The 71,472-nt window shown below is 39.3% G+C and overlaps 1 protein-coding gene across 1 annotated transcript; it reads left to right on the forward strand.

Annotated features, from left to right (window-relative positions):
• Positions 1 to 1,675: 1,675 nt before the first annotated feature.
• mdy (midway) lies at positions 1,676 to 31,013 on the forward strand (the record flags this gene model as incomplete). Its single annotated transcript, XM_011312682.1, is given in 12 exon segments — positions 1,676 to 2,793; positions 6,431 to 6,559; positions 8,088 to 8,182; positions 10,892 to 10,944; positions 13,526 to 13,634; positions 18,429 to 18,581; positions 20,554 to 20,731; positions 21,437 to 21,545; positions 25,664 to 25,708; positions 27,372 to 27,550; positions 29,897 to 30,047; positions 30,162 to 31,013. Coding segments are annotated over 12 exon segments (1,494 nt in total). The 3' UTR covers positions 30,339 to 31,013.
• Between the last annotated feature and the right edge of the window lie 40,459 nt (positions 31,014 to 71,472).

Genomic DNA, 71,472 nt, shown 5'->3' on the forward strand with positions numbered 1-71,472 from the left:
TGAATAGCTCCTCGATTGTCATGCTCTCCTGATACTTTTTCATAAATTTTGAATTTTTAAATTTCAATGAATAGCTCCTCGATTGTCATGCTCTCCTGATACTTTTTCATAAATTTTGAATTTTTAAATATCAAAGAATAGCTCCTCGATTGTCATGCTCTCCTGATACTTTTTCATAAATTTCGAATTTTTAAATTTCAGAGAATACCTCCTCGAATGTCATACTCCCCTGATACTTTTTTAAAAATTTTGAATTTTTCAATTTCAGCGAATATCTCCTCAATTGTCATGCTCTCCTGATACTTTTTCAAAAATTTCAAATTTTCGAATTTGCGTGAATACCTCCTCGAATGTCATACTCCCCTGATACTTTTTTGAAAATTTGGAATTTTTCAATTTCAGTGAATACCTCCTCGAATGTCATACTCCCCTGATACTTTTTTGAAAATTTTGAATTTTTAAATTGCAGAGAATACCTCCTCGAATGTCATACTCCCCTGATACTTTTTTGAAAATTTTGAATTTTATAATTTCAGCGAATATCTCCTCAATTGTCATGCTCTCCTGATACTTTTTCAAAAATTTTAAATTTTCGAATTTACGTGAATACCTCCTCGAATGTCATACTCCCCTGATACTTTTTTAAAAATTTAAAATTTTTCAATTTCAGAGAATACCTCCTCGAATGTCATACTCCCCTGATACTTTTTTTGAAAATTTTGAATTTTATAATTTCAGCGAATATCTCCTCAATTGTCATGCTCTCCTGATACTTTTTTGAAAATTTTATATTTTTCAATTTCAGTGAATACCTCCTCGAATGTCATACGCCCCTGATACTTTTTTGAAAATTGTGAATTTTTCAATTGCAGAGAATACCTCCTCGAATGTCATACTCCCCTGATACTTTTTTAAAAATTTTGAATTTTATAATTTCAGCGAATATCTCCTCAATTGTCATACGCCCCTGATACTTTTTTGAAAATTGTGAATTTTATAATTTCAGCGAATATCTCCTCAATTGTCATGCTCTTCTGATACTTTTTTGAAAATTTTATATTTTTCAATTGCAGAGAATACCTCCTGGAATGTCATACTCCCCTGATACTTTTTTAAAAATTTTGAATTTTATAATTTCAGCGAATATCTCCTCAATTGTCATGCTCTCCTGATACTTTACCAAAAATTTTGAATTTTCGAATTTCCGGGAATACCTCTTCGAATGGCATACTCCCCTGATACTTTTTTGAAAATTTGGAATTTTCTAATTTCCGTGAATATCTCCTCGATTCTCATGCCCCCCTAATACTTTTCCGAAAATTCCCAATTTTCAAATTCGAGTGGAAAAATGAAATGACAGAGGGGTCGGATTTAAAATTCCGTGAAGGCGGTTGTTATTCATAATGTGTTCTTTTACGTTCTCTCAGTTCATCGAACTCCTCATCGAGGATCGATAACAAAAGCGCAAATAGCCAAGAAATCATTTAATCATTCAATTCGATTCAGCGAGTAAAAGAGGAAAGAGGAAGGAATTGAGAAATCAGATTGTTTTTTAAAGGGCTTTTATCCAAAGTGGAACTCCTCGAGCAAGCGTCCGGTAAATCCCGATGAAAGTGCCTATCACAGCGAGGATAGTGGTTAAACGTCCCAAACTCTCCAAGTAAAATTCACTTACGCGTAGAAGATGAGAATCCAGAGCCCCCCATTCCACTTGGGATGTTTACAGTGAGTTAAGGAGTCCGTAAGGTCGACTAGTTTACTTGTAGAAAAGTAGCCAACCTCCAAGTGAATCTTTTGCTGTAACCCCTTCACCCCCTACGCCACCCATCGTTTCTCAAGCCCGTTTAAATGCTCTAGTTTCAAGTGAATCAAAGTTTCCCAACTTACCGCGTCGAATCTTGGTTCAAACTTTTCCACGGAGGTAATCTATTTTTTATACCTTTACTCTTTTTTTATCAACGCCACGAGATAAGAAACATAATCAATTTCAATTGACTTTAACGATCTCTTCATTCGGTAGAGGGTAATGGGAGTGAAACAGGAAAAAGTCCATTTATATCGGTGGTAGCTGGATTATATTTAATAAAAAAAAAGAGTTTTGATGGGGCACTGGAAGAAATTATCGCCCCAAGTTTATTATTTTAGATAATGCGGATTTGATTTTCTTTTTTAATTGAATACTCCAGATATTTTTTCCTCTCATCCAAATGCCCCCGAGAAGGCAAAGTTCGCAATCGACTCTCAAATCCATTGCGAAAAATGTCGAGTCTCGAGGGAGGGGATTATCTGAGGACAACTGCTTTATAAATTTGCATCATTGTTAAGAGGTCATTCAAATCGAGGTGCTATCTCGGCTCATATAAAAAAATAATAATTGTACGCTACTAATAAAATGAATAATAAAATAAATAATAACAAATGATAATAATAACGTGAAAAATAAATGACTAAAAGTGGATAGAAGAGCGACATCAACAGTGTATCACCCGCCACTTTCATTTTCAGTTTCGCGATGACATAACGCGTGACGAATTCAATCGGTATTCAGTTGTAATCGGAGTTCAATACGAGTCAAGAAGTTTACTATAATCGTGATAGGCTACGTGTATTTTCGCGAGTGAATGAGTGAATCTGAATGAATTGTGGATTAATTACGGTTGCATCAGAGTGATTGACAATGCCGGAGTACGAGCAGGAGTCGAGAGTGAGGTTAAGGCGTACAAAAAGTGTCACAAGAGCTGAGGAAATACAAAGGGCTGACTACATGGTGAGGAGATCACAACCAGATAAACCGTGAGTAAAAAAAAAATTCACTATCAAAATTAAAACAAACTCGGAGGTAAAGAATACCTGACACTGGGGAATAAATCCTCGTTTCTCGCCTTCTCCTGGTTTTTGACGACTTTTTTAAATTTAATGCCTTTGGTGGATTGTCTTTTTTTATGAATTTCGTGTCTTTGATTCAGTATTTTTTTTTATTCTCACTTTTATGTGTTACACGTCACATCGAATTTTTAACTAGGTGTGGGCATGATTTCATGTCACACATGGAAGATATCAGCCGGTCCAAAGTGCGCATGCGTCCCTGAGGTGCTCTCTGTCCTCTCTTTTTCCTCTCACTCTGGCGATCAGCTGTTTGCTATCGATTTTTTTTTTCCACCTCTCTCTCACACTTTACCCGCTGCAAAATACGGGAAAATTGGGCAAATTGTTGGGCTCTTTTGCTCTCCCGGTTTCGGGAGAGATAGGGGTAATAAAGTTTATTTTTCTTTCAACTTGGCGATGTGAATATTCATCGATTGTTTGGCAATCAGTGATGAAATACGATTTACGATGCGTTTGGCTTGGAGGGCAGCCAAAACCGCACACAGCTAAACCGCACACGTGGAATTCTCTCCTCTATTTAGGGGTGAGGGGTAGTTTCCATTCCGACGTTCTTAATTAACCATCCAAATACTCGGGGATCGGTGGAGAAATGGTCTCTCTAACTGGTAACATGGGGCTGATGCAAGCCCCATACGCGCCCTTATGCAAATCAAGTTGAATGCAATTGTCGAGGGTTTCAAATCATACTTGACGGTGCTAGTAACTTCGCTAAAATTCTCAATGGGAATATTCCGTAATGGGGTAATCCTTTTATGGGCTTTCCGCGTGCTTGGTACAAGCTGAGAGTGGAAAAAATGTGGGTTTGCGAATGGAGAATGCTCAGGACTATTTTTTCTGGGAAAATATCAAAGTTCCACTGTCTACACATTAGGACATTTTTCTAAGAACTGATGGAAATTATTATTGACGTAATTTGTCTGAAACGAGAATTTTTTTTCATTTATATTGAGGTCGAGGTTAATTTTTTTTTTATCAGGTGTAGTTCTCACAAGATTCATTGGCTAGGAAAATTCAGTATAAAATTCCTCCAAGCGTGTCATTCCATCATCAACTGCTGTAGCATATAGTTATCCTCGCAATTAAGACTTCACGTTGTGAACATTATCATTCACAATTAATGCAAATTCTCTCGCTATCGAAATTCCGAAAGTAGCGTCATGAAGTGGTGTATACATGCCTCATAGGCCAGAAGTTTCTCCAACCTGGTGGAGTCAACAATCGTAATTACGTAGGCTACTCTGAAGTTCTCCAGAAGCCAGTGGAAACTCAGAGTGTGTCTACCCTCGTCGTCTTCGTCGACGTGCTCGCAAAACTTTACTTCTATATCTTCATGGCATTATAAATTGCCGCGAAGAATCCAAAAAGCCGGTTATCACCTTTAAATTGTTTTCCAATCTTCTTTTTTTTTTATTCCCCACTGAGTTTTCTATTCGTTCTATCTTGAGGAGAAAAAAACTGCACCGGAGGAAAATCTCGGGAGCTTTTCCTTCAATCCCTGATCGGCCTTGTTGACTTTTTATGGCAAGCCCTTACCACACACAGACATAAACCAAGTTCGACCGATGATAAAAGTTTCAGTTGTTTCGGTATTCTTCATTGCCTTCTCAACTCTCAAGTTTCATTCGACTTCTATCGTCGTGATAAACTTCTTTCGCTGTCATCTCAAAGAAATTTCGCTCGGTGTAATGATCTCTCGAAAAAGGTGTGATTTTTTTTTATGGGAATTGCGAATTGCGTGAAAGTATAAACTTTTCGAAATTTCCCCTTAAAATTTTTAACAGCGACATCGCGACACTCAAAATTCCAAATAATTATGAGTTAGTAATAACAAATTTTATAGCAGACTGATAATCTCGAATTGAGGGCAAAAAAGGTCTTTAGGAAACGGGCGAGAAGACTCTCGATTCAAGTCATTAGCTTTCTCATTATACATGATTTTTAATTAATATTCAAAGCGGAGAGACGGCTCTTTCCATAAGCCTGGCATATCGCAAGAGACACGAAAGGTCTTGGGGAGAAGAAAATGGAAGACATTATTAGAGAAACGAAAGAAGAAATGGAAGCCTTCAGAACCCTCGGGAAATGATAATGACTTGCAAACATACACGAGAACTATTCCTCTGTACTTACTCGGAGGAGTACATCTGAGTACATCCGAATGCTCTCCGCTCCTCCTCTTCAATTTTTCTTTTTTTTTTTCAACTCTTTTGTCCTCCCTCAACGAGGCCCCTCATTTTTTCCCTTCTAAATGAATCTGGATATTTTATTTACTCTATCTCTAATGTTTGTCAAACACTCGCTGTTTTCCGACAGCTGGAGATAATTCTGGCTCTAGGGAGGCTTTGCCCCTGTGGATGCACGAATACCTCATTGGAGCTTTTCAAGATCTGTCATTTTCGAAATTGATCTATTACGCAAATTCATTACCCGAGGCAATCACGATGATGAGATGTGAATTAAACAGACGCCAGTGATTACAATTTGTATTAATTCTGTTAAAAATTATTCCCTCTCTGAATCCTCAATTTATCAGGAAATATGGATTCTTTATTTTATTTTCATTCGTTCATCAACTGCGGCTGTATGTGAATAATTGATTGTTGGAATATTATTTGTCTTCACAGATGCAAATTAATCCGTAATGCCAGTTGAGCGTTGAAACTGAATATTCCACGGAAATTTATTCAAAAGTTTCACATCGCGGATATGATTTCAAACTCATCAGACTTCATTGCACATAACAAATAGCTGTTGCTCTTTTTTTTTTTGTTATCGCACTGTTCCACGGCAATATCGGGGGCTATGAAAGAACCTAGAGTAATCTGAGTCCAGATCGATATTCCCATCAGCACCTAATAATTCCCTGTCGAGTTTTTCTTGTCCATTTTTTTTTTCTATTTTTTTTCTCCACGGATAAATGACTTTTCTGTAGCACATGGTATTCTGTTTCACGCCTATGCGAAAATTGAAATTCAAGTGATTATCTCTCCATTTCCGTGACACAATTAAATTTATATGAAATTAATTGAGAGAATTGGATTTTCCAGAATAAAAAATTTCGTCAAAGACTGGAGATAAATCCAATAACATTTTTTTTTTGGATTTTGAATGTGAAAGCGAAGGATGCGAAGAATGCGAATGAGAAGAAATTCCACGACGATTGTAATATTCAATTAAAGTCGAATTTTCATTGGTGAAAATTCACGAGCTTTTACGGGAATTCTAGGAAAATTCCAAGAGCGCAGAAGAGAAATTTAATGAGAATGTAACAGATAGAATTGGAGAAGACAGTCTCTCACTTTCTTGTCTCTTTTTTTTTAACGTAACTTGTCGGGACACAATGATGGCTCTTTCATACCCGGTGTAAGGCGATTACTCGCGAGTTGTCGAGGGTTTCTGTAACACGAGGAGAACATAAAAAATTTATCGAGGGCGTCCTAATGGAAAGATGACAAACTTGGGTGGGGTGTCATTGTAAAAAATGTGAGAAATTCTCATGGTTATTATTCATGGGTTTTAAACAACTCGTCTCTCTTTATCGCAGATGTCACAGGCCCAGGGACAGTCTATTCTCCTGGAGCTCGGGATTTGACAATTTCACTGGATTCGTTAATTGGGGATTTTTACTGCTGGGACTCGGAGGCGTTCGATTACTCCTGGAGAATTTCATAAAGTAAGTATCCATCATGGAGTAATCCGATCATTATTATTCCATAAACCTCCTCGTTGAGAGATTGACGAGTCTTTGGACGGGGAAAAATAGTTGAAGCTTTCATTGACGATATCTGGAGATTTTTTTTTTCAACCGAGGATTTATCCTCGGCAAAGGGAAAAATTGACATCTAACTCAAACATTTTTTTTTTAATCTCAAGCGCCATAGAGCTGGCTCGTTTTATTCTCCTATCTCGTTTTCCTCATTCTTTCATTTCTCGCGTTTATGATTTGATACTGTTTGATCTCCATCGATATGAAGGGTTCTTGATTACATCAATTTCCACTGGGAATGGACGTGGAGAATGAGGAAAGCCTCGATCTATATCAACTTCCCGCTGGGCACTGGCCTAATTGCTTCTGGCAGAGGAAATAAAATAGTGGAAGCTTTTTTTTTTCCCACTCCACTTTAATTTTTACTCTTATTTGCTCAGGTGATGTCACTGAAATTACTGGCATTACAGTTCACTGGGTCGTTTGGTATTTTCCGATTAAAATAAAGCCTGATTGAGTAAAGAAAAATATGAGAAATGGGAAGCGCAAGCTTATGGAATTTTCCCAGACAATCCAGTTTTATGCTACGTTGGGATATTAAAAAATTTTCATCATTGAATTCCGATTGCTCGTATTGAATAAATAATTCCCCGTTCTGGTGGAATATTTTAATCACCAGTGTTTGAATTTCAATAATGATTCACCTTCCAATTAGATAAATTTTAAATCACCGGAGAGACTGCTCGTTACATTCGGTACGGTACGATAAATTGATTTTTTTTTTCTTGTTTTTCACGCCAAATGAAAATGAAACGTGTGAATATGTTTTTTGGAGGTAATTATGACGTTATTAATTGCTTCCAGGCGGCATAAAAAGCACTTTATTAGTCATGGTTGGGATATTCAGGCGTTAAGAAGTTTATTATACCCTAATTGAAAATAAAAAACTTATCGCTTGACATGAATAGATCGTTGCTTTGCCATCGATGAATAACTTGTTTAAAATAAATGATGAAGTGAAATAATTAATTTTTTTATCGTGTCCGTCTAATCGCTTTCAAGTAAAAAGCTACGATATTTTTAACGTTCTCGTTGACGAATGGAATTTTTAGTTTTGAACTCGGAATGCCCCTCTTCGCCGAGGATACTTTCATCTTTAATAGGCATGTCAAATCGTTTTAAATGCAAATGGTTGGATATCCTGTTTAGTAGATACATACATAATAAGGAATAGTTAAAGTTTCCCCATAGCAGTTACTGGTGCCTTGAAAGTTTGCAGAATCGTACGCCCGAGGCTCATATACTTTCAATTTAATTGAATAAATATTAGTTTTGCGGAGGAACAGATTTAAATTGCCCCCCACGTGAAAATAACGTTTCAGTGATATTCACCTGATTTAATATGAATTAAATTTCTCTCTGAGTTATTCACGTGGTGAGTTTTCAATTCGCGTACGGCATTAATGAACTTGAATTTTCTGGTAATTATTTACAGATATGGAGTGCGGGTGGATCCAAGGGAGTGGTTTCTGTTTTTAAGTGGTAAAAGCGACGGCGGAGAGCAGTATCCATCTCTCATCCTTATAGTGTGTGAGTTGATTCATTTAATTATCATTTTTAATCGCATGAATTAGTCATCTTAGGGAGGAACAAAGCTATTAAATTTTCCACTGAATTCAATAGCAAGATTTATGCACAGCATTGCATCAATTCCTTTTTGATGAACTCCTGTGTGGGAACAGAATTAATTTTTCAAAAAGAAAATCTCCCGGAGTGAATGAAAATTTAAATCCATTAAATAATTACCAAAGCCGAAAAGTTTAATCTATTGAAAGCCTCGAGAGAATAAATTGGAGCTTCAAACTAAAAAACCAAAATACAGAAAACTCTGGAAAATCTCTAATTGAATTTTAGAAGAATTTGTATAGTTAATTCGTGTGGAAAAATATTTTTCCCTTCTACAACTTGAAAATAATAGATTTTCTGGCACTTGAGTAACTTTATGAGATGAGCGTATTGGAGTGAATTGAGAAAGAATGGGAAGAACGGTGAAAAATCTAAATTCGAATGTTGTTCTCCTGGTGCACACGGGGCGCGGAGTAATTCTTCACCATAAACAACCGAAACCGTGAAAATTTCAATTTTTTCCTCGAGATACGAGTCGAAAGGGATCGAGCAATGTACGTGTTTCTTGCGGGCTTTCCCGTAAAAAAATTCCAATAACACTTGTCGCACGTCGGTTCGGAAGAAACGTTTCAGAGTAGAAAAGAATGTGTATACATCCCTCTATATAGCTTTCCATTTACGTTTTATTCGCCTCGCTCGTATTTTCTTTGAATTTTCCCTGCGAATGTGAACGTGTCCTCGGTATACGAAAATTGTGCCTTGTGAATTTTCGAGGGGGATTGGAATGACGAGCAATAGAAGCGGTAGATAAGTCGGTGGAAATACCAAAATTTCATCAAATTGCGTTTTACGCTTTCCGTCAATGACGGCTAAATACATTTGATGGAGGATTGTTTTTATCGTTCGCGGTGTTTATTGCAGTGTGTGTGATTTCGTCATCATCATCTTTTCACTCCATTCAACCACGTTTCGTTAAGCCACGAAACGTCAAACGATTTGGTCATTTCCCGCCGAAAATTCAACACCGAACGAGATATAAATTGCACGATTTTAGTCTTTTCAATGTGATACGGTGTGATGTTCGTGTGTACTTCGGTAACACGAGTGATCGTTATTGCCCGAGAATTCGTTGGTTCTCGTAAAATTTGCAAATACCCAGAGGGGAAAATAAACGTTGGTAACGTCAATGGGTGATGTTCGCGCATGGATGGTTGCACTGCCACTTTTATCCATCGTGTTCCTCAAGAAAATTTATTTCTTCCTCTTGGCTACCATCAGCGTTAGCTTTATGGCTGTCAGCACGATTTTGTAACGAGTCGACCATTCACGGAAGGGAGGAAAAATGTTATTAGGGCTTTTAAAATTGGCGGCTACATCGCACAGTGAGAATTTCATTACCTCACAACATTGTTTACCCTTGGAAAAAAAATATACGTCATTTAAATGCATACATTGCACCGACAATGAGTATATCAATTTTTTTTTTTTTTATGAACGAAATGAAATGAATGAAAACTCTTTCAAGTATATATTTCTGCGGCTATAAGTTTATCTACTGTCAAATGCTCGGTATTAAATGAGAGAGAGAATTTCTGTTCGATACACCTAATAAATGCTTGGCAATGGGATTTGCCGGCCAAGTGCCGGCTGTTGGTCGTTTCACGGAAAGTACTTGGACCTCATCCTCCTCTTCCTCGTCCTCTCGCTTCGTCTCTCTTCACGCAAACGTGCGAGGCTTTTCCAACGGTGCAATCACGCTCTTAATTCGATTACTACCCCTCTAGTACATACCCCCACTGGCCCCACCTCGGATTAAGTAATTTATACACGACAACACCCGCTATGTTCTTCCGTTTTCGTACGTAACTAACAGCATGTTTCCACCTAACTCGTGTTGTGAGAGATTTCCAATAAACAACCCCGGGAATTGGATGTTTAAGTAATAAGTAGAACAAGAATAATTTCAATGTGCACTGCAGAAATATCCTTGATATTTATTCTCCATGTCACGAACAGAATAATTCTTGAAAAATCATTCGATGAATTTCACTCCACAAAAAATGAGTCTTTATTAAAATTCAATTCAATCTTTTTCTGAGTGAAATTTTGAGACATTTTTAAAAAGTGAAATTGAAGGATAAAATTTTCAACTTTTTTGTTTGTCTGATTGAAAATACTTGACTCTTTGATGTAAGTCACTTTACAAGAAGTGTTCATCGCCGTGTTCCTGAGGAGTTTGTTAATTGCCCGGGTAGCCACATCGCGGTTTAGGTACAAGAGGGTGGAAGACCAGGAGAGGATCTTGGTACCAGTTAATTACGCATCCTCGGTTACGAGTACGTTTTACTTTTCGCATAATTTTTTTTCTTTTCGTATTTTATCCTCGTCGTTCGTTTCCCTGTGAGACTTGAGAATTTCTGTAGGGCTTTTCACTCACAAGGGTTAGAGGACTTCGCCAATTACGAACGGCATCTGGTTCAGTCGACTGCACCAACCAATCTTCTTTGATACTTTGGAATACCATAATCTACTTTAGCAAACGTTTGTGGTGAGGTAATGGCTCATTACAAATCCACAAAGCAATTCATATTTAATCATTGATTTTTTTTTGTACGGGAATTTAATGAGTCGCGTATTTTTATTACTTATGGCTTTTATTTTTTATGGTTTCAGATTCCATCGTGCCGGTGGTGCTCTGCCTTCTCATCGAGAAAGGACTCTCATTGGTAAATATTTCAAGTTAAATGGCTCTCTAGATTGAATATCCCGTCCCATCACCGGTATAAAAATTCCTCTTAGAATTTCGAGTTGAAACACTTGACGTTCTTACTAGCAACTCGGGGTAATTACAGTTTTATGCGCGTCGTTATTGAAGAATGAGTCTTTCTCTTGAAACTTCAATTTACTTATTATTTTCAAGTGCAACGCCATTTTAATCTCATGAAAATTCAATTGTACTAATTAAAATTTGTGGTGCCTTGAATTTAGTTGATAAATAAGAAATTGCAAGAAGAATCGACTATTCTTATATAAATGGGGTATTTAAAGTAGACAGCGAACGATACGAAAAATTTAATTTTGAAAAATACGCGAGAGTATTGAAGAATTTTATTCGTCCCAAGTGACTGGATGTATTTTTTCAACTCAACAATAATAGCAGAAAAATCGAGAAACCATTGAAGTCAAACAATCGCTGTAGAGATTCCAGTATCACCAATACGAACCTTTTCCGATATCGTTTGATATAAATTCTCACAGAGAAATATCCAGGGGTAGGGAAAATGTTTTCGACAAAAACTTTAGTCTCAGATGGTCAATGTTGCACGACATCGTGATTTTATCCTTATATTTTATATATCCCGTGACTGAACGTGCAATCGGACGCTCAGTGCAGCTGAGCGTAATCTTGGCAAATAGTTTCTAGAAATGTAGCTGAAGTGATGCAATGGAAACATGAGTGTCTACTCGTTCGTACGACTCGTATAAAATCATGAACTCGAGCTTTCAACTCTCTGGATATACATGAGTAATCCGGCTTTATACATTATTCCTGACTATTGATAATTCACGTTGACGATGCTTTTGGGGTGCGTCAGTCTTCACATCGTGGTGAGAGAACTGTTGCTGTTTCAACTTCACTGTTTTATTGAGTTGACGCATTTTTCATTTGTATAAATTTCCACCATCTTGTCATTCCTCGGGAATTTTCGAACATCCTGTTATGGAAAATTCAGAATATCCTGGAGAAATCAAACTCAACTGTCAATTTAAATTCAGTCGCGTCACACTGAACTCCATTTCTTTCCCTGGATTTTCTCATGAGAATTTTAGAGACAAGTCCGTGAAATCGGGTACATAGATTTTTTTCAGCGAGAATTTTTTACGAATTGATTAAATTTTGAGAGGAAAATGGCTGTTTAGGTGCAGCAACTATCTGCATTTTGCAGGCTTTCGTTATTCTCACGGAATTATTGAACTGAATATTCAATCTGAAGGGTGGGATACTGAATTCGATGTGATTTTATTGATTTTCTGATGAAAATCCCACATTTCAACGGCGAGTACATGAAATGAGATAAAAATTCCACACCAGTGGCGGGAAAATGAAGGGAAAAAAAAAAGAGAAAAAATTCACAATACATATATGATTTTTCCGAGGGTATATTGCGTAGGATATGACCGCGTTGAAAAAGTCACATCAAGCTGTAATTAACACGATTAATTCTGATTCAAAAGGGTTCTCCTCGAGTTTCCGCTGAAGCCGTGTGAATTCGAGTGAGCACTTCATTTAAGTACGATTGACTCCCAGAACTCGAGTGTGTCACTTGCTTACTCTCGTGAAATTGGTGTGCAACTTGTAAAGAGCATAGAAGGTACATCGTACAACTCCATGTTTCCATGGAATTATGTGTCGAAATTAGAACGACATAAAAGAGAATCGAGAGTAAAATCACTAAGATGATTATATCCTTAATCGTATTACTTTAATCAATTAGTGAGAGTACAATGGGAATAATTCAACAACTCTGATGTACTTAGAAACGGGGAAATGGCGTTAATCCGAGAAAAATAAAAAATTTAAAAAATGGAGAAAGGATTTTTTAAAAATAATTGTCTAAGCGGTGAATTTTGTACGCGCGGGAGATTGGAATTAACTAACTGGATTATGTCACGTTGATTCATTTTGATAGTAGTATTCACCGAGGATTCTCAGCTGAGATTACCTCCGAGCTATTTTTATGTGGAAAAGTGAATTATTCATCATATTTTCCGGGGTATTTGACTGTGCTTATTCATTACGGGTATCTAATTGCGTAAAGTTGAATGTGGCGAGCGTAACTAGAGGAAATTGCCGTTTGTTCTCGGCTGTTCCCCTCTCGCGCACTAAATCTTCAAATCCTTCAAGATTCTTGATCAATATCTCCAATTTACCGGTGCTACTACTATTAGCTGTGTGCAAATGGGATGCACATGAATATTTCAGCTATGCAATTAGCAGGAGACTGCCAACAATTCGTGTTATCTCGCGTTGCGCTCAATGGAGAAGGAGAAGCTCGTTGTAAATGTTTGATAATGTAATTTGGATGTGCGCCGTACATTTCTCCAGCATGAAGATTCAATGGAATTTTAGAAGCTCGATGATTGATGATGATGAGGGAATTCGTTTTATTGTGATTTACGGTTCAGTGCACTCGGCGAGAGTCTCTTTCTCTAATTCACGTGGCTAAAAAATTTTTTTTTTATTTTTTTTTCATTTCAAGGATAAGACATGTGATAAAAATAATTTGAAATATTGTCATGTGGCAGGATATCATGGCTCATGGTCCAGGAATGGTGTTCCACGTTGTCAATCTTATCGTTATGGTGCTGATGCCGATGGTTGTCATTCACGTGAAGGAATCCGGCTTCAGTCTGAGTGAGTAATAAAACAAGCGTCAAAATGTCTACACTATCTCTCTGTTGGTTCCATTTAGTTGTAATATTTCAATGGATATTTAAATGAACTGCCAACAGTCCACTGCGGTTATCTTGGTGAACATTTCGCTGATAGAGTTGTCAGCTGGTCATCCAACCTGGCATTCTCCATATAACTTGGGTAGCATCCCGACGTGAAACGTTATACCCACAATCCCGTTTTCATGTCGACCCCCTTCTCCACACCCCCTTCATTCGCTATTCGCATTCGTTGAGAATATGTCATCCCTGAGTTTACATGCAAATCCAATTACTTGGGGTGTGCCTTGTGGCAGATCCATTGGATATGTTCAGTTTCTGCTTTTGTCACGCATACAGACAAATCATCCGGCTAAATTAACACGGGTAAATGTTGAATTTAATTAGGGATATCGTAATGGGAATGGCAATGTTAGATATTTTTCACGTCGGGGTAATGTCACAGGGATTCTCGTCAGGCTCAACGTTTGTCGTCATTCAGAGGAAATTCTGCTGAGTTAATTTTTTTTTACCGTAACCGAGTGAATTACTGCACTTGATATTTCACAAACTGTTCGAATGTGTATGTTATATTTTTTAATGTACATTTTTGAAATACCCATTTTTCCGAGTGAAAAAAAATTGGAGGAAAAAATTCGAACGTCATGGATGCGGATAAAATGGGACGATCAAAATTCGAATAGCACTAGACAATGAAAATTCCATGTTCTCGATTGAAAAAAATTATTTGGCAATTTTTGGAGAGTCACCCCTTCCTATTAGCATTCCTTGCATTTCAGTCGGAATGTATTAGCTGCAGGGGTTGAAGGGAGGGTGAAAGAAGAAGAAAGGAAAGTAGAAAAAGACCATTTGGTGGAGGTGAAAAGTTTCGTTTTGGCACGAAACAAGCGCCTAAAAGTTGGAAAGTCTTTGAGTATCTTTTTCGAGTGCATACACCCGGTCTTCTTCACCCTGCTCTTTACTCTTTCTATGTCGACCCTCTTCTGACATGCGAAACGACTCACGTCTGCACTCGAGGGCACACCTACTTACTTAGACCGTAGTTTTGATACCTCGTACTTTCTCGGGTGCCCATGGCTTTCAGGTTTGAGGATTCTTTTTCGGCATGACCCACAAGTAAATTGCAAGATGAAAACCCACTACTCGGGGGGATAACTTTTCACGGGATAGTCGGGTGGAAAATTAATTACGTTCGCTCGACACGCTGGCATTTTTTTTATCAAATATATAATTGAACAGCTAAAAATTTATTCGGTTTTTATAAATTTCATGCCTCTTAGTCGATTTTAAGTGCTCCAAGTATTTTCACGTGAAGTTTAAAGTGTAATTTTCCGAGTGCAAAAAAACTACGCGAAAAGGTTAAGGGTAACGAAATTTTCCGCGAATTCAACATCAAAGCCCATTAGACCGTGACGACAGCTCTCCACAATCAGAGGTATCCACCACCCCCTAATTCCAAAAAACAAAAGAGAGAAAAAAAAAATCAACAAGAGGTCTCGGCGAGGCGGTACCCCTGAGAAAAAACGAAAAATGTAAGGGTGAAAAAAAAGCCCTTAGGACCAAAGCGAACGTTAAACGAGAAGGGGCTCGACGTACCGTGAAATTCCACGAAGGCGAGTCACGAGTGGGTGGTGGAAGTGGTTGGTAGTTCTAAGTAGATGTTGGATAATACGTAGGCAACCTTAGGTGGGTTATAGGTTGGAAGCTAAAATCCAGGTGGCACACTATGAAGCCAACTACCCCTTCTGTATGAATCTAGACAAGTAAACGTAGCCAGCACAGACACAGTTGTACACCCTTAGTCAGACCTTTGGCCTCTTGGATAAGAATGTATTTACATATGCAACGAGCCTGGATTCTAGCCAGCAACTCCCTGTTAGGTTAACTAGCTCGTTGCACTATTGGTCTGAATGCACGCCTCTGGCCCGTTTACACCGGATAATCCCTCGGAAATTAGGATGAGAAAATTGGTTCTCAAGAATGTCAATGTTCCAAAGCTAAAGATGCCGCCGACAAATTTTTGAGAAATTTATCATCAAATTGTCGCGATAATTAGGACATTGATTATATTGCTCGGAGGCAACCTTTGGCTTTCAACCCGACAACACGTACGAACAATGAGGGAGGTAAAAGTGCAGTTGTACCGAATTACAAATGTTAATTTCAGTTACCGTGAATTTACCCACCGGTGCACAGCTAATTCATGCAAAAATAATTAACTCAGCATTTTCGTCATAACATTCCGAAGTTCCTCGGGACAAATTAAATTCTGCCGCTTACTCAATTGTCTAATTGATGGTTTTATATTCAGTCTTGGATGGGGAGGAAAGTGGAGGGTATAAGTGCTCGGTTGATCTCATTTTTCATCCACTTGAGGTGAATTGTTTTGGAAGTTGTCATTTCACACTATTCGCCTGACGTACTTGAATCAATTTGGATAGCCGAGTCTAGTGTCTGGGGTTGAGATTATTAGGATTTCATGAGTATTTTGGTTAACCAACAACTTCGGGCTAAGGGAATCTTGGTGGATTGTTGGTGCATTCAAGGGGCAGAATTGTAGTCGGTTTCTACCAGAATTTCAGCTATGCTGAGGTACGGTGGCCTCGGCTTTTTTCCAGCAGCTGGAATTCTCATGATTTATCTCCAGGATATTATAAAATTGATGAGGATTATTATTACTCCCTGAGAGAGAGCTGCCACTGTATATTGTACTCTCGGTACAGGCACTATTGAATTAACTGCAGTGAATTAGAATTGCGTGACTTTTCCGAGAAATGATAAATCATTTTGACAAATTTTTTCACGTCATCTCTCAAATTACAATGAGATGGTCTAATTTAGCCGTTGACAGGGCCCGTGATGGGGTTTTGCCTTTAATTCGAAAACGAAATGCACTGCGTGTGCCAAAATAGAACTTTACGCAGGATAACTCGCCTCGGTGATTACACTTCCTTGCCAGCTGGATACAGTGCCAGAGATCCAGACAGTTTCTTGTTGCCATTCAACTGCATAGTTTTACTATACCGCGATTTTGTAGGACGTAAGTAGCGAATTACTGCAACGGTATGCATCGTGACAGGGAATAAATCCTTGGAAATTCTAACATTATAAATACCAAGTTTTTAGCTCTTGGAAGAATAAATTGTCAGAGCCATCGCCATCCATTTCACGTTTTTTTTTCCTCTTCTAGGAGTACATTCGAATTTGCAATTAAATTGACGATTACGTATTCAGATATTGAAATTAATACGAGACTTCTATAACTGGGGAGTTCTTATACAGCGGCAGACAGCTCAAATTATTGGTGTGGTGTCACGTCAGCCACACGTGCGCATGACATACCAGATTATATCACGAATTTTTTTTTCACATACCGTGTGCCTTATTATATGGAACTTTTGCCTTATATGGTGGGGTTTGTGTTTCCCATCGGATCATTTTTTATCCGCCTAGTCGATATTCGTCCCGGGAACAAATTATTTTGCACGGGGCGCAATATCGAAATTTTTTTCCTATCTCGTATCAAGTGATATGGAGGACTCGAGTTTCCATCGGAAAAATCCACTTTGAAAAAGTTATTAAAATTATAAAAAAATTTTGGGACGCAGGAGAATTTGTTGGGGAGAAAAACGCTTTCCGGCTTTCATCTTGCTTTGGGACCCATAGTGCCGAGATAATCACCATTTTTATAAAATTTCAAAAATGCGATTTTCGGACTGAGGTTTGGTGCATTAAAAAATACGTAGATAGATAAATAGATGTTTATCCATTGATGCGTATTCTTAATTGAAAAACTACGGGTCCCCGCATATAGAATGTCTCATTCGGTAATTTCAATCCTCTCAGACATTTATTAATTCCTCATCGTCGAAAAAGTCAGCAGTCAGTTGTATGTGATCGATTAAATGTTTCCTCCGTCGCAGGTTGGAAGCGCATTCGATCGATCCCAAAATAAACTGAACCTGACAATGACGACTGATTTTAAAAGAACTGAAAATATTATTTCCACTCTCGAGTACGAATCATGCGAAAAACAATCCAATGAATATGATTTTGCCAATTTTTCCCTGTTATGCCAACGGTTTATTGCACATTATAAATAAACCCAGTTGTCAAGGTGCATAAAACAATTCCTTCGACTGTAAATTTGGTGATGAACAACGCTCATCACCATGAAAAAGTGGTAGATGGTGTCATTAATGAATTATCATCAACGACTAAAACAATTACGCGCTGTTGGGGTCCGGTAAAATAAAGCGGATGGCCTGTGATAAAGGTTTAAGAGTACTGGAAAAGCTGGGCACGATAAAATGTATTCTCGGGAATTTCCCATGGGATAATCAAGTACCTGGGACAAAGGGACTCCCTGAGTGAGAATACGTGGATAGGAATATACTGTTGAGAGAGTGAAATGGAATTATTTCACTGTCGGGGGTGCAAGTTTGCAGCGGTGCGAATGCTTTTCAGACGAAGGGTAAAAGGAAAAGGGAGATGATGATGATAAGACATCAGTATTTCTTTCTACTGTTCAACTTGAAACGTCCTGTCCTAGCGGAATGTCACAATGGATGGATCTCAATGCTATGATTCAATCTCTTCAACGAACGCGCCCTTTTTATTCTATTTATATTTCTCGTGAAATAAAATGCACAGAAAATTTGACTCACCATCTCACGCCTCCATTAGTCCTCCGTTTATGATGAAATTGTTCTCTCATCTCAGAATATCAACATGCCAATTTACTTTTGATTTGCAGTTGGATCGATGTACGTTTGCATGCTCTATGCTATCTTATTCCTGAAGCTGTGGTCCTACGTCCAGGTGAACATGTGGTGTCGTGTGAGCGCGAAAAAATCAACGAGTCAAACTCGAATGCGGAGACAATCACTGTCTTACAACAATCTACAGGGTAAGTGAATCCATTGCGGTAATAACATTTCCATGTCTCAGCAAAAATGATAACTGAAAAAAAAAAAAATTTCCATCATGTAAATAAAGCCGAAAAACCAAAAATCACAGTAGAAAATTTCCAGAGAATGTTCCTCGTATAAATTTTCCTAATTGATGTTTACAAAATTTCAATTTTGCGTGGGTGTAATAAATTTAATTGGCGGAAGTAATTTTTTGTTTCGGTTAGTTGTGTACGTGACGGATTCAGTGGGCGAGTAATTTGAGAAGCTGAGGAGTGAGAAAAATAGCTCGAGTCATTAGATGCCAGCTAAGATTGGAAATTAGTCGGGTACATACGGATTTCAATGGGCGTGCCTCTGGCATTTCCGCAATTTAAGGGCCCACCCCCATCCGAGGAACAATTGTTCAACGTAAAATTGCCAACTCTGGTTCGACGAAAGAAACTAACGACGTTGCCACACTCTACTACCTAGGTAGTAGAGTTAATTTTCGAGATTCCTCTTACGTTACCCGGGTCTTTTAACGGCCATACATTGTGGCTACGTGCTTTTCTCCACTTTCACCACACCCCCATTTCTCAGTAGGCGACCTTCGAGATATATGAACCAGGATGGTGGTTCTTGGGCACCCGAGGAATCCTCGAGGTGCAGCCCTGGAATTACCGGCCATCCCGTACTTTCCCTCCTCCTTTTTCTCTCGGAGGCGTGATTGAAAAAGGAGGAATAAAAAATTTAATTTATATCCGCAAAGTAAAGAGCCTAATAAGAGCAATGAGGAAAGTTAAAGAAAATAAGAAGGAGGTATTTACTATTTCTCTGAGTCACCGGAAACGCTCAACTTTCAAAGGGATAACCAATGAAAATGAAAATGATGAAATGATTTCCCATTGAATTTTTTTTATTCGTCTTGAAATTTAAATTTTTCATGGAAAACGAGTGAAATTGGACTTTGGAAAAATAGGGGGTATCGTCTGACGGACTTTTAACAACACGCAACTACCCCAACATCATAACGATCGACATTTACGTGGAATTGAGCTGGTGGGTTATATTTTCTGGAAGCCGTAGAATTGAAATGAGTCGACGACACGCAATCACCATGTCTAACCGGGTGGCATTTGCTCGATTGCTCGTCTGACTCGGGCTTATTTTTTTCTCCCTATTTAATTCGTTTCACATAGAATAAGGGGGTGGAAATAAGGGTGGAATTTTTATGTTGAATTACCGGGGCGAGGGTAACGGGCCGTCCACGATGAAATTCACCATTTCAATAGTCAACGGTAATAATTCGAAATACCATATTGATTCAATACCTTAGCATTGAATGTGCTGATTAAGCAGATGTCATTGCCGGTAAGACGGGTAAGGAGGATTCGATAAGACGAAGGTCTAAAAAAAATGCCGAAGATTTCTCGTGCAGATCGTCATGCTCACAGAGATCCCAAAGAAAAACGGTGTGGAATTTCATTTGAGCCGGATGCCTGGTGCTCGTTACGTCGTTGGCACGTAAAAGGAGGAAGGAACTGGGGAATGAGGAATCTGGAGGCGTCAAAGTGGCAGGGGTGGAGGGATGGGGGGGAAAAGCATTGCGAGACATCGACAAGGCATCCGTGGCGCGTAGTTGTTGGTAATCCCTCAGTATCTGAAGGTTTGGTCCGTGCCATATTCAAGGAAAGTGAAGGTGTTCGGTGGAAGATTGTTAGGGGATGAGAAAGAAGATGGAACGGATAAATTTTCCAATTTGACCTGTTAGGACTGTGCCACCCGCTTTCTATAGTCAATGCACTTTTTAAAGCTCCCTTTGCCGATCTCTCCTTGCTTGATTTGAATTACAAAGTGGATTATCCATTGGATTTGGTTAATTGAAGGGATTCTGTCAGTAGGGATTTTTGGTTTTGACTCGCGGTGTTTTAAAATTTATCAAAAGGAATTATCAATTTTTTTTTAATATTGATAATTTGTGCTCAACAGCTTCGTCGGTTCATCAGAGTAGCAGTGAATTGGATGAAGTGTGGCATGATGCTAATGGATCAAGTCTTTTGGTCCAGTATCCAGATAATCTTCACATTGGCGATCTTTTCTACTACATACTCGCGCCAACACTGTGTTACGAGCTAAACTTTCCACGTACTCAGAGAATTCGAAAAAGGTAACAACTGTTTTCAACATTTTAAGCAACTTGGAATGTATTCGTAAAAAGTTTTCGTACGATCGATCACTCGAATTGGTAAAAGGTCAGTTCGATTGAATTTATCTGTGTTCATTGAACAGGGCATACACGTTTATTCTGTCTGGAAACTAGTGAGAAAATAGGAGAAAAAGGTAATTGGGGGAGGAGAGAGAAAACTTTACCGTAAAGTTTTAGTTCCGTAAATGAGCGGCAGTCCTTGCTCCGTGCCATTTCTTGCTCATCTACAAGTCTCTCTTGCTCGTTCCTTTCTTGTCTGCATTACACAGAAGTCTTTTCACTTTCTTCATTTTCATTTCTTTTCCTCCTCATCGTGCTTGGTGTTTCTTCCTTTTTTTTTCCCTCTCTTCATTTTTGTTCGCTACAATTTTTTTCTTTCCCTCTCTGAATGAGAGTCAGAAGAGTAGACACGACGCATTGTAGGGGACCCAATGTGAAAAGGCACTCGTTGAATTAGATTCGAGTGGATGCCATTGTTGTAAGACCAAGTGGGAGGCAACAAACTCTAGACAGTTATACCTAGCAGTGATGCATTACTCGTTGCACGTTCGACCTGTTTTAACTGGTCTGTGTGGTACTCGAGGGGACCAGAAAATCCGAGGAAATTTTCTTTTTTCCTCCACCAGTTGAGGCAACCAACAATTTGTATATCCCCTCTGATTTCAGGTTCCTGATAAAACGAATATTCGAAGTATTCGTTGGCTGTCAAGTGGTAATGTCCCTCTGCCAGCAGTGGATGATACCATCAGTGAAGAATTCTCTCATTCCCTTTACGGTGAGTTTCCCAATTATAATTAACATGGACATTAGACCAAGGAGGGAGTCGATGAAACCCTCCAGGTAGTATTAAATACAACGGCAATATCAAAAAGCAATGGAAAGTCCCTGTATTGTTAACCCAAACTGTCTGCATCTACGGCTAGCCTGTGCATAAATTCCATGGACAAGTACATCTACAAGACCCTCACGTATTAGGTACCTGATAGACCGCCTAGTACACGTACTCCAAACTGTGTTCACCACCCTTTCGCACGTCTGCTTCAACCCTGTATATGTATTCAAAATAGGTTATACGAAGTCGACTATGGCTGAGGGGGGGCTTAGCCTGACAACTTCCCAACCACAATTCATCCGAAAACCCTAAGCTAAAGTTTTGCGGGTTGTAACAGGCTTTACTTGTGGGTGAACGCGAGAACGTGCTAATCGAGCGATCGGTGGAGGTACTTTTAACCTCAGAGCTCGAGAGATTTATCGTATCAGTCTTGTGTCATCAAATCTCATCTCTCATTTTTTTTTTCATACTCGTCAGAGGTGATCGTCTAAAGTGTCCACTCTGATGACTGGATAACATTCATTATTCTATCGCTTTCCATCGCCAGGTAAATTATTTCACTGACAGAAGAGTGAAGTATGTGAATTTTTTTTTTTATACTCATTTCAATTGGAAGGTTGTTTATTCCATTGGTGAATTTTTTATTATTGTAATGGTATAATGCACGGACGCCTTGAGAACGAGTCATCGAGTCGAAATACTCGTGAATATTAGCAATTCACCTTCTCGACATGACAATAACCTGAAGACTCCTGGTTTAAACGTAAAGCGTGATAGAGGGGCCGTCCCTCGAGGCGGCATTATTGCAAAATGGATGAAATATCGCATCGATTTCCCACCTTGCAAGCGATGCCTCGATAATCCTCTCGTCTTTGTCCCAGGATGAGGGAGAAAACAACCAGAAAAAAAAAACAGAAGAAAAAGCAAGTTGCAGTCATCTTTGGAGGGCTGCAGAAGCTTTATGAAGACTTTTCCTGTTTATTTTTCAACCTTCACTTTTTTAGTTTTCTCGCTCTCTGAGTTTTCAACTCATTTCTCAATAGTTACGAGATTGCTTATCGTGACTCGAAGTACTCGCGACATATTGCATTAAAAAAATTGTTTGGTGGTATAAATTCAGGTGCGTTGAATTTTCATTGGAAAGGATGGAGGCTACATGAATTAATGAGTGAGATAAATTCCATGTGAATCTTCTACTCTCATTATTTGAAGCCTGCGAGGATGGTCTTAGGAGATTACCGTAAAAACCTCTTTTCAGCTGAGAGGTAGAATTAATAGAAGAGCCCTCTTACGAAAATTACACTCACCACTAATTTTAATAACAATTCCTACAGCCTTTTCATTTCTCATTCCATCCTGATAATGAACAAAGCTCACTTTATCCGGTCCAAAAAGGCTTTTGAGTATTTTCACGTCGAGGCATTTTCCGTAGCCTTTTAATTTTATTTATACTGGATTCGTCGACTCCACAGGGCAACCCTCGAACTCAGAGGCGCAAGGTCTTCTCCGTTCTCTGGGTAATCTCGTCAGTCCAAAAGTCTCGTTTTCCATTTCCTGTTGTAAGGCCATAGGAATAATAGAGATCAAGGCGAAAGAACGGAGGGAAAATGAGATGCTTCCTCCGTGTGCCCCACGGTAAAGTCATGAATATTTCCTCGGGCTCAATAGAAACATGGAAACTCGAGGTTAAATTTTGTCTGGGGCTATATAGGGGGTAAATTCAAACATCAGAAAGTTTGGTGGAACATCTTGAAAATAGCTGCTGAAAATTTCTTATGCATTGTCTTGTGCTCCCGTGAATTTTTTTCCTTGCGTGTTTAAGGTATGGAAAATAGTGAGAGCGTGCGGTAAAAAAAGGGAGCTAAAAGTGATGAAAGGGATCGAGAGACGATTTTCAGGAGACATCGTAGATACGTCTGAAGAATCTCAGCAACGATGAACGAGGTCTCTCCAACCTTTCAACATCGTCCGGCTTATTATAACCCTTTGTGGCTGTTTTCGAGACGTTATACATAGCCGACTTGTGCATCAGCTTTGGCTCACGATACGAACACCAACTTCGATCCAACTATAAGACCCCAGAACGCTCAACTCCATCCGTCTATACGTACTTTAGCCGTTGCCTTCGCATATCACAAACTTCTTCTCCTTCTTCTCCTTTTTTTTTCATCTTTTTTTTTTATCCCGTCCTCTTTCGTTGCTCGAGGGCGCTTCAAGTTTGTCGGCTGAATGACAAAACCCCTTATGATTGAGTCCCCTTCAGGCAATAATAATAGCCGATTGATTTTTTTCCTTCGTCATGATTGCCGGAGAAACCGGAAAGGAAATACAATATGACGATAAATTCTCAGAATGTAAGGAGATCAAATCCCCTTGTATTCGAAATATTCGATTCGCATGGTCTTCAACGACTGAGGTTGTTAAAAATGATCGTGTACTCTGTATTTTCTGTTGTATTTTTACGAGTAATGGTTTTTGTAGATCTCAAATGTATGTTATGGATATAAATTTTTAATTTGAACAATTCGGTCTTGCCTTTACTACGAATTATGGAATTATGGAATTTGGGATAAATTGCGGTGAAATTTGAGCGGTTACAGGGTATGAGTAAAAAAATAATGTATATATGCACCAAAGAAATATTTGTTTGCTCAGTTACGTGAGGGGGCACTTTGAAACGAATTTTTGTCGGTTTTCCAGAAAGCCAGAGATATTCCATGCGCGGCCGCATTACGGCTCAACGGATGGAATCCACAAGGATATTTCGTGTTACCGTTGGTTGTACACCTGTGTATCCGTAGAAACACGCGCGCCACGGAGTTTTGGGTCAGGGGAAATGGGGAGGAAAAGGGGTGGTAAAAGGGGTAAAAGGACGATACTGAGAGCAAAAGCCAGCTCTTGCATATATATACACACCATCTCAAGGACCACAAGTATTTCCACTATATTGTGTGTGAGTCTGTATTTTCTCTCCCTCGTGCTTGTAGTTTTGCCACGACCACGGGTACACAAAACAATTTTATCCAGTCAAGAATATTAATATCCCACGGGACTCACAGATCCCACAAGATACTGTGTTTTACACTGTTGCGCTCCAAACTTATGGTGAGGTTGTTTTTTTCTTTTTATTTCATTTTATCGGGGTTTGCCCTTTTTTCCGGGTGATTTTTCTTTTTCAAAAATCTGTATTATCTTGACGATCGTATATTCCGCATTATCCGATAAGTCGAAATTTCTGCGACATGATTTTTATTGTCGGTATTGTTATTGACTTTTTCCACTTGTCGTAGGAGAATTTTTTCGAATTTTTGTGTGCGCATGGAGTTCGTCGATCGGTGATGTTTTTATTGAAGATACTCATGTTCTCGGTTGAATTCACCCTCTCGAACTTTCATGTCCTCATAATAATGATAATGCAGGTCTCGCATTAAAAAAAAATGAACGGAAAAAAACGGCATCAAAGGCCATGAAGTATCATGTTGAGAACTTTGAAAAATGAGAGAACTCAGACAAAAAAAAGGGAGAGGGGATGTATGCGGGGTACATTCAAGGTATGACCTTAATTCCACCCGGAAAATGGCGCTGACAAGCGTCAGATTACAATGCACTCCATGACCCTTGGTTCATCCTTGTGCAGCAAACTCGACGAGACGAAAATTACGGATTGCTGGATCTTTTTTATAACGACAGGATACAGCTTAATTCTAGGAATAATTGATGAATTCCCCGTATTTATAGATACTCGTATTAAAAGAAGCGAATGAACAATTGGCATGACACTGGTTGTACGTCGGGTCGAGGAGTACCCCGTTTCCAATTACCAAGTTCCATCTTGGCAAGTTAATGCCATAGGTTTTTGCCCACCCCCTTTGTTTTGCAATATCCCATTCTTGCCTTCACTCCCAGCATCACATCCCCCTAAATTCATTTCCCCCTCCAAATATCTCAGCAAAATATTCCCGACTAGTCACTTATTATCATTATTTTCCTTGAAAACTTCCACTCGAATTAACTTGAGAATATTGTAAACATTTTATCCTTATTATGTCGTTCTGTTACAGAACATGGATGTCGCTAAAGCTGCCGAGAGACTTCTAAAACTCGCCGTAAGTACAGGACAAATTCATTTATCTTGCCTTCTCAGTATCAAACTTTAGAATGTGGTTAAATTTTCTTTTTTTTTCTTAAACTTTCGGAAACAAGAGTAAGAACCGCCCCAAGTGTGGCATTAAATTTTAATATTTAATACGGTGATGGGGTGGTGAGGGGGTAAAAAACGTGGAGATGGAATAAAACTTTATGAATTCCACGTACGTTGAAACCCATTAATACGCATCCATGGTATCCGGGTAGATTGCATCGGTAATGTCGGTGGGGTATATCGGATTTGTGAATATTGCATGATCACGATGTATGAGTTTGCAACAGCGTAAAGCGTCACGCTGAGCATGTGTCGTTAAATCCTGCGCGAAATTGCTGGGGAAAGATAGCATCATCTCTCTACATGTTGATGCATGCCTGCGTACTATTTTCCATTACTCTGTTTGCCCCTCGGAATTGTCTTGGCGATGTTTATAGGGCGAACAATGAAGTCCAATTTTTTTTTCTCTCTGTCGTTTTCTCTTTCTCTCGGTTTTTTTTCTCGTTGAGTCGGGTGAAGTGAAAACAGACGTAAACTGCTGGTCGAATCATCAGGGGGATTTGGAGAAAAAAAGTGGACAACTGCTGGGGCAGTTTGTGAAACTCTGGCAAGACGGGGAAAGAGCATCGTTGGCGTGACTTGGACCGTCGATTCTTTTCCGGCAGTTTGCGACACGTTATGAACAACTCGGTGGTACAATCCAATGTGTCTTCTGCACGGAAATAAAAATACTAGAAAATATTACGTGACAGTATAATCCCATGCTGCAAAACTCGATGCTCCTCTAATTATCAGGACTTATCGGTTTATGTTTCAAGTTTTTTCACTTGAAATGTCAAGTGCAATTTTGTCTCGGCGAAATTTCTTTACGAGTCGATAGAATTGTTGCTCATCGAGAATCGGAGAAAAAGTCATTGAGAAGTCGTCGGTACCGTCAAGGTACAGAAGTGAAGAAGCAATGGCTGGGAAGAGGAAATTAAAACGTCTGTGAAACTTTTCCAATGCTTGTCGAACCCGCGCACATGGCCAAAAGAAACCACCGTGGATGAGAAATAAAAGGTCTGTACGGTTGAGAAGTGGTGAGCGTGGTGGTGAATACTACTGAAAATGCCCAACGGCGGACCTGAAGACTTGACCGTACCTTTGTGTCCAGCAGCATTATTGAGGGTCGTGCAAGAAGAGATGAGGGTAGCTATGGAATGTTGAAAAAGCCAGGGCATCTTTGACGGGTTGGCTGCGGTGATCCAACAGAGAAAAGTAGTAAAAGGCACCTCCACTCATATATAAACCAAATATCTTGAAAATTCTGAGACGTGAAAAAGACGAGCTGAAGAATTGTTGAAACTTGCTACGTTCTTCCTCACTATTTTTTTATTCTTGTTTACTCTCCTTCGATCCCTCGACTCTATTTTTTTCCCCCTTTTTTCGTTTTTTTTTTCTCCCTCTTTTATTACTCACAAGGGGATCAAAGGATTCAACTTGGAATTGCAGACCACACCCAGGAATATTGCCGAGGTCAAATGGCTCACTCGAGACTGCACTGGGAATTTATAAAAAACTGCCCTCATCACAAACTTCTTGCTTACTTCATTAAGACCATTATTTACTGGATTCTCTTGGATTTTCAGATACCGAATCACTTGATGTGGCTGTGCTTCTTCTATCTGTCCTTCCACTCAGCTCTCAATCTCATGGGTGAGCTGCTACACTTTGCCGACAGAAATTTCTACTGCGACTGGTGGAATGCTAATAACATTGACACCTTCTGGAGAACTTGGAATATGCCAGTGCACAGATGGGCTGTGAGGTAAATTTCATGTTCTATACGTTTCCATGGGGTTGAGGGGTTCCACCTTCAATACCTTTCAGCTTCGTTTAATATTCCCATTGTCAGTGAAGTTGCTGTCCACTTGCATGCACTTTATCATTTATTCCAGGACTTCCAGTAATCCATTAATTTTCGTTTGTGAATTGTTGTCTCCAGGTTGAAAATAAATATATTTAAAAAAATCCGCCAGAAAATAATTTAATGATTGCGCAACTTTTAGAATTGCATATTTCCCCAGAAAGTGGAATTGATTAATTAATACGTCGAGAGAGTTTCAAGACGATCCATGTAATTTATCAATTCAGGATATTTTATGCATATCATGAAGTATTCTTGCGAAATTCAATTGCATTATTCGTGACTTGCGAGTGAAAATCGAAGAAGTTCATTGGTTCACCTGCGTTATTACTAATCATCACTCTTGAACATTTCTACGTCATGCAGTCCGGCAGACGGTTTATGAAAGATTGAGAATCTAATAACGTTAGTCCATAACTGGGCCAGAAACTCATGAATTTCAATCGCTTCATCTGACTTAACATCACTCCAAATTACAGCGCATTCATTAAATATTCTGAGACCCTATAGTCGCGTTTCAGATTATCTGGAGGTAATGGAAAATCCAATACCACTCATTCGAAATAATGCTCTGAAATTTTTGTGGGGCCTCGCCATAATTCCATCAGCTATTTAAGATGCATTCAATCTTTTGTTTTTTTAATTGCTGACGTGACTTTTCTCTTTCTGGAATAAGTCTCCAACCCTCGGAATTTCTCCGTCGCTCTCATTAAGAAGAATTAATCCAGGTCACATTATTGGACATTATTAGACCAGATGAATATAACATAGAGGTGAATCTTTTTCGGGAAATTGTTCACATCATAATACTGACACAATTTATAATGGTTTAATTCCAGCGGTTTGCGGCTTAAAAAAACTCTATGAAGAATTCGAAAAATCGCGTCAAATAGTTTGGATATGTCGATGACCCGGAATCGAGAAAACCTCAAATATTATTTATAACTCTGAATATAGAGTGAACTTTTTCATATATATCATCGTTCTCTGAAATATAACCCGCGGAATATTACGATTGAAGCCTTTTAATTTCGATTTATATTGCGTCAAGATTCATGCAGTAGAGAAATATTACGTGTTGTTTAACCCACATATTTTACCGGCATAATTAATACGGAGCATAATAATAAGCGAAAGTTTGCATATTACACTTCTTTCCATAACCGGCAGTCTAGGTTTAAGATCCTAATTACCGACTCCATAATTCGAGCTCAATCTCTACCATCTGGACTATCCGCCTAAAGCCCTCCATCCAAATCGGCTGGATCCTCCCACATCTCCCACATCTCCCAAATTACCATACACTCATTAAATAATCTGTCCCCAAGAGTGCATCATAAAGTTGAGGACCAGAGTCAATAAAAAATCTCGTAACAATTTGGCCTCACTACCCCTCACCCTCCCACTTGACACCTCCAACTCAATCATAAACATTTCCAGGAATAATCCTCTCTCCATGTCTGAGTGAAATGTTAAAAATTAAAAGCCCCCGCGCCTTGCAATTGAGGATTAGGCAGTTTATTTTTTCATCCTCTCAACAACGAATTTTCATAAAGGAAAATTCAACGAGCGTCTTTCACACTCAGTTCCCTGTTCTCCACCCCCCGTCCTTTATCACTCGGCCTGGAGAATCTCAGCCTGCAACTGGCACGGGTCCATGCACAACCGAGAGGCGACTAGAGAAAGGTGGAGTGAGTGGAAAAGAAAGATGGAGGGCTGAGCAAACTCCAAAGGCGATTCTGTTGAAGGGGGAGTGAGGGGGTAGGAATGAAGAGGGGGTTTGAAAAAGTAGATGGGGGCTCACGTTTTCCGCGAACGAGAGGTGGGGTTGTAATGGGAAAAGACGATACGCATCGCATTGCCACACTTAAAGCTGTTTATACCTCCGAGAATCTACAATACTACTATGACGCCTGAGATTTTGCCAACTCCCCAGTAGACAAGAAACAAAAAAAAAAAGAAAAAACCACCCAGGAATTTTCCAATGGTGAAGTTGTGAAGAAGCGGCTGCGAGTAAAATGAAAAGAAGTGCATGACATACGTAAATATTCTTTGCTCTTTTCAATTTGCCTCGGGTCTTGGTGGTTTCTCTCATTTGTGGGTGGATCTTTTTTTCACACTCCTCGAGGTGGCTTTGCTAATAAGATTGCTAACGGCCCTAGGTGCTCTTCACTCTTTGATGTTGATGTTTTTTTTTCACAGAATTTTTTCTTCTTTCAGTGATGAGAGAATAAATTTCTTTTGCAGGCACTTGTACATTCCGATCGTTGAGATGGGATATGGCAAGACCACAGCAAGTGTCACTGTTTTTTTTATCAGTGCGTTCTTCCATGAGTATCTTGTCAGTGTGCCGTTGAAGACATTCAAGATCTGGGCGTTCTTGGGGATGATGGGACAGGTAAATTTCATGATTTGATTTCAGTTGTTTGTCTTGGTATGGGGTGGCCTCCAACTGTGAGGAGTTAATGAATAGGAGAATTGAAAATTGATAATGCCTTTTGGTTATCGACAGATACCACTATCAGCTATTAGCAAATACGTCGAGCGTCACTTCGGGGCACGTTGGGGCAATATCGTTGTCTGGTCGAGCTTGATAATTGGTCAACCACTGTGCATCATGGTGTACTATCACGATTACGTTGTGACCCATTTCGGTGAAACGCTCCTCGAAGATCACTCAATAGTGTAGTCCGAGTGATTCCAGTGGATAAGTCAATTCATTCATGGCAAGGGAGTCGATTAAGGAATAGCTCCACAAACTGGAATGCGTCAATCGAGCTGTACCAGAGATTATCGTCCACGGACTCTCATTATTTCTATTTATTTTTGTACTTGGGTGTGCCTGGGAGAATTTATCACGGTTTGCAATCGTTCCAGACAATCGTGCCAAAGGGAGTGTGCAACATACTGGAGAGCATCTCCAGAAATTGAGAGATTGTTTTGTATGTAAATATTACCAACACTGTTCATAATTACTCAGTGGTAACGAATTAACTCATGGTTTTTTTTATAACGTACTAGCATGGGGTGTTATCATTTTAGATCTAAAATCTGTATATTGAAAGAATCTTGAATATCTAAAAAAATTACCAATAATTTATGTTTTTTCTTCAATCAAATTCAATTGATAAATAGAAAATGGTATATCATATTATATTATATGATATACGCGCCGAAAAAAAGCTGATAAAAAACGGTACATCGTTCTTTTGTTTGTAAACTGTTATCGCTACGATTCTGTCAATATTTTTATATCAAAACTGAATTCCCGATAAATTTCCGCAACAGCCAAATGAGGATTTGAGCAGAGATAGTCATATCACCAAATCAAAAATAAAGTTATATAAATGAACACTCAACCAATCGATATAGATTGCAATGTCTGTTAGTAAATTAATCCCGAGCATCTGCAAAGTGTCCATTATACTATATAATAATAACCCAATGGATGGACCAGGGTATTCATTACCGAAATACTCGTTTAATTTTTATACCGATTAATTCTTTCCCAATATTAATATTTCACCAATCAATTTGAGCGATGTTATCAATTATGTGGCAATAAGGACTGCATTGGGCTCGTTAAAATATTAATTAACTTTCGTTAATCCCGGGAAACTCTCCGACTGACTTGACAATCGTGGAGCAATGTTATAATAGCCCAAGAATTGATGAAAATTGTTGGTGGAGTTGACAGACAGTTGGGCATGTGCTTTCACGGAACAAATATGAGGGAGCTGATACTGCTCTGACGTGACAGCAGTTGTGAGTCTCTTAGGGGAAAACACCGACGTATTTATCATGCTGACGTGCAGGGAATCGTCAGGGGTATTATAGTTGTACTGACAATTATTGGAATTTAAGATCGCTTTGCGAGTGCCATCAATCAGGTTTCATTAGACTGTCATATGCTGAATACAATAGTACTATTGAAAAAATCATTAATTTTTGGAGAATATAATTGAATTTTGGTAACACCGGAGAAAACACAATTGTTTGAATACGAGAAACCATTAGCCACGTGAACACGCATTTCCTACGGATGACTGAGTGAAATCGATATGGTGACGTTGAGATGATTGTGAGTGCGATATTTTCAACAGTCGAACACTTTTTTTTGTATGATATATTTTGGCTTTTCGTTCGATTTTCGAGAGGATTCGCAGTTTTGATATAAATACGTCTGTGGTTTCAACGTTCGCATAAAATTGCGGAATGGTCAAACAAGCTGGGATTTTAATAAAGAACATAAAAATATGACAGACCCGTCGACGTAAACCACTGGTTTATCAAAGATGCAGTCACCTGTTCCTAATTGTTATTAATTGCAATAAAACGTGAATAGTAATGAGTAGTTGTAGATAGAAGAGAGGGTGTTGTAGCCGCAGTAATGTGTAAAAGTAATGAGAAATCCGTTTGAATGAGCCACAGGCGCTTATTTCCATTCCCACCGAACTTGACTGAAAGTTGAATTTGGTAACGGGAAGTTGGTAAAGCGTCAGATCGTACTATCCTGGTGATGTAGAACGTTTCCTCCCCTGTCGTTTTAGCCGTGGCCCAGTGCGATGCTCACTGTGTGTTGAATTCAACGGATATCCAACCATGGAGTTGGCATCTCTGTCTCACGAGTATCTCCGAGACTTTTCGTACCACCACTGATACCCTGGGTGATTGGTGTTGGTGTGGATCCACAGGAGGTACGCCTGCGTGAATTCAACCTGGGGTGGAACAGTGGGGCAAACCAGCATCATACAGTATGGGCTGGGGGGTAGAACGGGCGAAACACGATGGTATAAGGGAGCGGACGCGTCGCGACGCCTCTGCAGTGAGCGCCGCGACGCCGATCTGTACGCTGTTGTCTTGATAACGTATAGCTCCTGCGGCTGTTTGTCGTGAACACGAGGGTGACGTTCATTTACTTTATTCTCAGATTATCCCGGAATAGTGACCGGCGATTTTTCCTGGATTCGTCATCGCTCACTGGAGAGGTTACGTCGGAGATTCGCCGTCTGGAGAACCCTCAACAAGGTACATTTTTGCTATAACTTCTCTTTCAATATTTGTCCTCGGTAAAGCCCTGTCATTCTATTCTTCCTCGACCTCATGCCACAGTGTCAGTCTTCTCTGACAGTTAAATTGAAACAGTTTGATGAGCTCTCGGGTTCGGAACGAGTCAAGTAGTGCTTGATTCAACGATCTGTCAGAACACGCCTCGGGTGGATAAAATGTTTGCACGTATCTGTCACGGGAAAACTCGACGGCTTCAATGAATCATTGACAATTGTTTGTTTTACTTTTCATTCTATTTTTTGTTTTGATTCTTTGGGGAATTTATTCGCATGTTTTTAGTTTTGCTGTGACGTGGAATCGATGTGTCGATTGAGTGACGGGCGAATGGAATCTGGGATTCAGCGAATTGCTGGATACTTGGGACAAAATTTTGCGGGGTTGTGACCCTATTCGAAAATATTGTCATGGATCAAATGTCGGGATAACGAGGAAGATTTTTTTTTTCGGGGTTTGGAATGTGATTGTCATGGATGACTATCCCTCCCGGTAACAATGCGCCGGTTTTAACGTCATCAATAATTTTCGAGTGGTGTTTTTCAGAAGGGAGAAATATTCTCTCGTAATTCTATAATGATGGATTTTCACGTCATAATTCACGCCGCGTTGGAAAAATAATGTCGATCGCATAAAAAAATTATTCAGCAGCTCGCTGTTTAATCAAGAACACTTCTGTCCATTTGAAGAATTATCATTTGCCATTTGTCCCTTCGCGGAGAAGACAAACTCCCTGTTGAATTCGGAAGCACGTTCAACGAAAGCAGAGAATCCCTCTCAGCTATCATTTATCTCTGCTTCATTTTCTCGAGCATCAATGCGAATGCCCTCTCAATGAAAATAATTCTTCAAGTAATGGTGAATTCTTCATTCTTAGGTTCTGAATACACCGAGATGATTTTTGCTCGAGGAGTATTTTTAGTATTACAAAAAATGTAATGCATTCTTTTTAAATTGGTCCTTCAAGAAAAATGAGAGCGGATGTCTGACGAGATGTCCTAAAAATGCATTTTTTTTTGTTACAGTGCTCGATTAAGATTTCAGTTCATTGAAGAATTAGAATTGAACATTTTATCTAGGAAGAAAAGGAGAAACTCTCCGTCGAATTCTAGAGCACGTTCCTACCAGTTAGTCCCCCACCATCATCCATCTCCTCTTCGTCTTCCTCAGCATCAATGCAATGCCCTCTTCACAGGAATAATTCATCAGAAGTAATTGTGAATTCTCATCTTCCCCGGGCAAATACTCCAAGACGAATTTTCATAATTTTTTTTCATACTCGCCATGAGGAAAATTTATTACCTCATTTTTTATCAGCCCAACCAACTTTTGATCATGTTGGACAACTTGGTGTACAAGTTACGTTTCTTGCAGAGTCATGGACTTATTACTGATGGAATATCTGTAGACCAAAAGTTTTCCAATGGTTTGGGATGAAAGTTACGAGAGCCCTTCACACTGTATCTTTGATACTGTACATGATCCGGATTACGAGATGCATTACGTCCCTAAGCCAGCGATAACTAAGAGTAAGCATATCTAGATGTGCTCTCTATTTTTCAAGCTATCGATGCGATAAGCCTGATAATGCTATCGTATATCCACTCTCACCTTTTGAATTACAACGACCATAATTCTTGTTTACCTCCAATACAACCAATTATTCACGTTTCGCACTGTTCTAATTAAAACCATAAACGGAAATTCATACGGGATAAACACGACAAAATATGATATTTTTTTTCCTCTTTCAAACTGCGAAGCTGTGTTGAGCGATGGAAATAGTGAATTCCAGGTATGAATTGATGTCCTTCCGGCGGACATTAATTTCAATGTTGCATCAGCAAGCAGACAAATTATTCCCAATATATTGAATATAAAAAGTGCAATGAATAATATTGATGAAACCTCAATGAATAAATCATCATCTATGTTCGTAATGCGGATTGAAATTAAACATACCAATGTAATTCCTGTATGCCAGGAATGAAGTGATAAATTCGATAAAATTTCGAGAGGAGTTAATTCGAGCTATTGACAATTTATAGAAATGATTATATTGAGGAGTAGATGGAAAATATGTGGATTAAAGTGGCATTTGTGAAGATGAGATTAACTACGAGATTGCATAAGGGTTTCCAAACTTGGACACTTCCACTACCTGGGGATAGCACGCGACCCGGAATTCACCAGAACTCTGACCGGAAATAGTGAATGCCATGGAGTCCCTTTGATACCCCCCATTCACACGAAAGTTGGTAGCAAATTCACTTGAACGTAACACACACGAGCACAGAGTAGCTGTAGTGAGTTATTTAGTGTGGTCAGGGGACGATTTATCACGCTAAGAATACGTCTTCAATCTTTTCAATGCATCCCATCAATTTCCAACATATTGAAGAGCAATCGTTTTGCCTCGGATGCATTCATAGTATTCTTGAGAATAAATTTTCCTATTCAGTGAGAATAAAGAGGACTGGAGAATAAATAAATAAAAATAAAACGTCGTAAATAGTGAAAATGTTCCAAAAGATGGGGTTTCAAAGGAGATTCGATGAGGCCGCCCTTTCAGACGTTACATACCAAAGCCACAGACCCGCGGGATTGCTTTCAATGATGTCTAGTGTATACGGTAGTGGAAAATGGCGGGTGAATGCATTTTATCAATCACTTCTTTTTCAAATGAACGAAAAAAAAACTATTCATATGAAATTTTATAGAAAACGCCAGTCAAGAATTTATAGGATGATTTTAATGAAGTCCTGTCTGACTATTGGAATCTGTACGTACTACTTGACCTTTATTCAACCCCATTAGGATTCCATGACCTTTACGCGACCTTTCTATCACTCATCAGACCCCCGAGAGCCCCGTCATCCTTATGATCTGGATATGTAAAATCCGACTGTCCTAGATGTTGGATAAATAAGATTCTGAGCTTCATAAGCCCCGGGTCTGGATCCTCATCACAATTCAGACTTGACATTCCACATGCCCATAAGTCAATCTTCACTAATAAAAATTTCTTGAAATACCTGTCATAATGTCATTTGAATTTTCAATTGATCGTCAGTTTAAATTCAAAGGCCCGTGTAATTTTCCGAGTAAATTTCGATAACTCCCAGTCCCCAATCATTGAAATTTCGTTATAATTTTTCCCATTTGCATCTCTCAGTCTCATCACCCAAGCCGTAAAAAAGTACAACTGATTACATTTTTTTTACGCGCACATCCTCTCCTCATTTTTTACCTCCACCAGAGCATTTACATGGTATAAAGTAAATTCAGTGACTCGACCGCGCTAGGACGAGCAAGAATTTATATTCACGAGTTAAACAGTGACGTTATTCATGCACCAACAAAAATATATTTTCTTCTCATTTTGTTTCCGTGTTTGTCAGCACTAAATTTTAAATCCCCCTCCTCCCGGACCGCCCATGCATATTCCCATTTTCGCAATATTTTTTTCATAATTAGAAAAATGTATCGGCTTAGGCACTCGGTAGTCTCCCCAGGCTACACGTAATCAAAGTTTCTCATCGTGATTCTCATATATATTCACGTTTGGTCCCCATATTTACATGAAAAACAAGTCCTCAGGCTTAACCCAAGTCATGTAAAATCCATGCAAATGTGGTACGCGCAAATTCCGTGGGGTCAGAAAAAAAGTCCGGGGATTATATTCCATTTTTTAACGATGGACGAAAAAAAAATATGGATTGATACCGTGAAGATTAAATAAAAAGTATCCGATAACTGACCAACACGATATCGTCAGAGGCCTATCTCTATTCCCATATACTATTTCAACTATCGCCGTGGCATTAATTTTTATTCAATAATTGCTAGGCTCTGGCGCCAGCCACCGATCGAGAATAAACAATGGCGGCTCTTGGTATCGGTTGGGCGGTCGATGAGAGTGATAATAAAAAAAAAAATTGCGGAAAAATAGTAGCCAGATGGGGCTCTCCGCACTGTTTGAAATTTCTTCTATTTTATGGAACACTTCCATTTTAATCTTCTGTGTTATGCGTTTTTAGTCAATTTCACATCAGATCGGTCAGAACAATTTCCACGCTGCCTCGAAATTCCGTTACTGTCAATAATTTTAATCGTCTGTTTGCCGGATAATTAGAGCCGCCATTTTCCCGGATAATTAGAGATTCATTGAATATTCTAGGTATTATGTGGTTTTTTGAATAACAAAAGGATGTTCAATTTCATGCTAATTTGTTGCGTTTGAATTTTCAATGCTGGGGATTTTAATTGAATTTGAATTTAAATCGTATGGAAAATTTTAATTCATATTAAAAAATCTTTCGGATGGAAGAGTGGAAATCGGTCAAATGCATTCACATGAGCATTAGAATTATGGAAGACCAATGGATCTTGTACGGACTATTCGTTGATGCAACTACTTGGGAATTATCACTAAGCCAATGAACGCCGGTATTACTTTGGAAACTTCACTGTAATGGTGATTTTCCAAACTGTCAGAAACTGGTTAAAGAGGCTTATAATTGAGATTAATGGTTAATGTACGGAGTAATTGTTAGGAAAATCATTTCGGGGAGTTTTGGAGTTGTGGGTGAGAGATGGGAAAGTCAGATATCTATTTACCAAGTTGAGGATGTTATTATAGTTTGAGGTGAAAAATCTATGTCGACAGTTGGATGGAATCAGAGAACACCCGAAAAATTTTATTCAACGAAAATTATTCTAAAAAAATGTGTCAAGTATTCCGCATTGAGTCAACATAGCCATCCATTTTGAAAAGTAATCCAATGCCAAGTAGTAAAATCCCCGGTATATCAGACTGCAATAATTTCCAAATAATAAAAATAAGGTGAAATGGGGAAAAGGGGTAAAGGGATAAAGGGAGAAAATGGTAGTAAAATGAAAATGCTCATGAAGTCATTCTGATAATGCAGAGGCCAACGTCTCGACTCGTTAAAGCGCGAAATATAAAATGCAGTACGTTATGCCATGAACCCTTCGTACACAGGCAACCCCCAGACATTTCCCTATATTTCGTGGAATAATGTAACTGTCCGTTCAGATTTGTAGTTTACTCAGTGCACTGGATGGAGGACAAATATATATGTAATACGAGTGAATTCACGGAGGTGAGAGTGAGAGGGTGTGTTTTATTCTGAATGGGGTGGTTTCGGCTTGGAAATAGCCGGGTGGAGGGTGAAACGAATGAATCGCGAGAGCTCCCGAGTAGATTTATCGCGCTCAGTCGAGTGTGATAGAGAAACGGAATTCGTATGCCGACATTTGGAGGGAAAATGCGTTCCGGGGAAAAGAGGATCTCCACTCAGAGGACTAGCAGTTGAAAAAAAAAGGGGGGACGACCTAGGGATGAGTTGTCGATCATGGAGACAGTCTGATCGTCGACTGGAAGGATCACACTTGGTTGCCCCAACGACCAATCGGTTTAAAAGGCCGGCCTTCGCTTAGGACGCAAATTATTTTTCATAATTTAATTTATGACTGTGTGGGGAAAGTTTTCATAGAATTTACTCTGACGTTCTGTCACTCCTCGACGTTGTGACAATTCTGGAATTCTTAACAGAAATTGGAGTGAATATTACGCAACGCTCGGTTAAAATTGCAGGACAAATTGGAATTTTTTTCTCCGCGTTATGCAATGAGAGATAAATTTATTTCGCGTAGAATAATTTGTTTTTATGAAAGGAGTTAGGGAAAAGTACTGGAGCTCTTCAAGTCCTCGGAAATCCGGTGGACAATGAGCGATAGGATCAGTACTCGATGATAACCTCTCACATTCGGTAGATACCGGAGGATTTTGATATCTACAAAGAGATATCTTATATCTGGGAGGACAAAACTTTCGTCTCGCAACGGTGGGCAAGTCACGTATAAGCTGTGAAGTTGAGATTCGGAATTTGAGATAAGATACAACACGACTAACTGTATAGTCTGTTCAATTCAATAAAGTTGAGGATGATGTTGCCTCATTGTTGCAGAAGTTTCTGACCCAACTTGGATCCCACCGGGTGCAAGAGCTTTTATTATTTTCTCCATTGTTTACTGCTGTTTGAAGGGATAAATCGCGGTAAACACTGGGAATCGGCTATGGAGATTGTAAAATAAAATGGGCATTGGGGTTCATTCAAGAAATTTTATCATGGTTTTCTCTGATTTTCCAACTTCTTTTGCAGCATCAGGAAATTTTTTTCCAACCTCAACCAAAAAATTATGAAGTGTCTCAAATTTTACAACGTATTTTTCTCTGAATACTGTATTGACATCATGAACTTTCTGGTACTTTGCCGATAAATTCTTGGAACTGCTGGTTATGAATTTTCAATAAGATAAATACTGCTTTTAAAAAATCTACAGATGAATGGATTCTTGGGAAAAACAATGTTTTCTCTGGGTGCATTGAATGTTTTATCGGAGGAGATGAAAACCGGATAAAATATCAGAGAATTTCACTCACAGAAAATAATAAACTCGACGTAGAAATCCTCTTTTCCCCCGATATGCCGTTATTCACGGGGATGAGGATAACCTGTGTACATTGACGCGTCTGGTGTCAATAAATCAGCATATCAGCTGGTGTAAATCACTGCTCCAACGACTTTCAGCGGTCTGCTTTTCAGTCTGAAAATTCCTCCCCTCCCGTACCCATTCACTGGGTTATATTTATTCATGGGTTAGGTGAGTGTGAAAGGTCGGAGAATGGTTTTCCTCTATCTTTGGTGGGTTGTCCTACAGTATACCAAGGGGGTTTTGCCCACCTCTCCCGTGGCATTACGTGCGGAAACAAACTTTTGGAGACACCACCGCGTCCAATCCGATAAGGCATGCACTCTTTGTACACTTTCTACCCTCTATATATGTCTCTTGAAATATACAAGAAGTACTACCCATGCTGAGTTACATGAGATGTACGGTATGAACTTCCACTTGCAACTTTCCTACTTTGAGCGCAAACTCTGTGACACTGTGAATAATGAAGATGGAATCATATCTTGGTGTGTTACTGGATTATTCATAGAATCCATAGAGAATTACCTCGGAATTAATAGGACCTGTTAGAATTTGGAAAACATTGAGGTTGAGGGGATGCTCACGTGTTATTGAACTGATCAGATCGATTATTAATTTATCACGACTGATAACTAATTTTCCTGTCTATTGGATTTCAGAATTCATAGAGAGATGGATTTTCGAATTGATATTAAGAATTATTTGCGAGAATTTGAATTTTCCGGGTGTAAAAAGTCGACGAGTCTTATATTGTCATTATTTTTCACTCTGTAATTTCGCTGGCAACACCTTTTCACGTGTAACTCACAAGATTAATGGGTCAGGGATGATAAAAAATTGGCGTAAAAAATTCTGGACACCTTTAATGAATTGATGGCGAAGGTTGTTAATTTTTTGTATGATGTATGACTGGACGTAATGGGGAGCCATATGGGATGGCATTAGGGGGATGTAGTACAAAGGGAGTGAAGTGTGTGAGGGACCACAGAGAGCCGATAGTCCCTCGGCGAAGGTCCGTAGGGACTATCATAATAGGAGATAACACGTGACGCGTTACAATGAAAAGATAAAACTCGAGGACTTTAGGGCTCGATAGTACACCCTGTCTTGGGGTGACATCCTCACTCCTCCACGTCGCTCATCAATCTCTACTCAATTATCTTGAATAAATAAATTTATCTCTATGGACAGATTAAAAACCGAAGAATTAATCCATCTTTCCGAATTTTCTGTTCCAGATTATAAACTTCACCGTGAAAAACGAATAATGCATTACATGCCAGCTCGCCACCCATCTATTATTTCATAGACTCGTTCTCTCGATTAATCCCCCCAGCTTTAAACCTCCTACCCCTGAAAACTTGAAAACTCGATGGTCCAGATTTAACAGAGTACCTCAATGGGACACCGATCGACCACCAAGAATCGAGCAACGGTGGGTGTGTCCACCTCATAAAACCCCTCACGGATTTGCCCCATATATATCTTCGCGTCCAAGCACAGCTTGGCAACCGACAGTTGGCGTTGCCCGAAAGAATAAAAAAAAGCACAATAAAATAAAGACTAAAAAAGCCTCAATAGACTCCAGCGAATGACCGTGGACGGGGGTGAAAAAGAAAAAATAAAATGAAAAAAATCGGGCATGTGCGGGTAAAGTGCGGGTGAACGGCGATCGTGCGAGTCGAGTGTACGATTAACTGAAGCCACCCCATTCCCATTTTTTCCACACGCGACCTCCAACGGAACAAAAATAAAAGAGAAAAAAAGGCCTGGACACAGGAGCGATTCACTGGCAATACTCGAGTGCTCGTAAATAAAACTGAGAAAGCCATCCCTGGGCTCGTGAAAAATCCTGGCAGTGCGTCAATAATAAACAACATTTGATAACGGGAAATTCATTCTACCAAATGATCGATGGGGAACTAGTGGATATTCTCGGTGGGAGGGGCAAAAAAAAAAATTGATCTCGAGGAGGCAGAAACAGAGAGGAGTGTCCACTTGGGGTAGGGGCCCTCGGGCGATCCCTGGAAAATTTCCGAAGAAATGTAAAGAGTTCTTCCGACTGGAGACATCGGCTTGTATTCGAATAATAAAAATCTCCAGGTAAAAAGAGATTTTCATCTCTTTGTGCTTGACGTTGGAGTCTCTATCGGATTATTCTCAAGATGTTTGATACAATGTGTACGAAATATTTCAAATAGAATATAAAATCGAGAGGGATTTTTTCGTTGTATCAATAGAATTGTGCGAGGTTGTTATTCAAGGGGACAGCTCCTTTTTGAGATCAATCGGGGAATGCTGATTGATTCTTGGGAAAATTGCAAATGCTGTTTTTACGGAGGACCTCGGTGAGTGGCTGCTGATTGGAATAACAAGTGGCGAGAGAGAGAGAGAGAGAGAAAAAAAAAATTGGTTTATGAAAATGGATCACGTTCAGGTTAGAGCCAAGTCGATGGCGAGAAGCAACTCGACTAAAATGGCGTGTGAAAAAGCAACTAGAAGACTGAGGGCAACTTTGTGTAAAGCGACGCGGATCGGTGTCTCAAGCTCTGAGGTTGCAGGATTACCCTCTGCCAAGAGACTCATACCACAGAGGGATCATGGATGGAGGTTGGCTGTTTTCATGGTACTCATGTTTGGGGGTGGAGTTGTTGTGGCACTCGTCTGTATGGCCAAGAATGGATGCACGAGGATTGAAGATATTGTGAGTATTTCAGAATTATTTCTGGGTCAGTGTCAAATTTTCGTAATCATGGGACGATGAACGATCGAAATAATTCATATTTTTGATTTATCTGGTGAAAAAAAATTTCCTATCTAAAAATCATAAGTCCACTGCACATAGACTTTCTCCTCTATTCTACGCGCAATGTAACGAATAAAAACTATAGAATTCTATTTATTTCAATTATCAAACTCCATGGAATCCAATTTTCCAAAAATAAAATTGCACTGACTATTACTGATACTGACAACGGGGTATGGACAACTGAGAGGATCGACGCGACGTAAACAAAAATAGCAGTTTCACGGGAAAAAATTGTAATTCATTGTGCAAAAGTTCCACAGGCGGTGAAAATACTGGCGTATTGATAAACAAATAAATATCTCAATTCACTGATGCAGTTTTTTCTGGTCTCCAGTCGAGTCCGTTATCAATATCAATTACATCAAATATATCTAATGAAAAAAACCGGTAAAAAAAGAGGGAGAATTCGCAATAAAACGGGTGTAGAGGGTGTGGGATGGTTGAGGGGTTGGGAATTTGAGTGGTATGTGGGTGGAAAGCTTGGAGCCATCGAGATTCGATTAAACGTCAGGTCTTTGTCGGTTTGAATCAACGTAGAGTACCACAGTCGAGACGTGTTATAACCACGTGGTATGTTACAAGACTGTTGTGGAATGGAGAAGGGAATGGAAAATGGCTGTGGTAATTCTAGCCCTACGTACGCCAAACCTAAAGTGGTTAGTGGATGAGGATCGAGAGACAAAGAGAAATTCTCAGGATTCTGTCTGCCTCATTTTCTGATGCATTTTAGAATTTTCTTACGAATTTTTCATCGAGGAATTATTCAATTTTTTGAATATTTTGGTAATTCTGCCTCCTATTTCGACCAATTAAAATTTTTACAGACTCATTTATTTGATTGAAATATTTAAAAGAATTTTATGTTAATGCTGAGAAGTGGAGGATGAAACCAGGGGGTTTGTTATTTCGTGGGGACAGATGCGGAATTTTAGGGGATCGCGAGAGGAATTTCTGAGGTCACTTGAGTGCGGAATGCATGCCGAGGGGGAAAAAAATTCTCTCTCAATTGTCAGCAATTGCACTTGTAAAATAAAAGTCTCATTTACCGCGAACGTCTCTATAATTTCCTTACATTTTCCGGTGGATCTCTCCGAGCAATTATTACACTTTCGGAGGGGCTAGGGTTACCGTTGGCAAATGGTTTTAGTGGTTATGTACCGTGAGTATGTATACTGATGGTCAGTGGAGTTGGAAGAGGGGTATGTGCTGATGTGCCCTGCGGCTATTCGAAAACGAGGGGAATATAGTGAAAAGTTACTTTTTCCAATAATTACATTCTTTTACCTAACTTTACCGGGAATTGGATAATCTGCAGAATTCCCCTCAGAAAATTTGCCACTATTCTTTTTTTTTTTTTGATCGAATACCATCTCTAAAGCAAACAATGAATTAAAAAAAATTTTAACAGCGAATTATTTCCTGAATTTTCACGAAAATAGAGAATTACCAGAGTATTCACGCATTGACTAATTCTTGAATAAAAAATTCAGCGACAAAAAAAAATTTCAAACTTTTCAATTGTCACTCAGTATACAGCTACAACCGGTGATCGACTCAAAGCCGGAAACGTTGGCTGGGAGTTGATTTGATCGTGGTATTGGCGGTTCAATTACACGAAATCTAATTTCCAAATAGATAGTTGCACCTGAAGCACCAATGCAAATGGCACAGGCGAAATTAGTCGAGACCTGCCAACTCCGAGCCAAATTCTCCCTTTGATCGGTGAAAAACATTGTCCATGAAAAGCCCCAGCATAATTATGGTGGACTTGTGAATAGACTCGGGCCAATTGTCTTCGCACGGTTGGCAAAATTTTTTTTTCATTACGATAAAGGCGCCATTGTCCCCGCGTTGTTCACATTCATCGATATCCAGTGGATAAAATCAACGTTTGAGCTGGCATGGAATGCAATTGACCTGGCATTTGAGTAAACAGCACCCCGAGGCATTCAAAGTGATTTCCTGTTGAATTTCCCCTGCCCCATCCCTCCCCAAACCCTTCCAACCAGAAGACCTTTCTTTTCTCTGCGTGTTCATTTTGAGTTGAGTGTGATCGGGATCTGGGATCGAGTGCGTGGGATTTAAATCCGGAAAAAGTTCGTTTGAAGCTAGTGGAATCTGTGGGACAAAGCCCCAGTAATGCCCAACGGGAAGGAGAAGCTAGCCTGTCGAATATACCGTGTGCTGTAACGCGTCGGACCATAGTAGAACGAAATACCAGGGGAACAAGCCGATATATGCCGTCCTATATACCCGCAAGCCCTATCCTTTCCACTCCTGCCAAACCCTCTGCCAATCCGTTGGCAGTTATATCGAGTTACGCGCTACTGCCTTGCTTCATCCTCCATCCTAAAACATCCGATGCATTCCCTTCTCTCTTCTCCCATCAATTTCACCCCAAATTCCTTTTTCCAATCAATTATTTTATTGGCCATTATCCACGCTCACCATTTTTTTTTTGTCCGTTGGTTACAGCATTTGAGAGTTCATGGCTTTTGAATTCCGCTCAGTGTCTGCAATTTTTTTTTTCGCTTATCGATTAGAACAAGTCGGAATTTTCCTATGATAAATATCACATGTCGTTTTTATAAGTGCACCGGGTACTGTTGCTCAAACCCTCCATAAAAGAACACAGGTGATATTATCTCTGAGAGTGTTCGGCTGAAAAGGTAACTGGCACTACCAACACGATCGTTGGGCATTATATCCTCACTCGGTATGATATTCACATCGGTTGTGTCCATTTTCTTTGAGAAAAACGGAAGCTAGCATCCATGGAGTCTTCTTGCTGGATCCATTACCCCCCAATTTTTATCACTTGACGTGCGCGATGTATCCACCAATTCTCCATTGTCGAGTTTTCCTAACCCTCGACACCATTCACTAGGTAATCGTTTCTCAACTGGTGCATCAGTTTTTACGACAGCGTAGTTACGGCTCTACGTGCTACAAATGATTAATGACTGCTGTCGGGTATTTAATCTGGAGTTGACGGGGTAATGTTTCTTTTATGATGGTTCATTGGGCGCCGGTAATTCAGCAGTTTCTCGATGAGCTATCGTTAGGGGAAATTGCACGGCCCAATTAATAGATTTTTTCCCCCTTTTTATTTCTTCTTTTTTTTTTTATCGCCTCTTCCTCTTATTCTGGTGGGTCATGCCTTGAGAGATTCGGAGCACGTGATTTAAAACGCTCTGAGGTTTCACGTGCGATCTAATGAGATGACGGAGAAAATCACCAGCTGGAAATCCTTCTAGACGAGTAGCCCAGCAATCTCCGAGAGCAAATTCGATTTCCTGTTCGAGTGCTTTACTAATGACCGTTGACTCTTGCTTTTCAGTCATGTCGGAGGAGAGGTATTAGTGGAGTGACCGAGTTTTCGGGGATTCTTCCGCGGATTTTTAGGGTTTACCGTGGAAACCGTGATAGCTTTACGTTTTTTTTTTCTCTATTACAAAACGTTCGGATTGAGGAACAATCAGAGGTAACCGCCTTAAAATATTAGAAGCCTCAATTTTCATCAGATGCTGCAAGATGAGAGAAGCTCCAGCTACGACGGTAATGTCTAACGTCTCTCAGAAAAAGCTCTTGTAATTTCTCAAGATTTATAGATGCCCGGTCTCCAGCGTTTCGTTTCATTTTTCTTATTGTGGCGTTTTTTTTTTCTCCCCATCCCCCAACTGCTCCTATGTTTTGTCAGGAACGGGGAAAAAATAAGAAACACCTAAGACGAGTGAGAAGAAGCAGGAATGAGGAAAAGAAATGGACGTGAGCACTGGGGTGAACGTACACATGGAGGAGTTTGTGTCTCAACATTTACGGTTCAAGTATCACGCTCGGTCCAGGGTGTACCGAAGCGTGACCCCATGGCTCGTGTTTATCGCTCTACTTCCGAGATCTAATCGATCCACCACCCTTTAGCTTCTTCTTGGCCCTCAGTAGACACACCTAGGGGAGGTACTATTTAAATCGACCACGGTTCACCAAAATTACCCAATAATACGCGTGACAACATTTCGTCCCAACATATCGTATTGCTGACTTGTTGTCATGGAAACAGACAGCTAAATCGGTGATGCTCTTATCATTTTTTTCAGCGTTCAAAATATCCCGTATTGATCGCGAAATGCCGTATCAGAGAGGATTTGATCCGAGTTTGCGAATGTCACGATACTACCCCGATTTTTATAAATAATTCCAGTCGGATGTGAAATTTTTTATCGAATTGAAAACAAGTATTAAGCCTTGGAGATGGAAAGAATGGTGTGAAAAAAAGGCGGTAAGTCACTGAATTTACATTGAAAGCTAGAGGAGAAACGGAGTGTCGCATAAATCTGAAAGCCGTGAATCCTACCCCATGGGGCCTTCAACCCCTGATGGAAAAGCCAGTTTGGCTTTTGGCAATGGCAGTGGTTTTGGAATATGCCGGATAGGATACTAGGAACAATGACCAAAATACAGATGGCCGTGTGCAGTGGGGGATGTATGGGGAAAGCACCATATTACCTGCCATTTCGGTTGGTTCCTCATCGTGTCAGGTATATTCCGTTGAAATTGACCGCAGTTCACAGGATTTACCATCTGAAATGCCAAGGGGGTGCTAGGGGGTCGTGTTACAGGGGGATTGAGGCTTGGGTTACCGAGGCAGAGGCATAATTTCAGTGATAAACCAGACAGCTGCACGGGATATGCTCGTCAGATGTCAAGTATATAGATCGACTAACCTGTTTGAAACATTTACGTATCCTGAATATAGCATTACCATGGTAATTAATTCAGACCTTTACATCTCCATGACTTATACCGGATTTTCGCTTTATTTTTATTCTATCAAATATATATATTTACTGGAGTTAATTAATTTAATAGAATATTTATCTCAACGGAAATTCTTTGGAAATCCATTGGAGAGGCATTTTTTTTTTTTGGTAAATTTTTTCACTGATTTTATTCTTCAGATAAAGTGAAACGATACGTTCATTATCAACGACTGGAATATACTCGAGTGAATATCCCTAGGGTCGAACGATTAAATTGAAATGAAATGAGAAAAAAATGTCATGAAATACTGGAAAATACGTGTGAATCGGCTCGTCACGTCGCTGTTATTACAATTTTTCCCGGGCAAGAGACGAATACGCGGAAGAAACTTGTGAATTCATAAAAATGTTGACAGAATTTCCCGACGAAAAAAATTGCCACCCCTCGGTTTTCCATATTCCTCTTCATAATTCCTCTTTTTATTCGGTATCTTCTGTACGACACGAGCCTCGACAAACGGCCTGTCCATGTACCGCGGCCAAATGTTTATGCGATTTTATGGTAATGCACTGAAAGTCCAGTTTATTCGCAATTTCTGGTTACGACAGAATTTTTATTGAATATTTGCCTCTTTTTTTTCTCTCGCCCACGGGGGTTATCCAATTTACGATTCTGTGTGGGAAGGTGGAATTTTTCAGAATGGAAAAACGACAATATACTGAAATCAATTTCAACGTATCGCTGAGAAATGTTGGACTTGGGGGGGAAAAATTGATGGCCGGGGTTGGTAAAAATAAGAGGAAAGAAAAACAGAGAGTCGTAACGAGGCAAACACTTTGGATTTCGTGACTCCTCTCTCTGATTGCTTACATCTCCAATGCGAAATTGTCTTCCAGTTGAGTCACGTATTGGATGATAACGTTTAACTCTCATACTCCCGTAAATCTATCCTATCCTATCCACTAAGAAAAAAATAGGTTTGATTTTTCCTCCGAATGACAAATGGATTTTTCCCGATTCACAATTTCTGAAATTTCCGAATAGTGAAAATTCCCGGGAAAACACAACATGCCGTGGCCATTGTACTCTACCAAAATAAACTGTAATTACAATATGTTGGGGTAGCCTAGACATTCGGTAAACCTGTAATCACTGTGGAACACGCGATATCCATGGAGAAACGTCAATGCATAATGGAGTGTATCGATAGACAACTACATCCCTCGTGACGGTAGATAAGAACACATTGTGTACGCATGAAATTGCCACAAGACAAATATGCAAATTACTGGTGAGCAGTGTGTACTCGAAAAATATTAGATGGTTTGTTGACAGAAATGGGGGAGCCATGGAAATCGTATGAATAGACGAGGTCCAGTAAAACGGCCAATGGGAGATACAACAGAAGAAATTAAACCAATAATTAAAATTTTCCCATTAACACAGAGTGAGAGAGAGAAATAATTAGGAAAATTCTGGTTCACCCTTTGAAATTTGCGAAAAAAAATTCCGAGTGATTGCGAAGGGAGGAAATTCAATGGAATTCCTTTTGCGCTCTCAAATTTTCTATAACTTAATATTCGAAAAATTCGATTGAAGGATGAATCGATCGCCATCGAGTTATGAAAAAATAAAATCGAATAATGCAGTTCGATTTGATTGAGGAGAACTTTTTTTTGGTACATGAGAAAAAAATGGAACTATTTTCCACACTTTCTGCTCTATTCGGATCTGCGGGAGAATTCCGATTACGATTCTGCAATATCCATTGCCATCATTTCCATCTCCATTTAACTTTTGTTCTCCCCTGTGCTCACATTGTTCCCTTTGTAATGGCACTGAATGCGTTAGATTTGCAGTGAAGGGAATGTCGTTTTAGGAAGTGGGAGTAAGTGACGACACTTTGATTTTATGGTCCACGACACAATGGGATGTTTATGGGATATTGCCGTAGCTCGATGGGAGAAGGGGGAAATAAATTTTTGTAGCTATACAGTGATAGGAGAGCTATTTTTTTTATCTCCATGATTCAGATGACATTACGACTGAAATTTCCAGAAGTTCGCAACTGACTCCATTGGTCGTAATGATTCCCGTGGGATTTCCGCGATTCAAAATGATTATGGATGAGCAAACACCAGTGTTCTCTCTATCGTTAAAGCAAACACCGGGTATTATTTACACGTGGGTAAACCCGATACAGTCAAATCCCATCCCCAGAATATTTCCCAGAATATTCGGTGTTAAAAAATGCGCGAGCCTCGAATTCACTCAGAGAGACACCGGAAAGATAAATTCATTCTTTCCATCCCACCCCGAATATTCCTCTTCTCCGCGGGTAAACAAATGCAAAACAATTTGCCGCCTCCAGATATAAAAAAAAAAGAATAGGGAAAACGTGTGCACCCATCGTCCGGCGAATTTTACAGGCAAAGCAAAATTTTACACGCGTCTGACGCGTTTTTCCCGTCTTTTTTTTTTCACTGAAACCCCGTTCCATATCAGATGTGAGGAACAATGTTACAGAGAAAATGCCGGAAAAAAACGGTAACACTGTCGCAGCTGGGTTTCAACGTGTGAAAATATTATTGAATCGTAAAAAATCGAGTTCTTCGGATATTGCTTTTCGAATTTTACCCCAACGCGGTAAAAACTCTGACTTAATCTCCTCGTGAAATGTTCATTCCGGAGAAAAGAAATGACAACCGTTCAAGTTTTCCAACAGTGACTAACTAACGAAAACTCGCTAACTTTTTTTTCTCAGCATCGCGGTGGAAAAGTTTGTGAATGGAAAATGCAGTAAAGTATTCTGTATATATCGGCTTTCGGTTGAGTGCTAATTCCGCGGGGAATTAAGAAATCTTAGTGGCTCTGTTGTAAATCTGGAGAGAGGGACATTTGTTGCAAAATCTACATTTATGTTCCGAAATAATTAAAATATCCGATTACTTCGAGGCGCTAGGGGTATTAGTACTTAATATTTGCGTTTTCCGGTAATAAATCTGTATATTGATCAGCGGAGGGGCAGATAATGGGGCGCACAATGAGCCTATTATCTCATCGATTAATGAGACTCGTCGGGTTTAAGCTCTAGTTGAAGCTGATTTATCGGTATCTTCATCTGACTAGAGTATACCGAATGCAACAGCGTGACAGTCTCAATTTGCCATCGAAATCTTGTTGGATACGAAATAATGTAGTTAGATGGGACAATCTGATAGTGAAGCCCATCGGCAAAGTAGTCCGACGAGGGAATAAAATTTTAGGATACTGCTGGGTTACTAAAATCAAATTGTTTTTCCTACTCTTTGGGTTCATATACTGTTACTCATTCAATTTGTGACCACTCACCGCCAAAAATAACCGCTCCGCGATGGCTCTGCCAGGATTTTCTCTCTTCTTTGCACTGACTCCATTGTTTGGCCAATGGACAAACCGAGTTTGGCATCTTTCACGGAGGATGGACCGGAAAATTGTGACACTGACGATCCAGTCATCTGAAAAAAAAATCAAACACCAAACTCTTATCAACTGTCAGCGGAATTTCAGTTTTTTCAATCGTTATTATATAATAATAAATTTCTCAGTTATTTCGATTTTTTTGGAAAGACATTTTTTTGATTGCGGAGTTGGCGAGGAATTGCTACGTTTAATTATCCAAAATTTTTCGTGCAATCGTTGAAATAGTGGCACAATGGGCGCGGCTTGAATTCTCCGGCCCAAACACCGACACCACTCTAGTACTGAATCTTGATAAAAATTATAAATTACGAGTACTTCGTTATCAAGAATTTCGTCCAACTTCGAGTTGCAATCAGCCAGAGTATTACATCAGTGTCAACTATTATCACCTCAATGTTGCATTCTTTTTCCAACGTCAAGACATCGCGTGGTGAGTTCTCGTTAAATCCGAGAAACTCAAGTAACGTCTATCTCAGCGATGGAAAGTCGATCTGAATAAAATTGATGTCGAGAATTTCGACAATTATTGGACAATTCCGGAGGAAAATTGTAGCCATTGGATATTTATCCCCGAGTTTCCACACCCCTTTGATATTTAATACCACATCACCTCGCAAATTTCCGCCTGAATTCACAAATACCATTAATTTCCCACTCAAGTCCTGACATATTCATATTCCTCGGTACTCAAACTCCCCCCCAAATATCTATCCTATTTAATCATTCACTCTATTCGAGAATACGAATTCCGGTGCCTCTGGCACACGAATAATTAATCCCGAAAAAATATTCACATGTTCTCAGTACGTTATCTCATCGAAAATGAATAGCGCATCGAATTATCGCCGCTGTTTCCGATAATTTAATTCTGCCCTCATGTAATTAGCATGAGGATAATCCGTCTGTTACCTTATTCCATTAACTATTATAGCAAGGCTGTTTATTAATAACCCCGATGGGCAATCTATCGCTCTCAATTTGAATTAAACTTGCTCTCCCCATGGATTGTTCATTGGAATAGAACAAGAGATTAAATGTAGATTAAATGTAGATTAAATTGTCCAGTCACTCAGCTATTGTTAATTGGACAGTGCGACTGTCATTCTACTTGGTAGTGAATCCTTCTTCATGCGCCACAACAATAATTATGAGCTAAACCGAGGTACGAGTTTAACTAGCACGCAAGTGATAAAGGCCGTCCAAGTCAGACGTCAGACTCTGTCAGAGATAATTTGAGTACACTGGGGGTTGTCTGACGGTGAGAGTCTTCTATTTCATCGTGTGCTCCTGGTGTGTTCCTGTCGTCGTCTGGACGAGAGACCAGAGACGAGAATTTCTCGGCAATCTAATTGCTCGGGGTCGGAATAGACACTCGTAATGTCTCTTCTTATTTTCCTCGTTTGTCAGAGTGACATCCTTGATAGCCCAGGTTATTGAAGAAAGACACTCACTGACAATGCAAAGGTTGAATTTATTGCAGTGTATTTATCCCGTGCTTTGAGCTTGTTTTCACTGCAGTGCTCATTTGCATCTTAACTGTTGCTTTGTTGGCAATTGATTTAATGAAGATAATTATTCCTCGCTTTGGAACGCTTTGATTTTTTCACAGAGCCATCATCTTTCAAAGTCCCTGCAATTTCCATTTTATTCGACATTCGGCACTATTCTAGATCATTTTTTTCTCCTGGTGCACTTTACCCTCAAAATGATTAGCCCATAATGGCAAAGTTATACCTGTATATTCCAACCCCAAAATACAATTTAATAGAGCGGAAAGCTAGTTGACTGGTCTAGTTCGATAATAATCAGACAAAGGTGAACAAAGTGGAGGGTGAAAGAGGGAGAGAGAATTGGCGGAAATACTTCGGCAGTTTCACGGCAGTGGGTCGATTCGGTAGCCACGTATGCATCCGTTTTGGCATTTACGGTGGGTGAATGAGTTTCAAGTACCTACCACTACTGGGCCCAGCATGATAAGGGGACGGGGTGAGAGGGTCCCAGAAACTGCTGGGGTAGTTAGAGGTGCACACGATAGTATCGACGTAGGCGCCTCCAATCATTTGCCAATTAGCAGCTGATTGCGTACAACCGGCACCAAAAGTTACCAACCGAACCTGTCCGGGGGTGTCAGGGGTGGGCAAATTGAAGTGAAAAGGCTCATCCCAACGGCAACCTCATTCCCTTTCATTCTCTCATCGTTCGACCCTTCTACCCCCGACAAAACCTTTCCCCAATGTACCACCAACACCAACCGCTAAATTGCTTGAGCACTCCTCTCTCCGTTATTGCTCCCTCTGCAACTACTGCATTCTTTTCATTCCCCAACATAGGGATTAAGGTCTTTACATTATAATACTATTGTTTCGAGTCATTTCGCCTATTTTTTCTCTCATACCGCGTTTTTTTTTCGGCAGGGTAAAATTTTTAGTTGGACATTTCCTCCCAATGATTGGCGAATTGATATTTTATTGAAAACAATATGAAATGTCATTTGGCCATTTCACGATTAAAAAAAAAATATATTATTTTAATTTGTCTCCGAGGAATTGTTAATTGAAGTTAATGAATATTTAATGCATCAAGTTATTTCATGAATCTGAAGAATTATCTCACGAAAAATCGACAATACATTACACAAACGTCCCGACGTGTTTTACATTCTCATTCCCCTTGTTTCCATTCCCATTGAATTCTCTATTTTACGGGTGGAATGTGATAATTACCTACACGAGAATAAATAGAGAAGAAAAAAAAAACCGAGGGGAGAATAAATTGGAAAGAATGCGGCAACTCGGTATAAATGAAGTATTTTGTCGGAGGCCATTGGAATGATAAAATTTAGGTGGAAATTCGTTTTGAGTAGATTGGCTTGCAAATTGCAATGGCAAAGGTGCCGGCAGTGAATCTTCTTATCGGCCATATAGATTGTGATCGCGCGATGCGGGTCATTCTGAGAGAGAAAGTAGAAGGATATACGCCCCTATCTCTCCATTCAACCTGCCTCCTCCAACAACCTCCTCAACCCCCTCATACCACCCCCTGGCCACTCTCTTTCACCCGAGAGAGAATCCACTGTCGCCAATCTTCGTTATCCATTGTCCCATCTTGATTGTTCTCGCTCACTCGACTAAACCGTGAACTTCCGGAAGCGTGCTGAATAAAAAGAGGAATGTACGGCACCGGAAAAAAAAAGGGAAAATAGAAAATAGAAGGGGCGGTAGAGGGGGGCAAAGAAGAGAGAATAGACCGAAAAACGAAATCAACCCTAATCGCCAGAACAAAGAATTCCGGGGGTTACTGGTGGGGGAACTATTTTATCTCGTTAATGAACATTCTTCAGAGCCATCTGACAAAGTAGAAAATTTTATCTCACTATTAGCACGAACAATAGTCTCTCTGGGGAATTGAGAAAATTCGCGGATCTAATTATTTGGGAAATTTTGTGATTCATCCATTATTGTTTCTCATTGCAATTAATTAATTTAGTGAGGCACCTGAATTTGTGTTGTACCTTGAAATTATAAAAAATTCGTCATCTGTGAATAAAGGACGTTTATGTTTCAGAATTTGGCGACCTAGCCACTAGCCAATCCCCCGGGATACGATGACATCGAGGAAACCATTGCCGATACTGAAATTATTCAGTGGGTCAGAAGGAAGTGGACGAGCATACGGTCAACCGAGCCCCGGTGAAGATGGAGAATTGGTTAAAGGTGAAACGTGAGGTGGAGTCTGGCCCCGGAGGCCAGAGTCGTCTCCTTCTGCAATTCCCCCGAAAACTAGACAGCCAGAACCGCAAAACGTCTTACTGAAGCCAAAGACCGAGAGAGGTCAACTCCGTTTGGGAAGCTGTCTACCCCGCCAACGTGATAGGGTTGACTATTCTCCTTCTGTGTGCACTTGTGTTTCTACTACTCAACTCAAACCCAAATTTACCCCAACCTCCCCAACCTCCTCAACCTCACCAACCCCCTCTGACTCTCTCACATCGTGTTAAAGGGGTTTCCCCTCAAAGCCACCGATCCCCTCACTTCACCACCACCTCCATGGCTTACTGGACGACTCCACTGGCTTTTGCGGTGAGACCAAACTTTTTTTTATTTTATTCTTCACCATGGCTTCGACGCTCAAGAAAACTCGACTACTTCACAAACTTATCCCATGGGAATTGACCAATCCTGTATTCTCGTACCTCTCACAACTCAAACCAAAGCTAAACTATTTGAATTACATTCGCTCCATCGCACCATTGCTATTTTCCAACGTATACTATTTCTTAATGCAAAATTTACACTTCAATTGAGGAAGAAAAAGAAAGGGGTAGAAAAGTCTTGATGAAAGTGCGCACACACTTTAGTACAGTTTTCGTTTCATTTCAGCCATTTTCATTTTCTGCAAAAGCAGTGAAAGGAGGAAATCTAAAAAAACCGGAGAAGAATGATAAATCGCTAATGAGAAATCATGTTCTTTGTGTGCTAACCTGCGACAGCAATTGCAAGGCAATATACTTTATTATCATTTCCCTCATCCGAGAATACCGAGAACAAAGAGGGGGCTTCAAATAAATTGAGTGCGGAATGAAAAGATGAAGAGCGAAAAGTTTATTCTCTCGAGCAACTGGCTAACGCATATTGCTCAGTAAATCATAATTATGATTATGAATTATGATATTCTATTTGCAGGCTGGGGGTAACATGGAGAGAATTAAATAGTAAAAATTCCTCGTCGAAATGTGAAGCATAAGGATTATCATGTGAGCCATGTCTTTCAAGGATGACTATTTAGGCTGCATTAAAAATCCTTTAACTGTGTACTTTCTCCTACCCTCGTGGAAAAATGCGGTATATGCCTGATTGGGGCCTGATAAATTCTCTGATAAATTTCCACTGACGTAGGGGCGTGTCAATTTTTTACTATTTAATTCTGTCCGCGTGGTAAATGATGATTATGAGTTGGGGGGGGTTGTGGTAATATGCGTATCCTGGGGATGAGAGACTAGTTAACGAGTTGGTCCCTGAGTACTTGGTGGGGTGTGCGTCAATGAATTGGAGGGACTAACGATGCGCGTTAATTGCCACGAAATGGATAGAAGCGCTGCCCTTTACTCCATCCTCCTGACACAATTGAACACCATTTCAGAGGGAATTGGAGGACTGGCATATATCTTCCATCACCCCTCATCACCCATCGCACAGGCTAATTCTCCATGCACATGTGTAACACGTACAGTGGGAGGGCATCACTGTTTTCATCGTGTATATACCACGCTGTTCCGTCCATTATCAATTTTCAATCTGTCGAATGGCAAGACTCATCTCAAACGTCTGTTCATGAGTTTATAAATATTATAAATTATATTTATGAATTGTTCAAAAAATTTTTCTTCTGACAACGGGAATTTTTTTTTCTGATAGAAAAAGTAGGGTTTAAAGAAAAAATCGAGATGAGAAAAAAGTCTTTAGTAATAAAAGTCTCAAGTTGATGAAACAAATAGACTTTTCGACTTGATAACTCATTTAGACTCTTATATTCGTATATTTGTAGTTATGCATCGAATGATTTTGAAAAAATGATAAGGAGAAGGATTGACAACGAAATAAAAAAGTGATAAAAATGGTGCGAATAGTAAGAATTAATGAAAAAATATTGAAGCCATGAAAATTGAGAGTAAACCAATTACGTATGTATATCTATTCAGCGAATGAAATGTTATTTCATAAGAGTTGTCATAATATAATATTAACGAGGAGCACACAGAATTTCAATGCTCGGGTAGTCGTACAAAGGGTGGATATGAAAACAAGGCACTGTAATTCCGACATAGAGACTGCGTTATGAAATGGCGAAATGAATTTCTCAGCCGGAGCTAATCTCCAAAGCTGTGGCTGATATTATTGCAGAATTTCATGAATAGGAAAATTATGAGAGGAATTAATGCCGCAGGTAAGGCAGTACCACGATTCAAATTGCTTTTTCCGGATCGATGGAGGATCGGTACAATTTTCATAATGAAAAAAAAAACGCGAAAGACTAATCCATTCGCATGCGAGTGTAGAATAAATATTGAATGAAAATGATTGAATCGACGATCAATGTACATACGGGGAGGACACGAACATTGGGAATACTGGAAATACTACAAGTATTTTCTCATTACTCTAGAAACAAACCCATGCGGAAATTCAACAACTACTGGATCTCCTTTTACAGCTATTGTAGCAGATTGGAAAAAAGCCATTTTATAAAATTAATATTTATCGATGTTTTCAGTGAGTGATTACGAATTAAATATTAATAAGTTTATTTATGGAAATTAATGATCGTGAGATTTTCATGATTTTTTTATTCTATCAAGGATATTTTTCAAGTTGTTGGCAATTTTATTTATTATTCTTTTCCTTTAACTCTCAGGGGAATTCCCTGACATCTGAGCATTGGAATTCTCCCCCCATTGGCTCGTAATCACTCATTAAAAAACATAGTTAAAATCACCATGAACCCCTAGGCCGGAACAATCGTGGGGCCCGTGTAAAACACGGGGGAGAAAACGAAGTGTAACACAGGGTAGACAATATAGGGACCATCAGGGCGTTGTGTGCACTGGTTTTACGAGAAGAAGGATTCAGAAAAGGGTACATAAAAATATATAGATATACTGGGAATGCCGTACAGATACTGGCGGTTCATTTCATGAATATTTCAGCGGTCTGCGTTGGCAATAAATACAGCCTCATGTTGTATGAGCACTCACTCCCCTCAGCTCACTCTCATAGCCCCCCCATATCCTACCACCCACCCATCTCCTCCACCATCGAGAGTTGGAATTGTATTCCTGAGGCAATGTGTGCAGCCAGAAAATGCCTGGTGTGGTGGCCAACATGGCATCAACGACACCTCAAAATTCTCCATCCCCTTTACGCATTCCCTCATTCTCCCGTCCCACCTCTTCTCCCCCTTTCTCATCCCCTTTTGCACCCCGCATCCTGGGGCTATGGCTAATGCGTAGAATACTAATTCAGTACGAAATGTATAAAATGTACGAAATTGAAAAATGAGAATTATTCAAACGTGTTTTGATCTTTTGTAATCTCTTCATGGGCTCAATTTCTATTCGATTTAATTAGAGATGAAAATTTTAGCTGGTAGGATGGGGTTATCACGGGGTTGTTATTTTTTGGGGCTTGTTTCGATAGGATGTTTTAATGGGAATTACGAATGTCGAGTGAAAATGTACGTGATTAGGATAAATTAATAAAAACGAGAGAATCGGATGTATCGATTTTCTTCGTCTCTGTGATCGAATGAGATGCGTAAGAGAATGTTATCGTTCGCTTGCGTGGAATAGATAGCAAGTATTACTACGGGATATATATAGCACCCAGTGACTAAAATTTTTTGTCCTACGATTTTCATGCGAGTTTGGTGTGAATGAAGGGGCATGGACGGCTCAATGTACTTAGACGAGGAATAAATGGAGAGAAATGTTGGGGATAAATAGTGGAGTGACGCGAATGTTGGGATAAACAACGAGAAACTCTACTGCCCAATGAAATTCATGGAAATTACGTCGTTTTTCTCCCGATCTCCGACATTTTTTCTACTGTATTCCCGTCATATTTTCTCGTTACCACATCCCAGCACTCGCTACGTGTTCGTGTTGACAGTCGAGCTGAGGAATCCCTGGAAAAATAGACCCATAATGTTCATTTGCCTAGGGTCTATTATTTTGGGTGGGTTTGAACACGTTTTGGATGGGTGGGCTATTTTTTCCTGGTCCATTTCTTTTTCTGAGCCAACAGTGGATTGAAAATATTGCGTAGGAAATGTGAAATTTGGCATTTATTTCACGAGGTCATGTGATAATTTTATAGATTAAATAATAATTTCCAGGAAAGTGACAAATTTGTGACCAGACTTCCGTTTCTTCTGGTAAAAATATGTAAAGTATACATAAATTGTATAAACTGGGCCAATTTTATATACAGAGAAAAAAAATCTTGATGTTAATAGAAGTTCCTGGATTTTTATTATTTTCACGGGATAATTAAATTGAAAAATCATCTATTTTATTGAGTTGATTCGATTGCCACGAAAAAAAAATGATATATTCCGTGAAATTTTTGGAACCAGTGTGACGAAGAAAAAGTGACGATAAATAATTTGGAAGTGATGATAATTTTGGAAAAAGGTATAAAACGGTAATGTTAATGGGGTGATGAAAAGATAACAGTTGGTGGAGTTTGTGGGGTTGAAATAGGGGTGTCGTTAATCGTCTGTGAGTAAGAGGCAACCTCGGGCCCCAGTGAAAGATAGTTAACGCAGTATCACGGATAAGAACATCCCCACGTTCTAATGGGCCGACGTTGCGGTACGTTCAAGTGGAGAAAGCCAAGGGGTAAGAGTGAAGTGGGTTTTCTCAGGTTCCCCTAGGGGGTTGAAAGAGGGTGAGGGGTGAGCGTCAATAATGACCTCGAGGCATGTCGTAGGATCGCGCGGCGCTCAGGACGCGGACCACCTGTTACTTCCACCATTTCCCAACCCTCCAACCCCCCGACCCCCTCGTCCCTTCTCCATTTTCAAAATAAAAATTTCACCCAAAATTGCGAGAATTACGAGAATGCAATTGTTTTCAAATTTCAATTTCAATTTCACTATATTTAATATTTTATATGCGATGAAGGATAATTTTTTCTTTTGCGATATCTCCCCAGCCTTTCTATTTGTTGTTACTTCACACTCGTTTTTTTTTTAATACTTTTTTTACTTCTTCGGCTAGACTAACCAAAAGCCGAGATAATCCTCCCCCATTTATTGCAACCGGCAATTAGTGCTTGTACGTTTAACCTCGGGGGTTAACGAGTTTTTGAGGGCGGAGATTCAACACTGAAATATCTGGACAATGAGCGCATGAAAATTGCATGAATGCAGAAAATTGCAGGTTTTTTAATAAGTAGAATGTGCGCAAGGAGGATTTTTTTTTTCTTGATTTTTTCTCGTGCAGTTCCTCAAAAAATGGCAATTGCATCGATAATTGAAAAGAAACAATTGCATAATGAAATTCGAAAGTTCGGATAATCGAATTTTCTATTTTTGTTAGATACCGATAAGTTTAGAAGAAATATTGATTCCAAGAGGAAATTTCATGTCGGTATTTAATAAGCAAATCAAAAATTAAAAAAAATATTTCCTCATGAAATCAATAGCCAAATCAATACTCGAAATAAATCAATTAAAATAGTGCAAAAGTTAGTTTCCCCATCGAATCACGAAAAATATTCTCTCCGTGCGATAAATATCGATACGAAAGAAAAAAAAATATCATCCGCTTGCAACTTGAAATTTTTATACAAGAGAATAAAAATAAGCAGAAATAAAGAAAGCTCCACAATTTTCAGAATGAATGAGAGCATCACGATATCACTGCAGTAATCCATCAGGACTAGACAGTATTCATGAAGTATATACAGTATTACCTACGGAATTACCTAATTTTTCATTAAAATAAATGAACACGATATCGTAACTTTTTAACAATTCGAGGGAGGTAATGTTAAGGTTCAAACATGTGTAAATAATTTCATAAATAAACGAATATTGAAAAATAATAGCTGTACTATTGATTAAATTTTCCAGTCGTCCCGTTTCACTGGTAGTTTTCCATTTCAATGGGGTTTCGAGGGGCAATGGTATTTTCTTTCAACGAGGGAAGACAAGCAATACGGAATGGAACATTGAAACTCGATCGAGAAAATCGTGCCTGACACTATGGCCATCGGCTTACCATTGCCACTGATTCTTTTCGCTGGGTACTTGTGCTTCCGCCATTTTCGTAATTCACTTGGTTTTATTTGATTGAAAATGATGGGATTGGAAATTCAACGGAAAGCCGATAATGCTCGGGCATACCTTCAATTACGCCAAAATACTGTAGAAGCTCGGAATTCCACTCGAGCCCGTCGATTTCACTTCCAATTTGCCATCGAAATTTCCCACACTCGTCACAAAAGTTCATTTACTGTCCAAAACACTTCACTTGTTGTTCAAACAGCTAAACTCCTCGTGCATTAAAAAAAATACAAGAACGAAAGTGGGAGAATTTATGACGAATTTCGAAAAATTCGAAAATACGGAATGAACCTCATGAATTGGCAATTAATCAGTGTCGATTTTTAAAGCGTCAACGAAAATAATTACAGAATGGTAGAAACGTGACACTCATGGTGGAGATGAAAGACTCATTTAATGGAAAACGCTGAGCCATTTCGAACTAAGCAACTCGAGCAAACCCGGGGATGATAGTAAACTCGCTACGAGCTAGCCAAACTTCCTCGTATTTCCAACCGCAACAACAATAGACCGTGATAAAACCACTAATGAATATTCATTAGAAATGGAGTGAATGACTTTGGTTGAAATTTTCAAGATTGCCATTTGATACACAGAGAAAGATGACTTGCTAGAAATTTTCATGTCACAAATATTCTCCACGGCTATTTTTTTCTTTCAGCACGAGGGCAAAGGAGAGCCAATCGATGCATGAACCCAGTAAATTTTGATTTGGAAGAGAAAATGCGAGGGCCACATTAACCAACTCCAGGTGTTATATACTTTGGGAACAATCTCACCGACGAAGCTTTACGACTGCACTTGTCCAAGTTCGTTAGTCGCAGTGACTGCAACTCTCTTCCACCGTCTTTTTGTCATGATGTTTTATCCTTTAAGCAGAGCCGAGATGGCTTTCAACGGACACTGTATAAAATCCAGAAAATCGGTGAGATTCCGTGGCATTTTATTCCAGCATTAAAAATTTCCCGAACCACCGGAACTATCGTATTCTCCCTAAATTAGCAATAAGAGAACTTTATTTACCCGAGATGTGATGAAAATACTCGGTAAATGGTGAAGCACTCCAGGACTTTAATAGCTCGTTTCCTAAATCAAGAAGTGTTTCTCTGAACAAAGACGTGGCCTGGTGGTGAGGATTTGATGGCCGGATATCGTCAAATTATGTATAACCTGGCGATACCTCAATTAACCCTCGTCAGTTTTACTCCTTGTCCCCCTTCATCCACAATTTAATATTGGAAATCCTCATGTTCCTCAACATAACATTCCATTAATCGATTTTCCTATCCGCTGACATCGTATAATATTTGATTAATTCGATTTGTTGCATCGAAAATGATAATGTTAATTTAATTATTCATTTTAAAATATTCCGGGGAAAATAGTTCTCATTCACTCGTCATTTTCATCGATTTTATTTATCAATGCATTTGATAAGGAACTGAAGGAACCTGTAAAATTGACGATAACTGAATGATCTCGTTACGCCACTCATAGCTCCACTGAGATGACGGGTGAATGGCAATGATTGAAGAATGCAATGCTGATTTAAAACGATTACTCCTGGATTCGTTGGATATTTCATTTAAACGAAAATGAAATATCAGCCTCGTCCGAGGTCAATGCAGGAATAATCACTTGAATGAAATGAAATATCCGTTCGAGATGAATACCGGAATAGTGACTTTAATTTTAGAAATTGCATCGAAATTATTGTGAGTACTTCCGGCGAAAAGAATTATGTCGAAGATATAACGCAAAATTCGAAAGGACTTGTTCATTCAATCGTCATTATTTGTACTTTTTAAAGAAATTTAAGGAATTATCTCCTAACTGGGTAATGAAATTTATTAGCGAATCGATCGGATGGAAAGATGAATTTTTTTCAGAGCTCGAACCGATGGAACTCAATCACTATATCGGGTGGCAATCGATATGCAGTCGAGTTGGAAGTAACTTTATATCCATCTGATGGCGGTAGTTTGAGGAGTAGACAATCAAAAGACCCGACAACTTCCGATTGGCGAGATTCCAGACCGTAATCAGTTTTCGAAGCATACGTCTTTCCCGTTCGTAGTTGTCGTTTCCATCAATTCCCCAGGTCTCGTGTTTCCAAAGGTACTAGTGGCTACCACCACTCGCTATTAGGCAACCAGATAGGGCTAGGGGTGGATTTTTTATCCTATGGATTTTTACACCACGCAGACACGGAGAAAAAATTTTTACGGAAAAAAAATCGCACGAAATAATGACTGAAATTGTGAGAAATTGAACGAAATTGGTAACAATGCAGTACTCAACAGGAAATGTCATTCTTCTTCGAAGAGTCCAATGAAAGTGAGTGGAATGTCCTTTTTACACCACTATCACGAAAAAATACAATGCAATTCATCGGTGAATTTTTACGATGTCCGAACGCCCCGCATGAAATTCCCGATCGTGAAAAAAAAAAAAACAATTCAACTCCCGGATCTCTTTGAGAGCAAACATTAAATCCGCATTCGGGTATGGGTGCATATTCCGAAAAAAAAAAATAAACAAAAGGCGCGGAATAAAAGAATTTTTTTCTATCAAATGCTCGGATAACAGAAATCGTAAAAATATTACAATAGCGGCAATTGTTACTAGCCCCGGTGTGTAAAATTTTTTGTATCACGGTGAATAATTCGGGGGAAAAGCCCGTCATGATCAGCCGAGTAGATTTTTACTGTTGAGTAATTCATTTTCACAAACGGGAACCAGCGGAATACAAAAGAACTCTCGGTTCTGCCCCTGTTTTTTTTTATGAAAAATCGGATTTTAGAGTGCCGTCATGAAAAGAAATTCAAGGATGATTCACCAATTATCCTCATTGTGCGCAATTATCCGTTTAACATATCAGCTTAACCGAAACATTTGTAACTGACTAAATAACCGAAAAAAAAATCTCGTCCCATTTTTCCAACACAAAATATTAATATCCTCATTTTAAGTACCGATATATTCGAATTAAACCTGAAATCCGTTAATCCCCGAACAAATTGAATTTCCGAAAATTACACGAGGGCAATAAAAATCAATCGTTAAAGTTGCAAGAGTTTTAACTTGAGAAATTTTATAACGCTGTACATCGTTGGACAATAAAAACCAAGAAAAACCTTTCCCCAACCACTTAATTCCCCGTCCCCAGGAAATCTCCCGCGCTTCATCTCGCTCGAAGGAATAAAAAAAAATCATAAAAAATGAAAAATGAAGGAAAACGGGGCCCGGGGGTGGGTGAGGGTGAGGAGATGGCGGAGGGAATATATATTTTTTTTTTCACGAGCGTATGTATATTAATGAAGGCAGCCGGGTGTATCGTATGTCTGGATTAATTGACCGGGTGAAAGAACAATGGAAAGAACGGCTTTAGGGGTAGTTACTGGCGTGTAGTCTGTGTAGTAGCCCCAGGTGGTGAAGCACAGTTGCACCGTTGAAGGTGGAAACATTGTGCAGTCATCCAGGAGGTGCTGTCCCGCGCAGTGAGCCATTGCCAGATGTGCCTCTGCGGTCAAACGCACCTCCAACACATTATCCCTCTTTCAATTACCCCCATTAAACCTCATATTGTTGTAATTCATCCTCGCTATTTTCAACTGATTAATAAACAGTGAATTATTCATGATTCCGAATTATCCTCCGAGCGATATATTTTTTACTCAACTCCCTATCCGAATATCCCTGAGTTTTCTCGCTCCATGAAATTCAAATATCCATTGATTGGAATATGGAATTTTCAACATCGCCATTTTAGTTTTTGACGTTTTGCCGATCTCGTTTGGCATTTACCAACCGAAATGAAAAAAATTTGGAATAATATTGAATATTCCATTTTTAATTGGAAGATTTCGTGGAAGTCCAGTGCAAATGTTGCGAGGGAAAAACTGTTAAGACCTAGAGCTCCTGGAATTAATTACTTTTATTCTCCGAGTGAGAAATCTTATTTCGCTGTGAAATACTGTCACGGAGGGTAGACTATTATTTCATCGTGAATTTTTTCGTGTTTCTTAACGATTACAGGAATATAAAATATTCCCATCTGCTCATTCAGGTTGGGAAAAGCGGAGGTGCACTCGGAGGATCATAAAAAATGGATAAGTTGAAGGTTTACATTTCATTTCATCTGTCCATTTCGGTATTCTGGATGTTAAATAAATGATTCGAACGGTGGAAAATTCAGGAGAAATTCCAATAAAAAAGAGATTATTATTTTTTAATCATTTTCGGGGATGACACCGGCATAAATGCAGCGATACAAAATTTCCTTGAAATTCATGAATCTCATAATAACTGACATTTCATGTCTTGTTCTATTCAATATCAAGTATTTTTAATCTTATGCAATTGCAATTTCGTAACATAAAATATTTCATTTGATATCTCTCTATTTGAAATATTATGAATTCGATAAAATCTCTCATAAATTCAGACCTATAGGTTCAATAAATAGCTTCGAAGCAATAATCCGTATTAAACTTTTCGGTCCACAATTATAATTTCCAGAAATGTAATTTTCATTTCAACTTCTCAAGCATTCACGTGGGAGTGATGGTCGTTAACTGAAGAGGGGGGAAAACAGAAATATAATATTGTCCATGGAGCACGAGCTCTCTTCAGGGATTCTGTACGTGCGCACTTTGCTGAGTCCAGAGTACCTTGTATATTTGCATATGAATTATTACCAGTACAATACCGGCAACTTTATTGGTTATTTAACGCTACCACTGAGGCCTTGACACAACGTGCCTCATCCTTGTGCATATCATTTTGGAATGCAAAATGCCACTTGAGGGCCACGATTGATGGCCACTCCGAGACTTTTCTCTCCTCCAATATATTTTGAAACAATCGATGAACCCGAGGGAATTCTTTCCATAAATATGGGGGCCATTTCACTGATGGGAATTTATATGGCTTCTCGATTTTCATGTTTCTCCTCTTTTATACTAATTTAGAGCATCAATTTGTGGCACATATATGTAGATGCAATATCTGGGGATATTTCCTCGGCTTTTAAATTCGACACTTGAGGCGCAATTTTTCGCCTGAATATTGGGGTCAGCGGGGCATAAAATTCAATAAAGCAAAATCCCTCGAGCCCCTGTTGAAAATTAAAAAGGAACCGCAGGCCTCTTATCGGCTCCATTGATCGGGGTATAACTCGGGCTTCATTGGTTGCTCAATAAATCATAGGATCTGTGTTACGATCTCGGAGGTGTAATACTGTCGAGTTAATTCACGAGTGGTCCGATACGAATCATGAGACCAGAGGCGATTTTGATATTGCACTGCTGCAAAAATTCACTCAAAATTACGATTGAGAAGTGGGATAAATTAACATTTCACAGCTTTTACGTTAATATTGTTCGATAAAATGGTTTCCGCACATGTGGCGAGAGTTGCAAGTTAAAATATCCCTTTGGGTATAACTTGCCTCTCCCCTGGATTGAACCAGACCCATAATTCTCAGCTGCCGGCTCTCTCGCACTTTGGCTCTCATCCATAAACATTGATTGAGTATTGCTCGGGTAATACCGAATTGTGTATGCGAGGTTGGGAATATGTAAGATGGCGGAATGGCGGTGGATCATCGGCAACGCCAGTAGCCCTTTGATAATCCACCTCTGCCCGTAATGTCATCCTCAGTGCGTACAGCACCATCGTAAATCTGTTTACGATGCTGTGGAATGCATTTTCCAGCACTTGCAACCACCCTTCACCACCGACAAGCCGAAGCGTCATCGTGATTTTGGACATTAAAGTCCATGGAATGGATATGACCGGCTTTTTCAACGTCATCCCATGCCAACTCCCAAGAAAATCCACGAATGTAGTTTAACAACAAATGACAATTGCAGAATTATTTCTCGAATAAAAAATATTTTATCCCTACCCCAATGGCGATCATTCACGGGTCTCGGACATTGTCTTGACAGATTAAAAAATTGGTTCCAACTTCATTTAAAAATAGGCATTCATGAGTCTATATCAGTCGATGTGGGTGCCTTGAATGAGACAATGTTGGAGGCCCTCATTCGCCATTGGCCCAAGTGAGCTACAATTTTTATATCTCCCCTCGCTGATGGATAGCCCCTAAAAGTATTGCCAGCACGTCGACTAGATATTTTACGAGGGAGCCATCTCTATAAGTGTATCTTCCAACATTTATAGGTGTTTTGATTTAACACAGGAGGTTTTTAGATTTAGTCTTGTGAATGCTCGTGTTTGGTATTCACCGGTGGGATATATGAAATCGAGTGCATATGCGGTGAACGAGAATCACATTTCACTAGCCGATAAGTTCAATTTCACCTGGAATCCCTTACATTTCTCATATGCACTAATGAAGTGGAGAGTTGAAGGATCCCGAGGGGTTTGTGGAGAATCGAACTGCGGTCGATCATCACAATGGGGAATGACTGGAGCGTAAAGGTACTGCATTTATGTGGCCGTTGGGCAACCGGTATGGGCTCGAAGCTTTACGACCAAAGCCCAGGGGCCAGGCAACTTGATTCCCACGATTTTACCGGGCTTACAGCATCGTGTGCAACTCTTTCGCACTGAGATAGGAATTACCAGGGGCATTTTACGAGTTCAACCGTCTCGGTTCCACCGGTTTCTCTTACCAGCCACCAATCACTCCCCACCATCAAAATATTACACCCACCCTACTCTGCATTGTCATATAAAATCGCTGGACAAAAAAAAAAGATTCTCTACGTTGGAAAATAAGGTCTCGATGTTAAACAACCGCTGAGAAAACCCCGCGAAATCGACGGAAAAATTCCCTCCAATTTCTAAACTCCCATAAAATAGCGAGAATCACGGCAATAAAATTTCCGAAATCTGGTGTAGTTAAACATGCAAAGCTGACTGGCATAAATTACACAAAGCATGTACACGATGAATGTAATCTCGATTGTCGGATAAGGGAAAATTACAAGAATGCCAGAGAGAGAATGAAAAAAGAGGAAAAATGTAATGAAAAGATTTCCTTAAGTCCACTTAGTAGCCCCAGGTCCCAAGAGCCTTTTGATGTTGAACAAAAGAGGCTTTGATTCAATTATGTGATATTTCACTGAGTATATATGGATAGGAAGGGGGAAAGGAATAAAGGAGTTTCTGTACGTGAAACGTGGACCGCACTATACACCGCGTGTCCGCGGCGTGTCTGACCGTACAACGCTTTTACCACTGGCCTCAGCTCGCAACAACACATAACCAACTCGAGTGACGCTATATACCAGAGGCTATATGTTCATCAGACCTCTTTATACGATATGTATAGTTTTCATACCTTTTCCACTTCATTTTTCCAGCCTCCACCCTACTCCCTCTCATACTTCATTGACTTGTCAACGTTATGAGCAATTACTCTCATTCGCAAATGCTTCCCTGCAGGCACAACTCTTTCGGACATGAATAAAGTTTCGCTTTTAGACGCTATTCCAAACATTTATTCATGCCCTCGGTTTTTATAAAGATACTGTACACTCGGCAACTTGTCGGCAGAATTTCATCGTTTAATTATTATTAGTTATAATGAAAATATTTTTTTTAATTCTGAAAACTCAGGGGAAGTCTCAGTCGAAATAAAAATATATGCGAAACGGGATTATTTATAAATGATTGTGGATCTGAATTTGAATTATTTAGTGGCGAAATCCTCAGAATAAAAATGTGACTTAATTTTGGAAAAAAATGTATTTTCCTCAATTTTCGACGATGCATTTTCATCGATTTTTGAAAAAAAAATTATTTCCGTTTCCCAATTGAATTAAATCTTTTTTCGGACTCATAGAGAGGTCCGCTACTTGCAACTCACGAGTTTTCCCGAGAATTTTCAAAAAAAATCATTTTTATCGATTTTCAAAAAAAATATATTTTCATCGATTTTTGAAAAAAAAATTATTTTCATCTCTCAATTGAATTCAATCTTTTTTTTTGAGGGAAAACAAATTTCCACCTTGAAAAAAAAATTAATTTTTCATTGAATTGTTTTCCCAGACATTTTTAAGGGCGAACAAAGCGCAAATAATCCATAACATCGGCACATTGGTAATTTGAAAAAAATAAAAATTCCATCAATATGTTGAGAATTTATGATAATATATCGATGCAAAAGCACTCCTTTATTACCCAATAGAGCGATGAAAAATAGAAGCGCGTAGTTCCACGGATATCATGCAATATTCGTTGATTCCTCGCAGACTTTTTTCCCTCCTCTCTTATCCTTTTAAGAACAATATTGTGGTCGGTAGATTTTACGAACGGGGGGGATTCACTGGAATACCTGCTCCTTTCTTTATCCCATATAAATATATATCGTGGAGCGTACCCCAAGTAGTAAAACGGGGATGTGGTATAGAGAGAATATACGAAGACATAAAATCGCCGGGACTAACCGATAAAGCCGATTATCCATTTCCCCAAAACGATACATCGATTGACGGTCATTTCGACAAAGTCCAATAGAGTTTAATCGCAAGAACGTTAAGTAGAGAAAACGACTGGGGGGTAATCACATTTTCATTCAATGTTTTTACTGTCAAAGAAAATTTTTCCTCCTTGAAAAACGTGAAAAATACACTGATGATTTTTTTTCATAATGGATTCCAGTGACAAAGAAATTACAAAATTCCCATGTTTATGCTGTTGAAAAATTCCTCCAGATGAAAATTAATTGAACCCTTGAGTAATCATGTGAAATATTAGCTCGAGGAATTTTTATTAAATTCATGTAAATTTCAATATGCTCAAACTTCATTTCCTCTCCCCGATACTTTTCTATGGTGCGTCAGACCTGGAGTTGATTATATCAAGGGGGAAAAGTCAAAGCATAATTATACTCCCATTTGATAAGTTTCGAGCTCCTGGAAAACATCGATAGAGAAAATGGAAGGGATCTAATCAGTTGTACGACAGACCATTACTGCGAATATATGAAATTGCCATCATTTCTGAGAGTTGTATGTCCCAGTGGCACGAGAGCTTGAAAATAACTCAGAACACCCCTTTCTGTCGGAGTCGTACAACCTCAAACGGAATAATGAAGAGAAGGGGATAATCGATGAAATATAATAGGGAATCGCTGTCATTAATTCGTCGAATTGTTAAATTTAGACGCATGGTAACTATTACCGAGAATTCTCTACACACCAACGATTGTACACTCATCAAAAAATTCCAATAATGTTCAATCATGAAATTAATTTTATTGGGAATTTTTGTGTGTGCATTAGGAGATATTCAGCCATTGGGTAACAGTTAGCGAAGCTCATTAACATGAAGGGAATTCTTCAGCGGATATATACATGCCGTGACGGTGACACAACCGACGCACGCCAACCTATGCCGTCTAGTTCCTCTTATTTCCGTTTCTACCCCAGTACTGTCGGCCCAACCCCGTTCGCCAAGCATGAAATTTTCATCCTATATTCTCTCGAGTTGTCGCAGAGTGTACCAAGCAGATCGATGGTACCCGAGAAGGAGTTCCCCAGATACTTGTCTCCGAGTGACAGGGAAAAAGAACCCCGTGAAATAAACGGGTGAGAAGAGTTAGTGGGGAAGGGAGACGATAAAGTGCACAATTCGTAACCTCAATGTTGAAATTATTGAGTCCCCTGACGATTCTCATACCCGAGCTTCCATACGACCTCGATATTTTCGAGCTAAATTACCTTGAGTGGTTTATTCGATGGTATGAGAGCACTAATTCTCGCAATCATAATGACGTGGAGATTATTCATTATTCTATTTTGCAATATCGCCTTTTTAAACTCAATTAACCCAAATGAGAAGTGGAATGAAAATTACGGAGGGATCGTATTATTTTGAAAAGTCTATTAAATCCATAATAATAATTGCATAAATTTTGCCGATTTTTCGATGGAATCTTTAAGCTCATCCCCGGATAGTGTTTGAGTCGCACAACACGCTGGGACGACAGAGGAAATATCTTTGAGCCTGGGGCGATGTTTTCTTTTCATTTGTTGGAAATTTATTGGCTGCAGAGTGCTGGGGCCCTTATATGGTACACCGTGGAAGGAACTAACGGCCACCGGATGTTGAGATAGAAAGACCGAACCGCTTGTGTATACCATAGACCCAGAGAAAAGAAAGAACTAACTCTGTTTGAGTAGACTTCGGTCGTCTCTCACTCCCTCATTCATCTTTTTTTTTTTTATTTTTTTCTTGAGGATCTCTTCTGCTTCTTCCCGGTGTCTAGCACTCAGGATGCCACGGGTAAACCGCAAATCCCCAATTCCCAAGGGGGTTCCTCTGCCCGATGAGAGGTGGAAAAAATACTACAACAGGGGATAGAGAGGATGGGATGGCAAACGAGTGCGCGAAATCTAGAATTCTCCAGTGCTTTTTGCACTCAGCGGGGAATTGATTTTAACCGGGTATTTTTAACAAAAGTTCATTATTCCTCGGTAACTGCCTGCGCCAGGGGCTGATTAACGAATTTAAATAATTAATTCTATTTTTACATTGCCGGTTCAACAAGTTTTTAATCTGAGAATTATTCATTTCGATCGAGAGCTTGATGAGGACAGGCGCATTTAATCCGAATTGGAAACACGGCAATCTAATTCATAAATCATTTTGCTTTTCATTTCGGAAGAAATTCCCTGTCGCTCCGAACGAAATAACTGCTCTCGGTTTTTGGTTAGCGATGGTTTTCCTGAATTTTTTAACAATTTCGTCATTCGTAATTTATTATTTCGGGGAATAGCGAGGAAACCGTAGATTTTAGAGAAAATTCCGGGAAATAAATGAGAAACATGCTGATGAGAAAAGTAGGAGAGTAGAATCAATCAATTAATCGAGAGGTAATTGAATTTACCCTGGAAGTAAGAAATCTATTTTTTGTTTCGTGTCACTGAAAAAAACCTACAATTCTCGATAATTAAAACTTGGAAAATGTATGATGCAGTAAAAAAAGAATAAATCCACTCGCGAATATTATGACAAATTTACTAATCATATATTTACCCTCGGACACTGATTGATGCTAATTAATGTATCACTACCAGAAACTACCTCTCCAGAGTAATTCGAAAAATGAGAAATTGGAGCAAGTGTTTGCATACGGAAATATAATCACTCCTCGCTGGTGAATTTTCAATAACAACCGGGTCAGTAATTATTGTGAAAGCACATGCATATTTTTCATGTGTATGAATAGCCAGAGTAGGCATAGAAAATTCGTATAGGAAAATCAACGATTTAATATTGTATTTTCAAGCTATGTGAAGTTGGCATCGAAGTGTGAAAAATCTAACTTTTTTTTGTTGGTTTGGATTGTACTCATTGAGTACTTGAATGTACCCTGTGC

The sequence above is a fragment of the Fopius arisanus genome, unplaced genomic scaffold, assembly GCF_000806365.1.
Source record: "Fopius arisanus strain USDA-PBARC FA_bdor unplaced genomic scaffold, ASM80636v1 scaffold00105, whole genome shotgun sequence".
Classification (NCBI taxonomy): domain Eukaryota; kingdom Metazoa; phylum Arthropoda; class Insecta; order Hymenoptera; family Braconidae; genus Fopius; species Fopius arisanus.